Source organism: Typopeltis vanoorti, chromosome 10, assembly GCF_054136105.1.
Source record: "Typopeltis vanoorti isolate ZY-2024b chromosome 10, IOZ_Tvanoo_1.0, whole genome shotgun sequence".
Classification (NCBI taxonomy): domain Eukaryota; kingdom Metazoa; phylum Arthropoda; class Arachnida; order Uropygi; family Thelyphonidae; genus Typopeltis; species Typopeltis vanoorti.
Genome location: NC_143558.1, coordinates 137,240,073 through 137,301,020, shown reverse-complemented (window position 1 = coordinate 137,301,020; position 60,948 = coordinate 137,240,073). Strand labels below are relative to the sequence as shown.

Genomic DNA, 60,948 nt, shown 5'->3' with positions numbered 1-60,948 from the left:
GAGTTGGGGAAATAAAAATCCGATTTTCCAGAAGAAAATCCCTATATGCCTTCGACAAAGTTCGGCTAACTCAGGAAATGTTTAAAAATGCCACTGCAAACTACCTATAGTCGGTGACTAGAATCGAATCACGAAGTATTTCTTTGAGTCGTCTAGCATTACGGAATAAGCAACGTTTCCACAAGGCAACAATGACCTTTGTATAATTCTATAGACTATGCAGACCATCGTATAACAATATAATATTTATTATCTGCAGTTCTATTATACAGCACTATTATTCTTTATATGTAAACAATATATTACTATCATTTTATCTTCAAGGAAGACGGCAGAAACGCAACCTGAACAAACAAATAAACAAATAAGTTTAGTGCAGCAGTCACAATAATAATAATGAACATTTATCAAAACGCCGGTTCTCAGTATTACATACAGGGTGTTCGGGATAAATTTGACAGTTTCGTAAGGAAAAAGAAAATCTTCTTTGTATCTATTAAATTTAATGAATTGACAAAAAACATTACAGGCAGAGTTAATTACAATACTATCAACAAGATTTACTCAAAATAACCACCATTAGCATCGATCACAGCTTCAATTCTGCTTCGGAACCTCGAACAAGCTGATGCTACAGTCTCTCTGGGAAGGGCCGCAAAAACTGTTTTAATTTTATCCATTAACTGGGCTTTTGTATTACTGGAATTGCTATTGGTGTCTTTTTCAACTGCGCCCCATACAAAATAATCCATGGGGTTAAGGTCTTGGGAGTTTGGAGGCCAAACATTTGGACTGGTGAAGTCGTAGAAATTTTCAGACAACCATTTTTGACTTTTCCCAGAGGTGTGGCAAGGGGCTGAATCCTGCTGCCATACATACGGCCTACCATTGGCTACCCTTGTTATCCAGGGCTTGACTACAGTTAGCAACTCCACGAACAAAGCCCGAATTCCAATGCCAGAGTTCTTCAACACCTGTTCCTGCAGATTTGCGAGGAATTCTGCTGTACGAACGCAATCAGATCGTCTGCTAGGGATCTTTCTTCTTGCTACATCCTCGTAGTCACCATTGCAAGTCTCTAGTTCATTCCTGATTGTTTTTACTGTATTCAGGGAGCATTGGGCAGCAGTCGTAATATCCTTATTTTGATGGCGGGCACGAATCATCATGATACAAGTTATTCTCTTCCATGATTCAGGTGGGTTCCAGCTATCCATCCTTTCTGACATCTTGTATATGAATGAAGAAGGGTCCAAACTTTTAAATGAAGAGAAGTGTGTGTTAATACATGTAACTTACGGAAAAATATAATTAATTATAAACATGTCAAATTTATCCCGAACACCCTGTATATATGTTTATTAAACTCGATAAATCATACATTGGAATATGGTAACATAAAGACTATTTCCATATTATAAGTATATATATTACAGAGAAAAAAAGTTTACCTTTCTGATATACAACAGAAAATACAACAAATGAGTCAACATTACAGTTCAGTATGATCCTAAGTCAGTGTTTCTCAACCTGTGGTCAGCGGACCACAGGTGGTCCGCGAAGGTGGAACAAGTAGTCCGCAGACAAACTTAAATTAATTAAATATATATTTTTAATCATCCAAACAAAACAAATTAAAATTGAATAAGTAAGTAAGAATTATTGAAATCAAATGGAGACTTAAAAAACCAACAAATAGCTTCAGAATGTTGAAAGGCAGATGCAATAAAACTACATTGTTGTTCACTTCACCCCTCTTTTATTATTCGTCATTCTGCCGCTAAATTTGTAGCGGCAGAATGACGAATAATAAAAGAGGGGTGAAGTGAACAACAGTATAGTTTTATTGCTTCCACCTTCATGCTGTTTTCTCAGATTTGAAGTGAACATGTGTTATCCACATTTCAACCAATTGCTTGTTGTTTATTGATTTTTATTATTGAAGGTTTCCTTCCTTCATTCAAGGCTCAATATATTTTCAGAAGTGCTAAGTGATACTTGGAAAAAGTGTGTCCTGATTTAACCCCAATATTTATACATTTTTCAGAAACGTTTTTTAATAATGGAAAAGTGGCTTAGAACTAGGACTTTGAAAAAAATAGCAAATGAAACAGGTGATGCTAACCCTAATTGTGATACACGTGTTGTAACGGCTAGTATACAAATCTCATACTATTAAAGTAGAAGAAACAACCAGTTCAAAGAAAACAGTTTCCCTGTTTTTGCTATGTTCGCACATAGCGAAAACAGGGAAAGCTCATTCTATTGGGGAAAATTTGCTACTTCCAGCTATAAAAGATGTGGTAAAAGCTATGTTTGGCAGCAAGTTACTAAAAGATGTTGATTTGATTCCTCTTTCAAATTACACTGTCCGTCGCAGAATTAATGATATGGCAGGTGACGTAGAATCTCAGTTAATCGAAAGAGTTAAAGAAGAGCCCTTATTATGCGTTAAAAATAGACAAGATGTTACAAATGATGCGCAGTTAATATGCTACGTAAGATATGCGCATGATGACAACATTCATGATGATATTCTCTTTTGTAGAACTTTACCATCCCGAACAACTAGAGAAGAAATCTTTCACACTATCAATAATTACATAATACACAAAGGGATCCAGTAGGAAAAATGTATAGGCTTCTGTTCGGATGGAGATCGCTTCTATAGTCTGGATATGAATTGGGTACTATACATACGGAAGCGTTTCCAAAGGAATGCCACCATAATTTAAAACTGTGCTATACAACGCTGTAAAGCTAGTTAATTTTATTAAAACTGGACCGTTAAATAACAGGTTATTTTCAGTACTCTGCGATGAAATGGGCAGTGAATATATACAACTTTTGCTTCATTCTGAAATTCGCTGGATTTCCAGGGGCAAAGTACTAACAAAGCTATTTCAATTAAGGCACGAAGTTTTATTGTTTGTAAATGAACGTATTTCTGATTTTGCATCACTCCTTGTTGACGAAGCATGGTTATCAACACTATCCTATCTTTCAGACATATTTTTGAAATTAAATGAACTAAATCTCTCCCTTCAGGGAAATCCTTTAACTGTTCTTGATGCGTAAGACAAAATAAAGGCATTCGAGAAAAAAACTGGTTTTAGGATTAATTATCTACAAGACAGACAATTTGCACGTTTTCCAACATTGGAATCCTTTCAGTGGAAAATTTTGTTGAATCTGAGTTTCTGGAAAGGGTTTGTGACCACCTCAAAAATCTGAAAAGGAATTTTGAAACAGATTTTCCGAATAATTTTATAATAAATTTCTGTGAGTTTGCGATCCATTTCAGGCTTGCAATCATGAGAACGACATTTCGTTATCGAAAAAATAACAGTTAATTGAGCTTTCAAGTGACAGTGGACTTAAAATGCAATTCCGTGATCTTAGTTTGGCTCGATTTCGATCTCGCCTTCAGTGAGAAGTGAATTTCCAGAATTATCTGAAGGAGCATTAAAATGATGTCACTCCTATGCTGGAAAGCGGACTATGATGCAGTCGTCCTGCTCTGCAAGAAGTTGATTCTGTTGATTCCTGTCTTGGTGGAAAAGATCTGGGATGGTTTTTTTTTTTTTTTTTTTTTTTTTGCCTGTAGTGGTGATGCTCGTGTAGGTTGGTCAGCTGCCTCTCTCTGTGAAGTTTCTGTGCTGTCTGGTGTTGTATGTCTGAGGTAGAAGCTGTATATTACTGCTTTCGCAGTTATGAAGTGGTAATTGCAGAATGAATGATTATTTGACTCTGCATGGACGAGATTGTAATACTCTTCTGTATGAAGACTACCACAGGTGAGAGCTGCCATTTCCCGAGACAAATGGATTAATTGGGTGTAGACTGGACATTCCAAATAGATATGCTGGACTGTTCGTGATCGGTAGCAGAACAGGCAGTTATCTGAGACATCCAGGTTAAATTTTCGTAATATATTTGGAGTGGGTAATATATTGTGCACATTCTCCACTTAATATCTGCGTCGGGTTTGGTGGCTCTTGTGCAATATGGTAGGTCCCATTGAAATAATGTTTGGCGGGATGATACAGGATTTTCCAATAAAGCTCTTCGGTTATTAGACTGTTGTATATATTAGAGTGTTATAGATTTTGTTGATGTTGCTGGGTGTAAGTTTCTCCCATGAATTATTAATTTTTATCAGAATGATAGGCACCTGACCTTCCGAGTCAGGAGGACTGAACGACTCTTCTGTTATGCTATCAGGCATAGCAGTTTGAAAAGAAACTTTTACAGTGTGCATTTTCTCAGCCTGATTCCCGTATTCCAGGTTTTCGAGCGATTTTGGAAAGCGCCAGGTGAGGCTCGGAGAAAGAATGTTACCCAGAATCCTCAAGTCTTACCAGCTCCATGAAGGAAAGAAAAAAATCTCTTTCTGAGTGATAGGGTTTCTTACCATCTTGTTGTTGAAGATGGATTCCATGAGGATTTCAGGAAGGGATGCTGGCTTCACTGTGTGCTGAAGGTTTTGCTTCTTCCATCTTCAAAGGGTATCTTTGTAGAAGTTTGTTAGTTTCACTGGCACGTGTACCGTTGGCATTCCTAAGGTTGTGGAGGGAGCGAGACCTCTAGTTGCAAAAGTGAATTATATTCGGTGGTGCGTTTGTGTTCTATTTCCTGTTGTAGGGTATTAAGGAGAAGGCGAGTGCGGAACGTTGTTATCTTGTCGTCAATGGAGATCAAGATTTGTTCCCCATCTTTCAGAGAAGTATATAGCTTGGAGTAGGAAAGCCAGTTTGTTTTGTTCCATATGAATCATAACATAGTTGACTGTATTTGTTTGATAAATTGCACTGGTGTCACGAGAATCTTTAGTGTATGCCAATTGACACTGGTGGCTATTTGGTTAACAAATATTCCTCTTGCGTAGGCAGAGGCTAGTATTGCTGCCCACTTTCCTAGAACTTGCTGGAAACGTTTAATTAGTGTTTCCCAGTTCTTATCCACATAAGAGGACGTGTTTTCTAGGTAAATCCCGAAGTAGTTGTTTCTCTCTGCGGACCAGTGACCAGACATTGGGGAATCGGTTCGATTTGTCCATTTGCCACACCAGTCCTATGGTTTTATGTGCGTTTAGTTTGGCTCCTGAGGCTGCTTAGTATTGTTGGTATGCTGTTTGTATGTTATAGAATTCCTCTTCTTTGTGGACTATAATTGTAACATCATCAGCATGTGCTGTCAGGGTTATAGTTTGGTAGGAAAGTTTAAGGCGGGATACCGTAAGCAGCATGCTTAATCTACACAAAAAGGGCTCAATGACAATTGTGTAAAGAGGACCGGAAAGTGGACAGCCTTGTTTAATACATCTGCTGTGTGGTACAGATATGGTAAGTCTGGTGTTTATTTTCATGCAAAAGTGTGCTTTGGCATATAATATCATTATAGAATGAATGATGCCTGAGCCAAAGCCGAAGGCTTTCAAGCAGCTGAATAGGTATAGGTGTTCAATGAGGTCGAAGGCTTTTCCTTGGTCTCGTGTTACAAGACCCATTGTTTCAATGTTGCTGTTGGCTATGCTTATGAGATCCCTTATGAGGTGTAAGTTTTTGTGGATAGATCGTCCAGTCAGAAAGGTAACGGGATCAAATCACGCTGTGGGCATGGATGTTATGGATGTTTGTGATTGTCTTTGATTACACTAGTGGTGGTGGTCGGCGGTAGATGGCGTTGGTTGTAGATGATAAAGGTAGTTACGGTTGGTGGAGACAGAGAATTCTAGAATTCTTGCCCTCCCTTGATGAGTCTTTGGACTCCCTGCAGGTTTTGTGTAATAATAACACTTATTAATATTATTATAAGTATATATATTACACAGGGAAAAAAAGATATAGATATAGATAGATATAGCAACTGCATCGATTGAACATACAAGATACATAGCAGGGGGGGTGTTGAAGGGTCAAAGCTATATAACTGAGAGGAGAACTCCACAAATGAATGTGGAGAACCAACCACGGCTTCTGACCTAATGTCCAATCCTCCCCGTCTCGTGCACCCTGTTAGGTATATACTGGATACTGAACAGATGAGGATGGGCTGGCAATTTGGGATTTAGCTGACCAAATTTTATTCTAATTGACTTAAACCAAAATTTCAAATGATGGTATAGCGTGACAGAGTTTCATGCCGGCTGGGGCGTCGCCCAGTTAAACAAATCCCCCCGTTGTTTTCGGCAGGGAACCAGGGAAAACAGCAAAAAGTAAGCTACTGGTCAAATCCTACAACTTACAATAACTCAACACCACCAGAGTTCAAGATCGGTACTATCAACATAAGATGTCTGAATGGGAAAGAAATGGAGCTAGCTGAAGAACAGAATAAGTACCAGATCGACATAATAAGGGTGACGGAAACAAAAGACAAAAACTGGTGAGATCTATCTGAGCAATAAATACAAAATGTATTTATTCAGGCTATGACAATCAAGGGAAGGGAGTAGCCACAGTATTCAACACTAAATACCAGGCTAATCTTCTTGAATGGCAGGCAGTCTCAAGTTAGAGTGATGTGGGCAAATATGAGAAGAGGAAACTGGACAATGAGAATTATTTGTGCCTATGGTTCCACAGGAGGTTCTACTAAGGTAGAAGTGGAGGAATGTTTTGAGGCTTTAGAGAAAGCAACTGACACAATGAAAAAGGAAAAGTTTGTCCTTGTTGTGGATATGAATAACAGAGTAGGAAATGATTGTCAGACAAAATTTGGAAAAAAGAGCAAACCTAATAATAATGGCAAATACCTGTTGGATATCTGTTCAGGACATGAACTGGTTATTATAACGCAATGTTCCAACATAAAAATGTGCACAAATTCACATGGAGAGAAGACACAAGGAATAAGAAAGGTCTCATTTACTATGTTATTGTTGATAGTGATGTTTTCCCACTCGTGCAGGACATTAGAGTGTACAGAGGATTTGAAATTGGAAGTGATCACCATTTAGTCTTGAGCAGGATAAAATTGAATTTCATATTGAAAAGAAGAACATGTAAGAAAGTTTTAAAGAGAATGAAAGTTGAGCAGCTCTCAGATGTGAACCGCAGATTAAAATACACGAACCTTGTTGAAGAAAAAATGTAAGAGTTTGAGAACAGAAAACAAACCTTGAAGATTGATTTGCAAGCCATGAAGAAAATATCGATTCAGCCAGAGAGACATGTGGTGAGGTTGTCTGTAAGGATAGAAAAATCAGAACTCCATGGAGGACACAGAAAATTAAAGAGGCAATGAAAGAAAAGAAGAAAGCATCAAAAGTTCCTGGCAAACAAGTCAGCTTGCGCTATTAGAGAATACATAGACAAATGTATGAAACTAAACACTATGCAAAACTGGCTAAATTGGGAGGACTTGGGAAATCATAAGAATATAACAAAGATCTATATTTTGTTTTCATAGATCTGGAAAAGGCTATAGAAATTGTGGCCCTGAGGTAAAATAACATCAGCAGGATGGAAGTAGCAGAGATGAGAATGCATTAGGTGGATGTGCGGTGTGACCAGAAAGGATCGTCTGAGAAATGACTATGTGAGGGGAACAGTGAAAGTTACGAACTTAGGAGCGAAGATACAGGAGGCAAGGTTGAGATGGTTTGGTCATGTGATGAGGAGGGAGGACGAATATGTGGGAAGAAGGGTCATGCAGATGGATGTGCAAGGAAGGAGGAAGCGTGGGCGGCCAAAGAAGAGATGGAGGGAGCTGGTAGAAGAGGACTTGAGGATGGAGAACTTGGATGTGTTGACAGCCCAAGATCATCTTCATCAAAAACAGTGACCCCACGTAAGTGGGAGAAGCTGCAGAAGAAGAAGATCTGGAAAAGGCATATGACAAGGTGCCAAGAGAGAAGCTATTCCAAACGCTACAGTTATATTTTGTTAATGGGGCATTATATCAAGCAATACCCAGTCTTTATTTGAGTTGTAAGTCAGCAGTTAGAATTGAAGGAAGTACAGGAAGATGAAGTAATGTTAAATCTGGTGTCAGACAAGTAAGTTCGTTATCCCCTCTCTTATTCATTATCTATATGGATCACATTATCAAGGAAAGTGGTATTAAACCAGATATCAAAATTGGAGGTGTTAATCTTAGCTCTTTGCTTTATGCTCATGATGTTATATTTTTAAATAAATCCGCTACAATTTACTTAGCTGGTATCCCTCAAAAGCTGAGTTCAACAATCCCGCCATTAAATTCAGATGATACTGCTTTCTTAGTAAGATCTCTCAGCCCCAAACTGGCAATCAGAAGACTCCAAAGCAGTATTCATATGTTGGAGGAGTGACTAATTGAGTGGATGATCCAAACCGACCCCCACCCAGAGGAGTTCAGCCATACTGTTCTTCAGAAAAAAGGTCCAGGCCAAGGAGGACATACACATGCTAGGATTCAAGATTCCAGAATGAAGTCAAATATCTTGGCGTGATGCTTGACAAAAAAACTCCAATTCATCATTCATATGAAACATAAGCTCGAAGACATCCAAAGTAACCGCGCAACTCTACCCCATGATCAAACAGAAGACGCAAACTGGATATTCGGAACAAACTACTCATATACAGGATGGTAATACACCCAGTCATCACTTACTCTGATACGAACTTACTCACTGATACGAACATTCAAAAATTGCAGAGAATACAGAATACATGCCTGATAATGATTCTGGACGCCCCACGATTCATTAGAAACTCCCAGATTCACAGAGAAATCAACATTCCCTACATCACATAATCTAGCAGAAAAGTTCTTCACCAAGACAAGTAATCATCCAAACCTGCTGATCAAGCAAGTGTCAGACTACAATGATGCAGAATTCTACAAATACAAAAGACCGAAGTCGATTCTGTGCTCAGCTGAACACAGCTAATTTCACTTCCCCTGAAGGGCGAGCTTAAAGCTCAATAACTCTCCACTCAAAGAACTTCCCTCTCAGACAAAGGGGAATATGAAAAGCATATATGCTTCACTCATCAAACCAGTAACGTTCTGATAGATTAGCTCTGGAGTTTTTCGTCTTGCTGCAGTTCGTTGGTCCGCTCGGACTTCAGTATTTCTTTGGATCGCTACCCTTAGGCACGGGGAAAACCAGGAGAGGCAAATTATTTTATGGTGATGTATTTTCAGTAACGGAACGTGTCACGTGCGACCAGCTACACGGCGCCCACAGTAGATCCAGAACCGACGGTGACTATGCCACAATTCCCGGAAGAGGACTACAGCAGGACGATAGCCGAAAGCCGTTCAGTGAAGGCTAGTGTATAGAACGCAGGGAATGCAGTCAGCAGGACCGCCACAAATCTTTAAATCTGGTAGCAGTATATGTTTCTGCAAATTTGTGACTATATTCTACTGTGTTAACGCTGAGGTAATGGTTAAGAATTGTATGTCCACTGAACGTAGCTTTGTTAGAATAGTTGTATAAGTCGCTATAAGAAATTGAGACTGAGAATTAGCTAATATATATACTGAGAAGAATGTTAGCCAAAGATATAGGTTGTAACAGCCAGTAATTGACTAGATTTTGTGGAACATATTAAGCATTGTGAATAGCTGGTCTATATTGTAAGATTGCGAATTGAACTTAAATTAGTCATCAGAGTGAAATTGTTCAATTGTAAAATGGATTGCAGTGCTTATGGTAGAATAAACATGTGTTTTTTTGTTTGTTTGTTTAAAACTATCGCCTGAACTTTGACCAATGCACTGTCTCATAAAATCAACTGAACCTGTGTGTTAAAATTGGAGAAATTGCCACGACTGAATGGTTAAGGTTTGGTTTAGAAAGTAATCTATTCTATAAGTGTTATAACATAACATATCTTCTGATGCTATAAAATTAATTCAGCGTGACGCAGTCGAAAAACAATATAAATTTACCCTGAATTACATAGTGTGGGAGATAGTTAACTGTAACTGTGAAATGCCTATTTCAGAGGCCTTTCACTAACAGCGCTAGCACTTGCAGGAAGAATGAAGGATTACAAGCAGGGACTAAATTAATCGTCTTAAATTATATCAAGGGGTATATGAAAAGGGGAAAAAGTGTTTAACAGAAATATTTAACAAAGTAGAAGTAAAGTAGTCATTATTATTATTATTATTATTATTCGTGACACCTCCAAGGAGTCCGAAGACTCATCGCGGGAGGACACCAATTGAACAACTCTCCATCTCCACCACTACACCGAACCACCACTACCAGTCATCTACATCAGCGCCATCTACTCCCCACTACTACAGCTAGTATTTTTTGTCTGTAAATTGAAGTGTGTTTTGAAGGGTCGATTTGTCTGTATGCGGGATGAAAAACCCGATTTTCCGGGAGAAAAAAACCTGCTACCCCCGTATGACATCGGCTAACTCACCTTCGATTGAAAACGTCCATATAAAGATTCCTCTAGTCATGATGAGAATCGAACTTAGGCGTTTTCCAATTGAGCTATTGAGGAATATAAATCAAACCTCTGGCTGTTTTCACTATTTCATGTTTATTTACTCAATGCTACCACAATATGTACATTCAGTGTGTGTATGTGTGTGTACTGAATGGGAAGGATAAAGACAAAAGAAAAAATAATACAAAATGCACGACATAGATATTGAAGAAAATATTTAACACATAACCCAAAATATAAATGAACGAAATTATTTTACAGCATTACTTGAACTAGTCATTTCTTCTATTGAATGATTAGGACCGTGACGTTAGGAAGTATTATTTTAGACTGTGCCTGATTGAATTTTATTTAAGGTTTTTCAGGAATCTCACATTGCACTGGCGCTAACACAGTTCGACACCTAGAATTCAACTTACAAAGTTCTTCCTTTGGGCGGCCTATCGCCATGGACAACAGACGCTGCTTCGACTGAGGTACAGGTTTAGCAATAATGACTTTCGGATTAATACCGATAAAACTAAATACTGTACATACATATACAATACATTTCACTTTAACATATAAATTAGATCACGATATAACTATAAAATGGCAGGAAACAAATTGTACTGGTACTCAAAATTGTAACTAGTTTAATCGAAAACGTCAGAAAAGTATTTAGGCCAACATTGATAGCAACCTGAAATGGAACTCCCATATCACATTTTTAACAAACCAGTTGGGGTTGATAACTAACAGGATATATAAATCACCTAATGCCTTTTATTCCCTTATAGGGAGGAGGCGAGGCCTTTATACCCTATCTCGATTTTAGAGACTGAGTGGGCAGTTCAATCTCCACCGGTAGCCAATCAGAGATAGCTGGCCCATGTCTATAATTAATTGTAGCAGCCACCGATGAAAAGGCTGGAAAACAAGTGCTGCCATCTCTTGGTACCTAACTTTAACAAGATATGTCACTTTTTAAATAATGTGGGTACTACGGTCGATTTTCTTGAGATTACAGGATGAAAAACCCGCTTGCCCATGCCAGAGATCGACTAACTCGGGAACCGGTCGAAGAAAGGCTTAGAAAAAGTTCCTCCAGTCGGCGACTAGACTTGAATTTAAGTCAAACTTCGAGAGACCCAGCGCAGAGGACACAAGCGCCACTTCCACTTAGCTACACAACAAAATATATATTGTTAAAAAATTGTCAATACAATTTTTTAAGATGCTTATATTCAGGAGTGAATTCTTCAGTTCAATATATGGTATCACATGTTAGTGGAGAGATTATTACAATAATATGCTTCCTTTGATCCTCTTGCAAAATAGAATAATCAGCCATTACTAATTTCTTTACATATTCAAGTAGTGACCTCTTTGCTATTCTTAACATTTTTAGAATTTCTTAGTAGTTCCCAAGGCAAACGAAATTTTTCACAATCTTTTGTGTACTTAGCCATAAGTAGCTACGATAAACTGCCTAATGAATTAAAATGTTACATTAGGCTTCACTTTTAGAAAAATATTGAGACTACCTCATGGGACTAAACAGTGTTGACTTTTATTTTAAACGCATATAATTACGAAAATAACTCTATATTATATTTATTATATATTATGTCTGAATTATTTTCTGTATGTATTCGTGAGCCCTCAGATATTTATTTAATTTTTAGTGACTGTATCGCCTATATTGTATTTTATAGTAACCAGTATGGCCCTTGATTACGCACATTATATATAGTTCTAGTCTATTCCCATTTTCTTTCTTTTCTAAGTTTATTTTATTTTTTTTTTACTCTCACTATATAACAACTTAAAATACCCAATTATTTTCCTTTATATGTACTGTAGTATACTTGTTACTATTATTATCACTTCCATTGTTCTGAATAGCTACTGCATCTATTGTGTTATATATTCATTGTACTGCTTATTCAATGTTAATAAAATTTCAGATGTATGTTTCCATGCCAGTAAAAAGTATTTCAGTGATGTTTGGGAAAGTAAAAAGAACAGTCCAACCATGAATGAGGCATAGAAGTCACAGAGACTGCCCCACTTGACACTGTTATACCAAATTACTCTTGTATGGGAGTGACTGTTTGTGTGTTGTTCTATGGGGAGACAAGCACTAGATTGATTAGAACTACCTGGAGTTCCCGATACATTCGCTGTATTTAGAAGGGGTCACTGTGGTTAGGAAGAGATCTAGATTTTTTTTTTTTGGGGGGGGGGGTCATTAGTTATCTGGTATTCTGCTTGGCATATGAACAATTTGTGTAAGGTCTTCAGTGATGGCATATGTTTCAGCATCTGCCTGCTTGGTCTGTACAACTGGAGGAAAGCCAGTTGGTGTTATATAGACATTAACATCTAGGAGAATGGATGGTTTCTTGTCAGGGAAGCAGGACCGGCGATTAACGTTTAAGGAGAGCACGTTAAATAGCTCAGAGTGGCTGTCAGAATTGAGGAAAGTGATAGGGACAGCAACTGAACCTGAATGAGACAGGGAGATATTCTACTAAAGGTCAAATTTGGGTGCTCTCTGGCATGGTATGTCAGATAGCATCCTCCCCAACACTATTCGCTGTTATTAACTTAGATCTGCTTGTCAGTATGTCGCAAGTCACTTGAAGGAGGTGAGGGAATTTCGTCTCCCCCTTTATTCGTGGGTCCGAAACGATGGCGCCTGACATTTCTGGGATCAAACTTTCATTCACCCACTTACTGTTGTCATCTTTTAGCGATTTGTCAGTTTCCCTAAGTTCAGAATGAGAGTATTGAATTTCTTGTTTTCGACCTTGATCGAATCGTGAGCAATTGACGTGATTAGGTCGAGTTCTTTAGCGTTGGAGAATACGCTTGCGTTGCGGCTGATTGTCAAGCTTGGCTCGCGGTTCGAAGCTTTCGACTCGTTTTCCCAAGTTCAAAAGCTGTTTTATAGGAGGCACAATGAACAGAAGAAAGCAGCCAATGGCAAAAGAAATCGCATATTTTTTTCTTGTCAGTGATCCACAGCGCTGAGCAGGAAAGATCCACGATGATCTGTTGTCGTTGGCCTTTGTGGCTGTCATCTTTGCTTCTCACGGAGGCACAGTGAGCAGTTACACGTGACTGATATTTAATTAAAACAACTGACTTGATGCACTTTCAAGTTTTTAGGAATCGCGTAGTAATCAGCTCCTTAGTATCTGCTGTTATCATTTCCATTCATGGGATATTTCAGAGGGAAAACAATTGTAATAAAATGTGGGCATAGGATTCCCATACACCACCTATCGGTAGAAAAAATTCTACCACTATGACAAATCAGGATTGCTTAACTGCAGACAAATTGATATACAGTAAACTCTCGATTTAACGGACTAATAGGGGCTAAGGGGTGCCGAATTTTTTAAAATAAAAATACCTAACATTATACTGCAATTTTATCAATATTAGCACTGATAAAAAAAAAATGTTTCGCAATTTTCACTTTTAGATAAATTAATGTTCGATGTTGAAGCGCTTGGTTTAGGTAATCCTGCTTTGAAAAGGCCTTTTTTTGAACTTTGAATTTTTTTTTTCTCTCCCTAAAATTACGAAAATGTGTAATAAAACTGCCGCAGAAAGTAATGCCATGCGACAAAAGAACCAATTAGTGTGTTTGGTGTGATCACATCCTAGTTATTCGCCAAACATGTTTTATGAGCAGTGACTCATTGTCAGCTAAATCACTAGTGTTTTTCCAACATATGGCCTATTCGCAAAAATTTGTTAAAAATAACATAACAGGAAATTAATAACAAAAAAAACCTGTTAATTTAATTTTACGTAATGTTAATAAAAAAAAACTTCGTTAAAAGCATTTTAAAATTAACAGGTTTGATAATTTTCACGTCACATACGGACTGGAAATTCTGTCCGTTAAATCAAGGGTTTACAGTACTGAAAAGTAACCTATCATTAAATCAGATTATGGCGTGAAAGAAAATGCAGATCAAATCCCCAGCAACTATTAGATTTAGAAAAATTTCGAAACTATGGACTACTAATTTCTTCCCAAGCCCCTCCTAACTAGAATAAGTTCATATATAATATAATTGCAGATCATTAATCACATTATATCCTACTCCAAATTATAAGAACAGAACTGCACTGATGTAACATTTATAGGATGGGTGCGAGATGGATGAATAAAGAGATTAAGCATGCGATACAGAGAAAGAGCATTGTGGAGGCAGCATAAGAGAAGTGGAAATAACCAATTTCATGAGGTCTACAAAGACCAGGCAAGGAGGGTGACTTGGTTAGTGAGGGTAGTTAAAGAGGTATGAACAGCAGTTGGCTAATGAAGCCAAAAAGAATCCTAAGGAGTTCTTTCGATATGTAGCCAGCAAAAGAAAGAATTATGGAAGGATGACATTGATTGGAGAAAATGGTATAAAGACAGCCAATGCAGAATGTGTGGTGGAGATACTTAATGAGCAGTTCATAAAGATCTTCCAATCTTGTGAATGCGACTTCATGGAGGGATTGAGAGCAGTTGATGATGGGGAGAAGACTGACTGTAGGTGAGCAAGAGGTGTATGGGGAGTTGAGTAAACTAGATGTTAATAAGGCTTGAGACTTGATAATAAATATATCACCACGTATTCTGAAAGAATGTGCCAGGGAGTTGACACCTGCCTTGACATATTTTTTTAATGAGTCTTGCACTCGGTCAAGTTCCTAAGGAGTGGAAGGAGGGCAAGATTGTGCTGCTTCATAAAGGTGATCGAACTCAAGCATCAAACTATAGGCCTGTCTGTCAGGTGTTGTGGTTAAGTTGTTGGAGAAGCTTGAGAGAACTAGCATCCAGAGTTGGGTTAACAATAGTATCACCTTTGATGGACAGCATGGATTTGCTGAAGGGAGATCATGTTTTAGTAATCTACTTACTTATTACAATAAATAAAGTGACTGCTTCCTTGGACAGAGGAAAATGATACACAGTAATATACTTGGATTTCGCAAAGGCTTTTGATAGAGTACCTCATGATAGGTTGACAGTCAAACTAGAGCAGATAGGATTGAATATTAGATTGGATACTGGCTATCAACAAGTGTATGGGGGAGCGATATCCAGGAAAAGGAGTCACGAGTGGAGTGCCTCATGGGTCTGTTTTAGGTCCATTACTCTTTAACTTGTATATTAATGATACAGGTGAAGATTTGGAGATATTCAGTTGTTTGCAGATGATGCAAAGTTGGGACAAACCATGAAGTGTAGTGAAGATGTGACCTTACAGGAAGACTTGAATAGATTCAATGATTGGGCACGGAAATGGGGATGCGAGTTCAATGTTGTAAAATGTAACATTTTAAAACTTGAAGAACAAAGATGAAATGCAGAATTTATGCTTGGTGAGAATATATTGTGGGATGTAGAGGAAATAAGAGATCTGGGGATGATAGCGGATAAGGATCTAAAATTTAGGGGACACATCGCCACAATTGTGAAGACAATACAAAGGCTTCTGGGAATGATGCAGAGAACACTGACATGTAGAAGTAGGGAGATTCCTGTTCCATTGTATATAAGGCTTTGATTAGGCCACACATGGACTATTGTGCCCAGGTTTGGTCACTTGGTTTTCAGAATCACGAAGAGATGCTGGAAACGGTCCAGAGGCGACTAAGATAGATTCTAGCATCTGGAATGTCGAGTATGCGGAAAGATTGAAAAGATGCAACTTGCAGTCTGGTGGACAGGAGCAAGAGGGGAGATATGATAGAGACCTAGAAGTTATTAAGGGGTTGTTATAGGATCAATGCTGGAGAGGTTCTAGAGAATAGTGGGAGATCAGGGGAGAACCAGGTCATCTCTGGAAACCGTATAAAGAGGGTGCGAGAGGCAGGTTTTTTTCGTGCAGTTGTGAATGATTGGAATGCCTTGCCTGAGAATGTGGCATCTGCAAAGAGTTTCAATGTGTTTAAAACACGGTATGAGCTGTGTGTTATAAAAGGACCTACCAGATGAGTCTTTGACTCCGGGTGGTAATAATAATAATATACCCTCCACAGCACTGTAAGTTAACCTTCTTGAAAGGCAATCAATTTCAAGTATCGATGTGTGCAAAAAACAAAGTGAGGAAAAATGGACAATGAATCTTATTTGATGATAAAACTATTTTCCTGCTGTTTCAAGGATACAAGAGGATAGAGGAGATTTGAAATAGGAAATGATCACCATTTAGTTTTGGCCAGGATTAAAATATCATTCTGATTAAAGAAATCTAAGAAAGTGTCAAAGAAATATTACTGAAGAAAAATGAAAGTGAAAACAATAATCACAATTTTGGAGATTCACTGGCACAGTTTGATGATATTGACTCAGCCAGAAAGGCATATGTTGAAACTTGCCTGAATGAACAAGAGGCAGTGATGAAGAAAGCATATTGAAACTAAGTCAACACATGCTCTGAAAAAAAAAAAAAAAAAAAGTTAAAACGCAAAGCAATGTAGAACTATCTAAACAAGTCATGGGAAGCCTATGGTAAGAATATAGAAGAGGTATATCAGGTATTTAGAAAAATGATTGGAAAAGTACTGAAAAAGTTTAGAAATGGAGGAGTGTAAAAAGAATAGGGAATGATAAAGGCAACATGAAAACTAAGACATTCAGATGTTTGGAGAAATTACTTTGAAAAACTGTTAAATGAAACTGATGGCAGAATGGTAGCAAAAATTATTTGAGAGGAATGCGATCAGGAGTACATGACAATGCTCGACATAGAAAATAGAAAAAACATGAAATGTGAAAATGCTGATGTGGCAAATTATATTTAACCAGAAGTTCAATTCTTATTGTGACTAGAGGAATCTTTACATGGGCTTTTTCAACTGAAGGTGAGTTAGTAGATCTCGTATGGAGGTAGTAAGTTTTTCCCCCTCTTGGAAACTTGAGTTTTTCATCCCACATACAGGCAAATTGGCCATGAGAACATATTAAATTTACAAACAAAAAATGCTACTACTATTCGTGGTAGCGGGGCAGTAAACGGCATTGAAACTGCTTAAAACTAGCTGTATGCGAGACAGCGTTTAAACTAATTTTAACTTATGGATCTGGAAGCTGGGTTAGAAATAAAACAGCTGATCAGACTAGAGACCACAGAAATGAGCTCTATAAAACTTAAGGCACTGAATGAGCAGGTGGCATCACTTGCAGAATCATATTAAATTAAAAATGACATATTAGGAAAGAACTTGATAATGTTATAAACATTCATGGTGTGAGCAGAGCTAATGTCAGGTTGTACATGGTCAATTAAACAGAATGGGTGGGAAAAAACCCACAGGAAGACCAAAATATAAGTATGACAATACTGCCTTCCTGATAAATAACAGAAAATTTTCGATACATCAGTAATAATGTGAAATTCTCACAAAGCACTTTCATAGTATCCTATACACCCACTGATGGTTCATATCTGGAGTATGATGATGGTAAATATAAATGGCTAGCCTATTTTGACCAAGTGATTATAGTCTCTGCCTTCAAACCAACAGGTTGCAGGCTTGAAATACGAGGGCGGTCAGAAAAGTTTTTGGCCTCAACCATAGATGGCAAACTATCGGTAAGATTTTATTTTTTTTTTTTCTAAGTTGATACATCTTTCATATCCATCCATGTGAATGTGAAAGTCATTCTATCAAGTAGTTTGTTTTATACAGCTGTCTGAAGCAAAAGTGTTGTCTGTATCCCTTGTAATGGATAAAATTGAGTATCGTGCGGTTATAAATTCTTTGGAAAAGGTTTAATGACAAAAGAATTTCATAAAAGTTTATGGGTACTCTTCAGCTTCATTTTCGACAATTAAGAAATGGATTGCCAAGTTTAAACGTGGTGGCCATACCAGCCTTGAAGATGATCCATGTGAAGGACGTCCAAAAAGCAGCACAGAAATCATTGATCAAGTGCACGATATGGTATTCGATGACCGGTGAGTCAAAGTTGCAAAATTGCCGAGACTATAGGCATTTCAAAAGAACGTGTAGGATATATTTTGCATGAAGAATTGCATATGAAAAAGCTTTGCGTAAGATGGGTGCCATGCTTGCTCGCAGCAGATCAAAAACGCACTCGCATGAAACTCTCTGAACGGTGCTTGGAGCGTTTTAACAAGAATAAAACTGATTTTGTGCGTCAATTTATTACTATGGATGAGATTTGGATTCACCATTACATGCCAGAATCCAAACAGCAGACAGAAGCCAGTTGTAGCACCAAAGAAGACAAAAGTCAGTTCGTCAGTAGGCAAGGTAATGGCATCGGTGTTTTGGGATGCTAAAGGCATTTTGTTTATTAATTATCTTGAAAAATGTCAAACAATAACTGTTGAATATCATTCTGACCTTTTAACCAGACTAGACAAAAAAATTCGTGAGAAAAGACCCGATTTGCAGAAGAAAAAAAATTCTTTAGGATGCACCTGCCTACAAAGGTGTTTTGGCAATGGGAAAATTAAGGGATCTGCGCTATGAATTGTTGGAACATCCACACTATTCCCAAGATTTGGCTTCATCTGACTTCTATCTCTTCACAAAACTAAAACTCTTCCTCACTGGTCAGCGTTTTTCTTCGAATTAAGAGGTGATTGCAGCTGCAGAGGGGTATTCCACAGTTCTTACTGAGAACCACTACAAGGACAGGATAATGGTGCTGGAGCATCACCAGAATAAATGTATCTTAAGGGAGATTATGTTGAAAAATTAAAATAATTTTGAAATTATAAATTTGTTTTTTCATTGTTAGGCCAAGAACTTTTCAAATCACCCTTGTAATTCTCACATGAATATTTATGAATGCCTTTAGAAAGTGGATAATTTTCATCGTTTTAATGCAAGATCCCCACCTGCTTATTCAGGGTCTGAAGTAGTATGAAAGAAGTAGCACATTTGCTGCCTAGTGTAGAAGAGTTTGGTCGGTCTACTGACTGATGTATTTTAATATATCAGTCAGTAGACCGACAGTCTTACTTTTAATAAATATTGCTTTTTGCCAAATTAGTTGGCTGTAACAAGTCACGAGCCCTAATATGTGACCGTATTTGATATCTGCTAATAGCCTCTAATAAGATTCTCTCTTAAATTCTTGTGCTGGACTAACTTATTATTCTATACAACTCAATAAGGTACTGTACTTACAATAAAAATGCACTAATAAAAGGAGTTTCAAGGTAGAAAATTTTCTTGTCTACAGCCACTCCGATTAAAGCTAAATGTTTTTTTATTGAAAAACAATATTTACATGGAAGATTTTTTCAGCAATGTACTCCTAACATTTAATATTTTTTTAAAGAAAAATAATTTTTCTCACATGCACTTAATTTATCCAAAAATGTCATGCAACACCATATAATAATATAAACTAAGATGAAAAATTCTCAAATGCTTCAAAACTTAGATTTATGAAATTTTATTTATATTAATGTTTTTTCAGACTGAAATTTACAAGCTATTTTCATGTGTTACTGAAGAAATATGTTCAGAAATTAATACGTAAAATCCTGTTAAATAATGCAATTCAAATAACTGGTGAACACTAGTTACCTACCTACTTCAAACCTACCTATTTTCATGGTAAGCAGCATTATGGAAATACTTCCAGAAATTCTATCACTGTGAAATCTGGAGCCATTGAAGATATACAAATATTTCAACACAACAAAAATTATTTCCAAAGCAACAACAATACTCTATTTTTTTCTGAGTTAGTGCAAATATCCTTTTTTTTTTTTTTTCACAAATTACAGCATCATTAAAAACAGGATATTATACAATTCAGCTTTTTATTTATTTGTTTCTCTTTTTTTTTCTTTGCATAAAATGAAACAAACCCTAAGAAATGGTAAAAAACCAAAGTAAGATATATACTCCCAACTTTCAAACAAATCTTGAAAGAAAAAGTTCACTTTACTAAAATCACTTAAAATTGCATACTTCATTATAACAATTCCAAATATGGATCTTCCAGTATCTCAATATCAGAGGTGGAGTAACAACTGGGTGAAAAGGAAAATTAACTCTTATTCAAGAACAGCTTGTAATCTTTAATCTATATTTTAAAGAAATACTGATGGCAAAAAGTTTTGTAACTTATAAGCTGGACTAGAATAGGTAGTGACTAAATGCCATCTTTCTCAAATCTTAATTTTAAAGAAAACTTAAGCCAACTCAAATGAACAGTGCCCACAGAAATGGACATTGTTCATATATCAGTACTAGAAAAAAAAAAAGAAGTATTTTTAGCTGCTAAGGCAGCTAAAGATACATTTATACTGAAAGAGGCTATAGTTCCTTTAGGAAAAGAAGTTTCATTACTGTAAATCTGGGTAAAACTGAAATTAACGGGATAACAAATTATTATTATGCAAGATACATGACAAGATTGGATCTAAGTGGCAAGTACAGACACATGGTGAACAGAAATGATCAAAGTGGTTAAAAAATTATTTTAAAAAAATAAACATCCAGAAGTATGAGCAGAACTTTAAATTAGTACACCACTTTTAAGAATTTTTTTTTTTTGACAATTTAACTTTTCAAATGGTTCTAGAGATAAATCAATGGGAATAAAGTTGTTCTTTCTTTCCAAGTCTGCTATTCTTGTTACTAAAATAAATTTTGGCCAGAAAGATTGAATCTGCATAAGTGAATTCAATTCAATTATGCAGATACAATTGCAACATAGAAAGTTCTAGCTAGTGTAGTAGCAGTCCTTAAAAATCAATGTATTGAAACAGTTGTAAACTGCATTAACTGATCAATAGTATGGGTGATTCTAAGAAAACGTTTTACCCTCTTTCCTTACAAATATAACTTTTAATCAAATTAACAGTGTATATTTGAATAACAAAAAATGTACATTATAAATTTTAATTAACTGTCTTAGTGTAGAAACCATCGAACAAGAAAATAATAACTTTCGTATCTCCAGCCATTTGCCCACAGAACTAGAAGACAGTTTCAGATACTGTCCAGAAAACAATACAAATGAAGAGCTTATTACATTCCACTAGTAATCATAAAACTTTTTGAAATTTTTCCAGCAATATAAGTTTCATTACTATATGCAATTTAATTTTTTTTTTGCAAATAAATTTTTGAAACTGCTCAGATCATTTGTATCCACCCTATATACTTACTTCGCCAGCATTGTTGGCTTTCCAATCAATATGATGTGGATTTGAATCTTATAGTGGCATGGATGTTTATGGATATCTTTAGGCAGTAGAAAAAGTTCACTGCTTGTTAGGAAACCATCACCCTGTTTATCAGAGGCTTCAAATGGTTTGAAATCAGACTATCTAATCCTAAGCTCATCCATGATATTAAATGTATGATAAGGAAAATAAATTTCATTACTGAAAATCTGAGTATTACTAAAAGTACAGTACTTTTGTAGGGAGGGAGGATTCTTAAGGGAAAAAAAAATTATACATACATATCAACATTCTTCAATACATTATATTACAGAATGCAACCCCACAATTTCTGAAAATCATTTCTTACCACAGGTCTGGCATATTACTCTAAACATGATGCACAATAAGTAATTCAAAATAAGCCAAAGCAGTCATACAGAATGTTTATTTATTTATCATCCAAAAACAGGCCTGCACCTACCATAGCAACAATGTAGATAAATTTATCCACAGCTGCAGTAGAAGGTGGGGTCCAATATAAATCACTTCAATTTTTTGTTGAATAATTTGAATTATTAATAAATTAATAATTAAAAAGAAAATAAAATTATTATATTTAGTTTTTATAATTAAACAAACACACACAATGGCAACCTTCTTACTTGTTTTGTTGATGTTCTACTGGCTATGGTAGGCAAAACAAGACCCTGCATGTATGACCAACTATTATGGTCAAAAGACAGATAAATGCATACAGCAGAACATGGGTCTAGTAGGATGATGCTCTGATGAAGAAATTTTTGCATAATACATATCTGAGTCTCTATACTCGCAATAAAATCACCTCTTATTTTAACGAATTGTAATGATAAAAGAGTCATAAAATGTATTCTTATGTATGAATTATGCTAGTTTGGACAAATCAACATATTCTTTCTAGTGAAATAATACTGCCAGTATATCTCTCTCTTTTTTTTTCTTCTATTTCATTTTTACCATTCCTAAGGGCTTGAAAAGAGTAATGATTAACTGTTGCAATGATACAATGGTCACATACACAAATATTCATTAATTCAGAAATTTCAGAGATATTTTAATCTCCAAAAGCAACAAGAATTGTTGAAACAACTTTTGCAACTAAAAATCAGTCAATTTATATCTTAAAGTATACATAATGTGTAATTTTGCAAAATATTAATAGATACTTCTCTTTCCAGTTACTTAATTATTAAATTTTGTAAATACCGAATAACATTTATTAAATATCAAATGCTATTACCTACATAAAATGTGGGAAAAAATCTAAACAGAAATTACATGTGCCAAATCTCTAGAAACAGTGCTATAATTCATTTAAATGAATTGCTGGACAGTTGCATATCAAAAAATATTAGTGTAACAAAAGGTATATAATACAATAACATTTTTAATTTCATTTGAAACTCTTTGTATAACATTTAGAAAGGAAGTTTTGTTCTTTACTTCTAAAATGACTAATATCTGATGCTACTTCATGAATATAAACAAACATGATATTACACTGTTATATAAAATAATTTATAACAAAATGACATCAGGTGCTTTTAAATTTTCATAACATACTTAAAATATTATTTGGAAACATGCTTCGCATATTATGTTGAGCTATGTATCTAAATACTTTTAAGCAGTTCATAATGATTCACTGAAATATATTTTATGAAAAGTTTGTGGAGTGTTTCAAACTGACATGATGGATGGTCTGGGTTGATTTAAAAAATAAAATTATTACCTGCAATTAACCATCTTATCTCAGATCACTGTTCTTACCATAAAAGCATTTCAAACCCAATGTTTCAAACATGTACATTTAAAAAATATGCTGTTGTAACAGTTAACAGTTATTTTATTTATGGCATGTTGATTTTATATCAGACTTTCAGAGACAATAAATGTTAACAATGGTTAATATGTTATGCGAACTGAGAACATTCTGTACAAATGACTCTCTCTCAGATTAAATTTTCAATATAATTTGAATAATATACATTGCATGCTAATACTATTTGGCATAAAAGTAAGACAAAAGAATATTAAATATTTTTGAATTTTTAGAAACATTATAGTGTATATAACAACTGACGTTGATACTTGATGCAATAAAAGTCAAAATATATCACATTTGTTGGGAGCAAACAACACAGAATAGACCACTCGTGTTTGCAAGAAACGTTGAATCCTTTCCACAAAACTTTTTTTTATATAAGATGATTTACCTTACACTAAGAATACACATTTTGAACATTTATCCGAATCAGACTGTTGTTTCATTTCCTTCAGTTTTTTTAATACTGAAGATGCATATATATGCTTGTCTTTCTCTCTTTACCCTTAATTTTGGAAAATAAGGAAAGTAGTAAAAAATTAAATAAGATAATAGCTGCATTTGTATCATAAAGCAAGATGACTGATTTTCTTTATGCAACGTATAAATTTATAAACTAAGGATTCAAATGCATTAAGATTGTAGAAATGAAAACAAGAAATGTTATATCATACAGTACCCTCCAATATTAACACTTTGACTGCCTTTTATACTCGTTACAGAAAACTGCATTATCTGTACTACAAATAAAACCTAAACCTGTAATTTAAAAAAAAAAAAAAACTGAAATTTTATACTGTCATTTCATGTTGATCCAGAAGGCTTCTTTTCAGTAAAAAAGTTTTTCAAAATCATTACTTGACCAGCACCAATAACTAATATGATGCATGCCTCACCAATTGACCAGTACATAACTCTTGAATTCAGGTCTTCTGCACGTTTTCTACCTTGGGCTTCTCTTAATCGATGATGAGTTTGGTAATCAATGATCGTATTAAGATTTTCATGAATTTTAGTAGAAGAAGATTCCATCTAGAATAAAATAGAGAGTTCATTCAAATCATGTTTAAATTTCGTAATGGTAAAATGTTTGTAACAGGTATACTGAAGTGCAACATTAAATAAAAAATCTGGAAGAAAATAACTAAGAATTCTGATCAAAACATTCTATGAACAAAAATTAAATTCAAAACCAACAGGGAAAACTCCCCTAAGACTCATGTCTCAAAATTAAAATACTCCAATACAGAATTAAATAAAAAGTGGCATATTTTAATGTTGTATATTTTTCAGTACTTGACCATTCAGTTCTTGTGTTTATATTATTAGTTTGTTGAGAAGTTGAATTCTATTAATAGTTTAATTGTGATCAGAAGTTCTTAGGGCAAATGAAATCATTAATTATGTGTTTTGAGTTTTGTACATGCCATGTTAGGCATAATTTACATGTGTGCGACAATTGTTAGCCAGACACGAGAATCTGTTACTAAGAAGCCAGCTTCTTCTTTGGTATTGGTTAACTTTAAATAAATAAATAAATAAAAAAAATCTGGAAGAATTAAGATTAAAATTTAAAAGAATAGTAAAAAAAATATTAATAATCAAAAAAATTGTTACTAAATTTGAAACATAGAAAAAACTCATCAAATCTGTTTAAAAAAGGAATATTGCCATATCAATGTATTAACCAATTTTAATGAATTCCTTTTTAGTGAAAATTTTGTAGATGTGACTTTAGTGTGTGAAGGTAGGAGAGGAAGTAAGAAAGTAGTGTGTGAATATAAGACACTAAAGCCATACAAAATAGTGCTGTCTGCCTGCAGTTCTTTTATAGTACATTTCTTGAAAATACATGTAAGCATTCAATTATTATTCTCAATGAAATAAAATACACAGATTTAAAAATGGTAACAGATTTTATGTACAAGCATGAAGTGATCATTTTACAGGACCAACTTTCTATGCTACTTAGTGTTGCTAAAAATCTGCATGTATAGATTTTCACACAGATTGCATTGGGATACTTCCATTATTAATCTTCAGGCAAAGGCAAAGCGTTAACATGACTCAAGTAAACAGGCCTTGTTACTTGCTGTGGTGCATGCAGCAAAAAACACAGCAAAGATATGTCACCATTAAGTGAGCAGAAGACCTCGGAACTATTGATTGACTCAGATTTCAGTGTTTCTCATTCAAGTATATATTCCAGTCCAGCTCAGAACTTGCTTCCATCTGTGCAGAGTTCAGATTGGCGAGATGAATGTCAACAAATTATTCAGGGCTATGTACAGATAGTCACATTTTTACTCAAGTCATTAGTTTTCTAACTGTACAGTCTGCCCATTTTTGGAAAACTACTTTTATATCTGGGATGGTGTACTTAAAACCTCTCTAAAAATTCTTAAATATTCTATTCATCTGATCCAACGCTTTAACTGTCCAATAACGTACAAGATAACAAAAATTTTCTTTTCATATTTTTAAGTTCAATAGTCAAATATTAGTTTCCTTGTTCTGTATTACCTGAATTATCTACTTCTTGTCAAGTTGCACAAACTACGAAGGTGGTCTGAAAAGTTCTCGGCCTCGATCATAGATGGCAACACTATCGGCAAGATTTTTTTTTTCTAAGTTGGTACATCTTTCATAAGCATCCATGTGAAATTGCAAGTCATTCTATCAAGTAGTTTGTTTTATACAGCTGTCCGAAGCAAAAGTATTGTCTGTATCCCTTGAAATGGATAAAACTGAGTATCATGGTTATAAAAATTCTTTGTAGAAGAAGTTTTAACACTAAAAGAAATTCATTCGAAGTTCATAAAAGTTTATGGGCACTCTTGTCCTTCATTTTTGACAATTAAGAAATGGACTGCTGAGTTTAAACATGGTCGTACCAACCTTGAAGATGATCAGTGTGAAGGATGTCCAAAAAAGTGTAACACCACCAGAAATCATTGATCAAGTGCACGATATGGTATTGGATGACCGGCGAGTCAAAGTGTGCGAAATTGTTGAGACTATAGGCATTTCAAAAGAATGTGTAGGATATATTTTGCATGAAGAATTGCATATGAAAAACCTTTGCGCAAGATGGGTGGCGCGCTTGCTCACAGCAGATCAAAAACGCACTCGCATGAAACTCTTTGAACAGTGCTTGGAGTGTTTTAACAATAAAACTGATTTTGTGCATCAATTTATTAATATGGATGATTCTTGGATTCACCATTACACACCAGAATCCAAACAGCAGTCAAAACAGTGGACAGAAGCCGTTGATGAGCACCAAAGAAGACAAAGTCGGTTCCATCAGTAGGAAAGGTCATGGCATCAGTGTTTTTGGATGCTAAAGGCATTTTGTTTATTAATTATCTTGAAAAGGGTAAAACAATAACCTGGGAATAGAATAGACGATAAAATTTGTGAGAAAAGACCAGGTTTGCAGAAGAAAACAATCAACTTTCATCAGGATAATGCCAAAATGCCACAAAGGCATTTTGGGAATGGGAAAATTAAGGGATGTGCACACTATGAATTGTTGGAACATCCATCCTATTCCCCAGATTTTCTCCATCTGAGTTCTATCTCTTCCCAAAACTAAAACTCTTTCTCACTCACTGGTCAGCATTTTTCTTCAAATCAATAGGTGATTGCAGCTGTAGAGGGGTATTTTGCAGATCTGACTGAAAATCACTACGGGGACGGGATAACGGCGATGGAATAAATCTATTAGTCTTAAGGGAGATTAGGTTGAAAAAATATAAATAATTTTGTAATTATAAACTCGTTTTTTTTCACTTTTAGGCTGAGAACTTTTCAGCCCACCCTCATATGATACAAGATACTGAACATGGTGTCTCACTCTTATTAGAAGGAACTGCACTATCACCTTTTGTCAGTCTTTCACATCAAGGTAGTACAAGGATGTTCCATGATGATAATGTTTTGGGATACATCCAAAGTGTCCAACTGCTGTTGTACCAGGCAATCATGAAGTATGTGAATAGCAGCTTTAATTACAAAGTCAGAATATTGCTCAAGATACATGAGTCAGTTCATTATCCCTGGGTATCCTTGCACAATGTCACTGTGAGGTCTGCTACAGATGCTGCACTATCAAAGTAACTAGAAGCATCACATGAAACTGCATAAATATATCAGATTTGAACATGAACACAGAGTTGACAAAGATAAGACTGGAGATGAAGTGCAAGTAAAATGAAATTGAAAAGAATTACAGGCACATGTGGAAGAGTGAAAAAGAATGGAAGAAAAGATTGCCATGCAAAGAGGTAATGAATGATTCAAAAATGGTTCTCTATGGAGATTCCATTATTAGAGGTGTGGTGAACGAGAGGGTGCATAAGGTTTGCTTTTCTGATGGTAGAATAAGTGCCGTGACTGGAGTGTTGATCATGAGGAATAAACGAGCAAAAGAGTTGGTGGTGGTGGTAGTAGTAAGGACAAATGATTTGGATGGGAACAAGGAAAATGTCAGATTGGATATTAGGAGATTGCAAAGGAGAGTAAAAGTATGATAGTAATGAATTGAGGCGGTGAGCAAAGATTTTGAATGCTATGTTAGAGCAGCTATGCGAGGAGAAAGGAGTGCATTTTGTGAATGTGTGGGATAAATAGAACTGTATAAAGAAGATGGGCTGATTCTAAATGGTTTTGGTGCGAGTCATCTGGAGGGAATGTTGGTGGAAGGAAAGATAATGACCGTAATGAATAGATCTGAGCAAGGGGAGGGGGTACAAGTTGATATGAAAGAGCAAGAAAGTAGGGGTAGGGTAGGGAAGCTTGTGTATGGAGAGGTGAATATCACAAGTAAAGTAAATGAGAGGATGGAAACACAATACAAACAGGGAAATGGAGGGAAGTCAGGGGGGAGACACTATGAAACGTGTGGATGCTGGAGTCAGAAGAAGCGAATGTATTGGTGGGCAAAAGAGGATTAAGATGGCCTGGGATGAAAGAGTTTAGGTGTGAGGAAAGTTGTAAAAAGTGGTAAGAGAAATGGACTGGAGAAAGTATTAAGGATTCACATCTGAGAAGTGATGGTTGCAGGACTTGTAGAACCAGAAATAATTTGCTATGTGTGTTTACTAATGTGAGAAGTATTCAAAATAAGGGGAAAGAAATTGTTGCATTGAGTTTATTCATCCCAAAATTGTCGGGATAAGCAAGACATGGTTAGACGAGGATGATATCCTGATAGAGAAGAAAGAGAGGAGGAGTACTGTTGATGGTAGTAGATCAGTTGTGCCCATCTAATTTGCAAGGTACAAATACTGGCTGTAGTTTTGAGGCAGTATGGCATGAGGTAAAGGTGAACAGGATGAAATATTTAGTTGGGTGTTGCTATAGACCTGGTAATGTGGAGGGTAATGAAAAGGAAATGCATATGCAAATTAGAGCTTCAGAGCCTGCTGAAATCAGCATCAGTTCGCCCACAAAACACAGACTAAAATTAATTAATTAGAGTGTATTAACTTGAAATGGGTTAGAGTAATATTGAAGTGGAGACATTGGATAAATTACTGAAAATAAGTGGCATGCATGATATATCATATAATTCATTTTCATAGTACATTCCAAATTTACTAACTGTGAATTAGAAACTCTGAAAGCAACAATTTTGTTTGTGCAGTTACTAGGCACGTGTGCTCCATTTTGCCATGTGTGCATGCACACACAGCTTAGAGGGAAGATTGGTCAGTGTATAGAACAGAAAGTTACAGGAATGTTTGCCTGAAGGAACAACAAGCAATGCGACTATGGTAGTGAAGCAAGGTGAGAATGTAGATGATATGACAGTGATAGCTGGTATGAGTGACCCAAGAGTTACCATGAATCAGGTGGTGAATGATCTGCAGTTCATGGTATAGCCTGTGCAGCATAGAAGTGTGAGAGGGTGCACACATTGCCCAGATACAATAATGCAGACCTGAGGAGAAGAGCAGTAATAATGAATGGCGCGATGGTAAGTATGTGTTGAATGAGAGATCCAGAATACGTGGATGTTTAGAGTGCATTTGATGACAAAAGCTTGAAGAGATGGTGGTAATCAAACATGGAAAGACAGGCATCTAAAAACTGTTGTTCTCCAGATAAGTGAGAGCATTAGTGAGCCAAACTAGGATTGCCACAGTGGATGATAACTGGGATAGCATCTTGTGGCAATAGTTCATGGAAAAATGTATGTATGCTACAGAGCCAAGTGGAGACTTTGAAGGGAAGGGGCATGTATATTAGGTCTAGGAATACTAATAATTCACTAGTGTTTCTCTATACAAATGTAGGATTATTGGGAATAAAGGGACTGAACTGACAGCAGTAACATCCTGTTCTAAGATCATGGAATGAGTGAAGTGAGGATGATAGAAGTAGAAGGACACAGCATACTAGTGGTGGTGGTAGATGGCATTGGTGGAGACAGAGTTGTAGTGTAGGTACCCTCCCTTGATGATTCTTTGGACTCCCTGGAGGTGTCGCATAATAATAATAAAAAGAATAATATTTTCACAGGGTAGGAACAATAAATGTAGTGGTGGAAATTTGCTTATGGTAAGTGATAAGCTATGTTCTCTGAAAGTAGAGAATTTGAAAGGAAATGACAACAATGGTTTCGACAGTGTCTGGTGTGAGGTCGAGACTAAGAGGACAGGATGTTTATGATGAGCAGGAAATGTTTGGGCAGATTAGTTTGCCAAGTGTAAAGTGAACAATCATTTTGGAAGATTTAACTACAGTAGTAAAAACTAGAGGAAATAGCATGCAATAATAAAGGAAAGGAATTTCTGAGGGGCAAATGTCTTAGGCAAAATGTGGTTGAAGGAACAAGAAGATCAAGAATTTTGGATTTGGTACCAGCATCAGGAGATCTGATTTTGACTAAGACTGTCATCCATGTGGTGCTTAAGGTGGTGCTTAAGGGTCAAAGCTGTATAACTGAGAGGAGACCTCCACATAGCCTTTAAAGGAATGTGGAGAACCGACCAGGGCTTCTGACCTAATGTCCAATCCTCACCTTCTCGTGGTGCACCCTGTTGGGTATCTACTTTGATACTGAACGAACAAGGATGGGCTGGCAATTTGGGATTTAGCCGACCAAATTGTATTCTTATTGGTTAAACCAAAATAAAAAATGATGGTACAACATGACAAAATTTCATGCCGGCTGGGGCGTCGCCCGGTTAAACAAGGCCCCTGTTGTTTTCGCCAGGGAAACAGGGCGAACAGCGAAAAGTCAGCTACTGGAACAAATCTGAAAACAAACCCCAACTCAACATCACCAGAGTTAAAGATCGGTACTATCAACGTAAGAAGCCTGAATCGCAAAGAAATGGAGCTAGCTGAGGAATTAGATAAGTACCAGATCGACATAATAGGGGTGACTGAAACAAAAAAGACCAAAACTGGTGAGATCTTTCTGAGCAATAAATACAAAATGTTATATTCAGGCAATGACAATCAAGGAAAAGAAGGAGTAGCCATAGTATTCAACACAAAATACGAGGCTAATCTTCTTGAATGGCAGTCAGTCTCAAGTAGAGTAATGTGGGCAAATATGAGAATGGGGAACTGGACAATGAGACTTATTTGTGCCTATGGTCCCACAGAAGGTTCTACTAAGGTAGAAGTGGAGGAATTTTTTGACGCTTTAGAAAAAGCAACTGACACAATGAAAAAGGAAAAGTTGGTCCTTGTTGGAGATCTAAATAGTTGAGTAGGAAATGATTGTGAGACATACAAAAATATTTTGGGAAAATTTGGAGAAAAGAGCAAAGCTAATAATAATGGCAAATATCTGTTGGATTTCTGCTCAGGACATGGACTGGTTATTACTAACACCATATTCCAACATAAAAATGTGCACAAATTCACATGGAGAGAAGAGGCTAGGAATAAGAAAAGTCTCATTGACTATGTTATTGTTGACAGTGATGTTTTCTCCCTGGTGCAGGACACCAGAGTGTACAGAGGATTTGAAATTGGAAGTGATCACTATTTAGTCTTGAGCAGGATAAAATTGAATTTCATATTGAAAAGAATAACATGTAAGAAAGTTTTAAAGTGAATAAAAGTTGAGCAGCTCTCAGATGTGAACTGTAGACTACAATACAGAAATATTATTGAAAAGAAAATGAAAGAGTTTGAGAACAGGAATCAAACCTTGGAGATTCAGTGGCAAACTCTGAAGGAAACATTGATTGATTCTGCCAGAGAGGCATGTGGTGAGGTTGTGTGCAAGGATAAAAAAATTCAGAACTCCCTGGTGGACACAGGAAGTTAAAGAGGCAGTGAAGGAAAAGAAGAAAGCATATCAAAAGTTCCTGGCAAATAAGTCAGCTTTTACTCTTACAGAATACAGAGACAAATGTAAGAAAGCTAAACAGTGTGTAAAACTAGCTAAACAAAAGTCATGGGAGGACTTTGGCAACAATATGGAAAATAAATATCGAGAAGGTGGCAAAATATTCTGGAGGTTGTTGAAGAAGCTTAAGAGTGGAGGAAAAAGTGCTGTAAAAGTAGTTAGAGATGATAAAGGTGACATGAAAACAGGAGAAAAAGATATCCTTGAAGTATGGAGTAATTACTTTGAAAAACTGCTAAATGTAACAAGCAGTGATGACAGCACAGTGATAAAAAACACTGACCAGGCATGCAGTCAGGAATACATATCCATACTTGAAGTAGAAAAAGCCATCAAAGGCTTGAAATGTGGAAAGGCAGCAGGATATTTTGGGGAAATAATAAGAATAAGAGTCTTACAGTGGCTGCACTGCATAGTTCAGAAAGCCTGGACAGAGGGACGAATTCCCGATGATTGGAGTAGAGCTCTCATAGTACCCATATATAAAAAGGGAAATAAAACTGAATGTGATAATTACAGAGGTATTTCCCTACTGAGTGTTCCTGGCATGATCTATGCAAGTATACTTGAGAAACGGTTGAGAAGAATTGTGGAAGAAAAGCTTGGTGAAGAACAAGCTGGATTCAGGCCAAATAGAGGCTGTCAGGATCAGATCTTCACTTTACGACAAATAGTCGAGAAAGCATGGGAATATAACAAAGATCTGTATTTAAGTTTTGTCGATTTGGAAAAGGCATATGACAAGGTGCCAAGAGAGAAGCTATTCAATACGCTGCAGTTATATGGTGTCAATGGGGCATTATATCAAGCAATACTTAGTCTTTATTTGAGTTGTGAGTCAGCAGTTAGAATTGAAGGAAGTACAGGAAGATGGTTCAATGTTAAATCTGTGAGACAAGGATGTACATTATCCCCTCTGTTATTCATTATCTATATGGATCACATTATGAAGGAATGTGGTATTAAACCTGATATCAAAATTGGAGATGTTAATGTCAGCTCTTTGCTTTATGCGGTTGATGTTATACTTCTAAATAAATCCACTACAAGATTCTCTGACTAAATTGAATAGCTGTTGTAATAGATATGGTATGAAAGTCAGCAATAAAAAGACAAAGACAATGAAAATAGGCAGAATCATTGAAAATGTCAACTGTGTTGTGAATGGAGAACCTGTGGAACAAGTAAAACATTTCAGCTACTTAGGCACAATTTTTACTGAAGATGGTAAACTAAATATAGAAATAGACAACAGAATCAGCAAAGCTGGTATCGTGGGAAGTCAATTGAATAAATTCATATGGAATAAGAAAGAAATTAGTCGGAACACTAAATTAGCTGTATACAAGACTGTGTTCAAACCAATTTTAACTTATGGATCTGAGAGCTGGGTCAGAAGTAAAACACTTGACCAAAGACTAGAGACCGCAGATATGAGAGTCCTGAGAAAGATTAGAGGCATTAACAGATGGCATCAATGGCAATATCATATTAAAAATGAGGATATTAGGAAAGAACTTGACATTGTCAGCATCCAGGAATGTGTTAGCAGAGTTAATCTCAGATGGTATGGTCACTTAAATAGAATGGGAGAGGAAAGATTAGCAAAACAAGTGTTTTCTTCCAGGTTGGCAGGAAAACGACCCAGAGGAAGACCAAGATATAGGTGGAATGATATGGTATAAAGTGCCTTAGACGATAGAAATGTAAGATCTGATAATGTTGGAGTCTTGACAAGTAACAGACTGATTTGGAGGAAAATTGTAGATAGGAAGTTAGTAATGATGTAATTTTTTCATGTAGTACTGTCATATCCTGTACACCCCTTGAGGGTACATGGCAGGAATTTGATGATGATGATGATGATGTCATCCATGTCCCCACATGGTGAGAGTGACCATGTTATTTTGACTTAGAGGATTATCAAAGAAAAAGAATTTAAGTGAAATTATAATAATCTTAGAAATCAGCTTGGGGAAGTTCCAGGAAGACCTGGAAGAGAGAGACATTAGCAGTGAATGGAAGCTAGTTAAGAAATATTTATCAGTAGCTATAACAAATTAAACACCTCAAATGAAAAAGAAATATGATTTGGTGTAAAGCAGATAGCTAGTGAGCTCAAAAGAGGAAATGCAAACAAAAAATTATATATAGAGCGAAAGGTATGGAGAGCAGCATGAGAATATAAGTTCATAACTTAATTTAATGGTATTAACAACACCAAATGAACTATTTTATAAAAAAAGATATTTAATAACTTGCTTATACTGTGATGGATTTCAAACCATCATCTTCAGAGATGATATTTAATATCAAGGTGGCAATATATTCTAAAGGTTGTTGAAGAAGCTTAGGAATGGAGGAAAGAGTGCCGTAAAAGGAGTTAGAGATGATAAAAACACTGACCAGGCATGCAATCAGGAATACATATCCATACGTAGAAAAAGCCATCAATAGCTTGAAATGTGGAAAGGTAGCAGGAGTAGATGATATTCGACCAGAAATTCTGAAGTATTGTGGTATAAAAGTCTTACAGTGGCTGCACTGCATAGTTCAGAATGCCTGGACAGAAGGACGAATTCCAGATGATTAGAGTAGAGCTCTCATGGTACCCATATATAAAATGGGAAATAAAACTGAATGTGAGAATTACAGAGGTATATCCCTACTGAGTGTTCTTGGTAAGATATATGCAAGTATACTTGAGAAACAGTTGAGAAGAATTGTGGAAGAAAAGCTTGGTGAAGAACAAGCTGGATTCAGGTCAAATAGAGGCTGTCAGGATAAGATCTTCACTTTACAACAAATAGTGGAGAAATCATGGGAATATAACAAAGATCTGTATTTAAGTTTTGTCGATTTGGAAAAGGCATATGACAAGGTGGCAAGAGAGAAGCTATTCAATACGCTACAGTTACATGGTGTCAATGGGGCATTATATCAAGCAATACTTAGTCTTTATTTGAGTTGTAAGTCAGCAGTTAGAATTGAAGGAAGGAAGTATACAGGAAGATGTTTTAATGTTAAATCTGGTGTGAGACAAGGATGTACATTATCCCCTTCTGTTATTCATTATCTATATGGATCACATATGAAGGAAAGTGGTATTAAACATGATATCAAAATCGGAGATGTTAATGTCAGCTCTTTGTTTTATGCGGACAATGTTATACTTCTAAATAAATCCACTACAAGTATGCATGATTCTCTGACTAAATTGAATAACTGTTGTAACAGATACAGTATGAAGGTCAGCAATAAAAAGACAAAGACAACGAAAATAGGCAGAACCATAGAAAATGTCAACTGTGTTGTGAACGGAGAGCCTGTGGAACAAGTAAAACATTTCAGCTACTTAGGCATGATTTTTATTGAAGATGGTAAATTAAATATAGAAATGGACAACAGAATCAACAAAGATGGTATGGTAGGAAGTCAACTGAATAAATTCATATGAAATAAGAGAGAAATTAGTCGGAACATTAAATTAGCTGTATACAAGACAGTGTTCAAACCAGTTTTAACTTATGGATCTGAGAGCTGGGTCAGAAGTAAAACACTTGACCAAAGACTAGAGACCGCAGATATGAGAGTCCTGAGAAAGATTATAGGCGTGAACAGATGGCATCAATGGCAATATCATATTGAAAATGAGGATATTAGGAAAGAACTTGATGTTGTCAGCATCCAGGAATGCATTAGCAGAGCTAATCTCAGGTGGTATGGTCACTTAAACAGAATGGGCGATTAAAGATTAGCAAAATAAGTGTTCTCTCCCAGATTGGCAGGAAAACAACCCAGAGAAAGACCAAGATATAGGTGGATTGATACAGTACAAAGTCCTTAGACGATAGAAATATAAGATCTGATAATGTTGGAGTCTTGATAAGTAACAGACTGATTTGGAGGAAAATTGTAGAAAATTGTAATGATGTAAATTTTTCATGTAGTACTATCATATCTGTCCTACAGAAGGTTCTACTAAATAGAAGTGGAGGAATTTTTTGATGCTTTAGAAAAAGCAACTGACACAATGAAAAAGGAAAAGTTGGTCCTTGTTGGGGATCTGAATAGCAGAGTAGGAAATGAATGTCAGACATACAAAAATATTTTGAGAAAATTTTGGAGAAAAGAGCAATGCTAATAATAATGGCAAATACCTGTTGGATTTCTGCTCAGGACATGGACTGGTTATTACTAACACCATGTTCCAACATAAAAATATGCCCAAATTCACATGGAGAGAAGAGGCAAGGAATAAGAAAAGTCTCAGTGACTATGTTATTGTTAATAGTGATTTTTCTCCCTGGTGCAGGACACCAGAATGTACAGAGGATTTGAATTTGGAAGTGATCACTATTTAGTCTTGAGCAGGATAAAATTGAATTTCATATTGAAAAGAATAACATGCAAGAAAGTTTTAAAGCAAATAAAAGTTGAGCAGCTCTCAGATGTGAACTGTAGACTAACATATACAAAGATTATTAAAAAAAAAAATGAAAGAGTTTGAGAACAGGAACCAAACCTTTGAGATTCAGTGGCAAGCCTTAAAGAAAATCCTGATTGATTCAGCCAGAGAGGCATGTGGTGAGGTTGTCTGCAATGATAAAAAAATCAGAACTCCATGGTGGACACAGGAAGTTAAAGAAGCAGTGAAGGAAAAGAAGAAAGCATATCAAAAGTTCCTGGCAAATAAGTCAGCTTTTGCTATTAGACAATACAGAGACAAATGTAAGAAAGCAAAATACTGTGTAAAACTAGCTAAACAAAAGTCATGGGAGGACTTTGGCAAGAACATAGAAAATAAATACCAAGAAGATGGTAAGATATTCTGGAGGTTGTTGAAGAAGAGAAATGGAGGAAAGAGTGCTGTAAAAGGAATTAGAGATGATAAAGGTGACATGAAAACAGGAGAAAAAGATATGCTTGAAGTATGGAGTAATTACTTCGAAAAATTTCTAAATGAAACAAGCAGTGATAGCACAGTGGTAAAAAACACTCAACAGGCATACAGTCAGGAATACATATCCATTCTAGAAATAGCCATCAAAGGCTTGAAATATGGAAAGGCAGCAGGAGTAGATGATATTCGACCACAAATACTGAAGTATGGTGGTATAAAAGTCTTATAGTGGCTGCACTACATAGTTCGGAAAGCCTGGAGAGGACGAATTCCTGATGATTGGAGTAGAACTCTAATAGTGCCCATATATAAAAAGGGAAATAAAACTGAATGTGAGAATTACAGAGGTATTTCCTTACTGAGTGTTCCTGGCAAGATCTATACAAGTATACTTGAGAAACGGTTGAGAAGAATTGTGGAATAAAAGCTTGGTGAAGAACAAGCTGGATTCAGGCCAAATAGAGGCTGTCAGGATCAGATCTTCACTTTACGACAAATAGTCGAGAAAGCATAGGAATATAACAAAGTTCTGTATTTAAGTTTTGTCGATCTGGAAAAAGCATATGACAAGGTGCCAAGAGAGAAGTTATTCAATACGCTAGTTATATGGTGCCAATGGGGCATTATATCAAGCAATACTTAGTCTGTATTTGAGTTGTAAGTCGGCAGTTAGAATTGAAGGATGTACTGGAAGATGGTTTAATGTTAAATCTGGTGTGAGACAAGGATGTACATTATCCCCTATGTTATTCATTATCTATATAAATCACATTATGAAGGAAAGTGGCATTAAACATATCAGAATTGGAGATGTTAATGTCAGATCTTTGCTTTATGCGGACGATGTTATACTTCTGAATAAATCCGCTGCAAGTCTGCAGGATTCCCTGACTAAATTGAATAACTGTTGTAATAGATATGGTATGAAGGTCAGAATTAAAAAGACAAAGACAATGAAAATAGGCAGAATCATTGAAAATGTCAACTGTGTTGTGAACGGAGAACCTGTGGAACAAGTAAAACATTTCGGCTACTTAGGCACGATTTTTACTGAAGATGGTAAATTAAATATAGAAATAGACAACAGAATCACTAAAGCTGGTATGGTGGGAAGTCAGTTGAATAAATTCATATGGAATAAGAGAGAAATTAGTCAGAACACTAAATTAGCTGTATACAAGACAGTGTTCAAACTAGTTTTAACTTATGGATCTGAGAGCTGGGTCAGAAGTAAAACACTTGACCAAAGACTAGAGACCGCAGATATGAGAGTCCTGAGAAAGATTATAGGCATGAACAGATGGCATCAACGTTACTATCATATTGAAAATGAGGATATTAGGAAAGAACTTGACATTGCCGGCATCCAGGAATGCGTTAGCAGAGCTAATATCAGGTGGTATAGTCACTTAAACAGAATGGGCGAGGAAAGATTAGCAAAACAAGTGTTCTCTGCAAGGTTGGCAGGAAAAAGACCCAGAGGAAGACCAAGATATAGGTGGATTGATATGGTACAAAGTGCCTTAGACAATAGAAATATAAGATCTGATAATGTTGGAGTCTTGATAAGTAGCAGACTGATTTGGAGGGAAAATTGTAGACAGGAAGTAATGATGTAAATTTTTCATGTAGTACTATCATATCCTGTACACCTCTTGAGGGTACATATCAGGAATTTGATGATGATGAACATTTTCTACTGAATATCATAAAATATCAGAGAACTTCAAGCAATGTAAAATGTTCATAAGCACAATCTTTGTTCTTATGAACACAAACTGTGCTAAAAAATGAAATGGTAGTTGCAATGTTTATAAATACGAACTGTTCGTATCTTGAAAGTTCGTAAGTAGAGGTCTGGCTGTTCTATGATAGCTAGCAATGCAATCTGACAACAGCAGGCTCCAGGTTTTTGATGAATGATGACAAAACCTGATGTAGGATCCATAAAGGCTTAGGTGTTGTTCATTCTCCATGATAAAGCTTATCAGAATAACTAACATCAAGCATGTATTTAAGTAGCAATCTGCTGTACTATCAGTGACATGCTAATGCTGACCTACAGGCAATCTGTAGAATAATTAACACCACATGATGTAGGATTACAATGATTACAAGTGTTATAATGATTTTGGTTCTTTAACATTTCCAATGCATAACACTTCAATGCTCTGATGAAGAAGCTGTAATTAATGTATGCCATTTTAACAGAAATTCTGACTTTGCCAAAAGTTCAAGGATCCCTCCTCCCAGAAATGGCATAAAAATATGTAATGAAAAGATGGCAAGAGGAAATAAACAAAATAAAATAAGAGCAAAATTCAAATCGTAAATTATTTGCAAGGATATTTTAGCTTGCACTGCAGTCACTCACTCATGACACACAGGATTCTTGTTTCTGTCACACTCATAGATTTCATAGCCTTATACAGCACATTTGCCACTTATTTTCATTGTATTTTTTCCATGTAACTATAACCAAATGTCACAAGATAAATTTAAGACTACTCTATTGAAGCGCAGAAGAAACAATAACAGAAACCAGAGAAATTAAATTCCTATGGAGGATAGCAAGCTATACACTCTTACAAAATGAGAAGCACACAAATCATGTAAAGAACTAAAATCAGACTCAGTAATAATTAAAATATATAAATACAGAAAGAAATAGATTGAACATATTGAAAGAATGGACAATTTGAGACTACCCAAAGTTGAAGATGAGGACAGGCCAATGTGCCTAAATTCCCAAAAAAGATGATAATGATCACTAACATACATATGTTTCTGTTAATGAAATTACAAACCTTACCTATTCTGGTAAGGTTCCAGAACTTTAAACTCTTATTCTTGTATGTTTATGGACTTGATTACATTTACTGATCATTACTGTTATCTTTTCACACTTTGAAACTTTAGTATCAATGTTAAAAAAAAATAATTGACCACAATAATTTAATTCTGCACAGAAAATCTGTACAGAATTAAATTATTACACTACATACAAAATAAAAACTTTAAATAAATAAGAATAAAAAATGCTAAGCCCACTCACAGCACTGATGGTCTATATATTTAAAAACCTTTCTGGGTGGGAGTGAACATTTAAAAAAAAAATACATTTGACACTGCTCAAATAAAAGCATCTCTTTCTCACATAATATAAAGTTTCCCGTAAATAGAAACATGAAATGTGAAAATGCTTGTAAAAATAATCACATCAATCTTCTCTTAAAAAATATTTACTTAACCAACACTTACCACAGCAAGACAGCACTAGCGTACAAGATAAATGGCTGAATCTGTTGATTGGTACAGAATTAATGTTTGATGCTGTCATGAATGCCTTACCAAACCACGTGATCAACATTGTCATGATGTCACTAGCTACACTCAACTTCCATGCATGGTTATGGACTGGTGTTGAGATTAACAGTGATGTCACAAGAACCACTGTGAGCTCAAAGAGAGAAAGTGGTATAAAAAGCAAAGCTGGTAAATCATAACTGAAATCTGTTTTTAAACTAAGGATTTGAGATGGGGAAATTCTCCACAACATGCTATATTTAACATTCTCTACACGTGCGCGCACACAAAGAAGAGGGAGAAGAGTGGTATCGCTCCCTTATATATACTCTATCATAGAAGAGATATAGAAGAGATATTGCATCAAAAAGGAATAAGAGTTGTTTTCTACCAGCTAAACAAGACCTTGCTATTCTGATATAAGAGTCAAACACATTGGTCAGGAGAGATATGCATGTCAGAACACATCAATGATGTGGAGAAAGAAAGAAAACCCAATCAGGAATAGAAATACATACAACAGAAACAAATCATTAAGTACTATGTAAGTGTGCAAAAGTGACCCACACCGATCACAATTTCCTCATCATAGCATTTGTATTCATAGTTAAAGAACCCAAATCAATGCAACAAGAAATGAGGTATGTTTCTACACCAGGTTTGGTCACTGTCCATGAAAAACCCGGTGCATGCAGATCTCTGACACTAATCATGTCACTAACTATCATAATACAATGTGAATCATGCACATGCATGAATGTTAGGATTTTTTAAATATTCTGTGTTATTTCACTCTCCTGATGAAGTGTACTATAATATATGTTAAACTATTAAAGATTTAAACTTAACAAAATAATTATTCAATAAAGTGTCTCCATGTGAAATATATATATATACGTAATTTAATGTTTAACAAGAACATAAAATATCAAGCAAGCATACAAAATATTTTGACTACAGCCTTTGAGTACAGCCAAAACCAGCCAGATTTTTGTTGATTTTAATGCAGAATTATCTTCTATGTTGTTAATAAGAACAGATTTAAATATTGTTACTTAATAATTTGATCATTTATTACTAATAATTAAAGTTTATATTTAAATAGCAACTCGTTGGAATCTTATTTTATTATGATAAAAACTTACTTTTGTCATTGCTGTCATGTGTTCTCCAACTCCAGGAAGAGGTTTCTCCTCACCTACTTGAAAATCAAAGTAAACTAGTTTATGGCTGAAGGTGGAAAATTCATTGCTGAAGCAAGCCCTGTAAACCCCAGTTTGTTGTGCAGTCCACGTGTGACTATCAAATTGTTTTTTGACGCCCTTGTATAACACTTCGCCATATGGAGCTTCCAGAGAAACGTCTACATCATAATGACCACCAGTAACAACCTAAACATTAAACAAATAAATAAATAATTAATGCTATTTAATACATATTTAATGAAATACTTTATCTAATTCATCGAAATAAAATTTTAAACCACTGAAATGGAAGCAAAATAAGTGTACATTGTAATTATCTTACACATGGCACAAATATGCTACTGGTTATTCTACCTCTTGTGTATTGAAATCAATATATATATATATATATATATATATATATATATATATATAAGGTTAATGCAAGTATTTTAAAATTTTTAATGGCTAAAAGGATAACATGTCTTTGCTTTTGAATTTTGCCAGGGCATGGACTGTTATAAATAGGTTATGGGTTTCAATTGCATTGTAACATCAAAACCAAATCTTGATAAACATGGATGTATGACAAACGTGTAGAAAGGCTCGTGTTCGTCATACATGTTGACTAATTTTGATGATAATATATCAGAACACAGAAAGATAAATAATTATTTATTGACTTATTGCTGATATTTTGCTGGTGTTATAACCAGTATCTTCAGAGCACAAAACACAGTTTGTCACATATGGGACTAGCTTGAAAAGTTGTAGCAACAACAAGATGACTATCTCCCAAATCTTAGGCACATTTATACAGCCATATTTGTTAAGATTCGGAGTATGTTTCAAGGCTTCAATTCTTCTAAGAACAATCCCTCTGACTTGTAAAAGCTTCTGTGCAGCACTTTTGTTTTCTTCCAGTTGATCCTGTGTGCAAGGGTATCCAAAGAATGGTCTGCTAGGCCCGACTTGCCATAGCGATAGTGCCGGATGTATCTTTTATGTTCACTGATGCGGATGTCCACAGTTCTTCCTGTTTGACTGCAGTAAGCTTGATCACACAAGTGGGGTACTTCATAGACTCCTGGATGTGATAAAGGAGAGATGCTGTCCTTGGATGAACTGGCTCACTTACGCCACACCTTCTTAGCCAATGGCTATAATAATCCTCATAAGACAAGACAAAATACTAAATGCTCCCAAGAAACCCCTCCCACTATCCACCACAGAGAACTACAACAAAACAGTCACCATCCCATACATTAAAGCCACATCGGAAAAGATATCTAGAATTCTTAATTTGCATTAACTATGCACTGCACTCAGACCGTGTGTCAAATTAGCAACTCTCATCCGTTCACTCAAGGACAGCATCTCTCCTTTATCGCATCCAGGAGTCTACGAAGTACCCTTTTGGAAATTTATTTTTCACTTGGTTAGAGTATAATAAAATTAGTTTAATCCTTCAGTTTAGGAGTACCCCTGTTTAAATGTCATTGGCTATTCACTCATGGATTCTTAGGGCATTATGAGTGTAGATGTACTAAAAAGTATATGTAGCCTAAGGAATGATGGTTCACCATCTTTATCAAAGAACGGTAGTATAAAAGAGATGATTCAGTGTACTAGCTGCGAAATGTACGCTTTGCGGAGTGCGGTTAGATGATAATAAAGGAGTGAATGTGTGTAGAAAATGTAGGGAGAATGAGAAATTGAAGAGGAGGGGGAAGGGGAAAGGTGGTTGATGGGGTGTGGACCGTTTCGACTATTCGTGGTCGTCATCTGAACACATCGGGAAAGTCAAAGTTCAGATGACGACCCCGAATAGTCGAAACGGTCCACACCCCGTCAACCACCTTTCCCCTTCCCCCTCCATGTATTTTAAAAAATTAACCCTTTCACTTTTTCCCCACCCTATATAAAAGTATATGTTTCTATATATTACGAAAAAAAAACCGGGTTTTTCTAACTTATTCTACCAAACTGCCTACCCCCCCCACACACACACTCTGCAGTTTTCGACATCGCAGACTGAGGAAAAGCCACAACACCCAGAAAAAGGTATGTGCAATTTTCTATTCCTTAGGCTACATATACTTTTTAGTACATCTACACTCATAATGCCCTAAGAATCCATGAGTAAATAGCCAATGACATTTAAACAGGGGTACTCCTAAACTGAAGCAGGCAAAATAGCTGTAATTATAATAGTTTATAAAGAGGAGTAACATGGGAGTTTTCCCAGAAATAATATACTTAGTTTAATCCTTTATCTAAGTGTGAGCAAACAAAGTTTGCACCTGAAAGTATCTTCAGGACTGGCGTAAGGTGGTACAACACCAGGGCAACTCATTGCAAAGGTGGAGCAGCTACCAACACTCCTATCTCAGTATCTCCTATAATGCAAAACACATCCCCTTGCGGATATGTCTAATGTTATGCATTAAGGGAAGGGCCACTACCCAGACTAGTTTCGACCTTTATTGAGGTCTCTTCAGTGGGAGCCAAGCCCAAGTGGAGATATCAGGCAGAAGCATTAGCAGGTCTTCTCCACCTATAGGAGTTGCCAAATGGTGTGCCACCCTTTTTTAATAAATTACTCGATTTAGAGAAAGATGTTGGAAGTTTATTTTTCACATGGTTAGAGTATAATAAAATTAGTTTAATCCTTTATCCAAGTGTGAGCAAACAAAGTTTGCACCTGAAAGTATCTTCAGGACTGGGGTAAGGTGGTACAACACCAGGACAACTCGTTGCTAAGAGCAAGCTACCAACTTTCAGGTGCAAACTTTGTTTGAACAAATGATTGAATCACAACTGAATTCCATTTTTATTAGTGAAACAATTTAAAATAATAATTCTTCCTTAGTCTGATGAAAGTTAATATTTCACTATTATAATTGGTGAGTCGTTTCAAGTGGACTGTTTCAATGAGAAAATTATGAAAAAAATTATTCTACAGTACAAATGCCCAAACTGCTCTATGTTCAAATATTGCAATAATATCAGAATACAAGAATATGATTATGAAACACACATTTTTATGATTGCCTATGATTATTTACCACACATGGCATCAGTTTGTTCTGAAACCTTTGGATGAGGAAATAAAAAATAGCTACTCCATAGCACAGGATTGTATTTATTCAATAACCAGTTTGTGTTGCTCCCTCCTCAGAGAGCAGCTCTCTCTCTGTTTGTTTGTATGCATGTGCAAGCATACACATTAAGTAAACGTCAGCAATTAATCAGTGAATGGGAATTATAGCTGTGAAAGCTCTGGATAGGAAAGAGGAAAACAAATGGTACTTGCACCAAAGAATAGAGGTTGAGGAAACTAACTTTGTTTTAAATGAGTGCTACCGATTTGAATTTTAAAAAAATAAAATAAATTAAAAAAAAAACATCAAAAAGGCATTTATTTTTGAAACAGATGTTATCAAATGTAAGAAACATGTATTTTAACATTTCTTGCATTATTTATTTTTTTAATTAACATACATTAATAAATTATGAAAATTTTATAACAATGCCAAAAGCATCAGGAATAAAAGCAATAAATTTTTAACATTAATAAATGAGAGTGACCGAAACTTATTGCATTAGTACGGTAATGCATAACAGAGGAGCATATCCTTGCAGGTAAAGTGTGATAGTCACTTTTATGCATGAATAAGACTTGAAGCAAGAGCTTTATAAGAAAAAGAAAATGTAGTTGTCCAATACTGAGAGATTGGTAATGACCAGACCCAGGAATAGTATAAAAAGTAAGCTAGGAGAGTGTAATGGCTAAGTTGATGAAGCCGAAATTATGAAAAATAGTTACCCCTATAGGATGAAAGGTAGGAAAACATTAGAGATAATCATGTTGCTAAGCAATAATTTTAATAAGGTATACATTCAATATAGACATATTAGCTCTCTGGATGCTGAGGTGGAACCAGCAAAAGGCTGAAGGCAAATGCAAGAAACTTTCTTCTGCTTCCTTTGAATGTTAGCTAGAGTTCTAACATAAGGAATTGTGATGTAACTTAATATCGAAACCAAATCACTGAAAAGGGAAAAAGAAGCTACAGTTTTCAGGATATACACTCTCTACCAATAATTGTCTGGACACTTTATCAATTTACAACTGATACCAGCAGGCGAACCCTAATATCGAGTATGTCCACCTTTGGCTTCACCTCCTGCAATCTTATGAGGGAGGTTTTCCATCAATGTGCACAAGACATCAGGTGGGATTTGTCTCAATTCCTTCAAAGCAGCACTGAGTTCAGCAACAGATCGAGGACGTGCTGCTTCGAACCTCAATCGCAATTCAAATTCGTCCCACAGATGTTCAATGAAGCTGAGGTCAGAACTCCGTGCAGGCCAGGGCAGTCATTTAACACTCTTCATACCATTCCATAACAGCTGCAGCTTTTGTAGCATGGGGGTATTGTCATCTTGATAGTAACACAGGTCCATTCCATAAACACTCCAGTGTAGGCAGCACCTGATTATCCAGAATATCAAGGTACCGAGCTGCCTTCGTGGAACCACAGACAACGACCAGCGATCCCACTCCAAACCAGCTGAATGCACCCCACACTATTACTCCTCCACTACCAAACTTTATTGTGGATAAAACACACTGTGGTAACATGCGTTCACCAGGCTACTTCCATACCCACACCTTGCCATCAGACTGGAAACAGGTGAACCTTGATTCATTGCTCCAGAGTACTGTTTTCCACTGGTCAATTCTCCAGGTCCCACACTCTTTGCACCAGGCCAGATGAGCCACCTTGTTCGTTGTTATGATGTTCGGCTTGTGTGCTGGTGCTCTTCCATGAAAACCCAGTAAATGGAGTTCTTTTCATAGAGTGGTGCTCACCATGGTGTTACTGCCACTTTGGAACTCATCACAGATGGTCTGTGCTGATTGTAGCCAGTTTTTGAGTGCCACCCATTTTAACACCCTCAGATTCCTGCCAGTCATTTCCTACACCCTGGGTGTTTTCCTGTACTAATGATTCCAGAACATCTCCATTTGTTGATCACATTGCCAACCATTGATTTTGGATGCTCCAGTTGAGTGGCAATGGCACATATGAACATGCCACCAATGTGACAACCACACTGACATCTCTCTCTCTCGAAGTCGCCGAGTTCACGTCATGTTTTTATACCATCTGTATTCAACTGCTATGATGAAATGCTGCTTCTTACTATCTATACACTTTTCAGGTTTGTTATTAACTAACCTGGAATGTTCCATAATTTCAAATAACAGTGGTGTCTGGACTATTATTGGTAGATAGTGTATAAGTAACCAATAATGAAGATAACTTCTGGAAGCACTCCTCTTCTTGTAAAACATAAGATTTTATGCAGTTTGAATAAAAATATATATATATATATTTTTTTAAATAAAATCTGCATTTCAAAACTCTGAAACTTTATTTTTGTTATAGAAATATCTGAAATCTCATAACAGGCTTGTGAATTTTCATTCATAATTTAATTCTAAAATGTATCTGTTTTTTTTTTATTAAAGTAACAATGACTGTGGAATCACTCAATTTAACATTAGTATTCAGTATGTGAAATCACTTTGTTGTATAATGAAACCTGTGGAGCATTCATGACTAAATGTAACCACAGTAATAAGATTTTTAATAAGTAAATATTTCGTCCTAAGTATCATAGGACATCTTCAGTACAGTTGATTCAAACAATACTAGGTAGGAGTTACATACAGTTAGGGCGCATGCTTACAATGGAATCCCTCTATGTGTGCAGTAGCATGTTATATTTCTATCTACAGATATATTTTAATTTAATTCTATAAAACACTACTGCACGCCTAGAGAGATTCCACTGTAAGCATGAGCCCTAACTGTATGTACGAGGGATATCCAGAAAATAAGTTCTGATGGGCTGTCAGAGAAAAAAAAAAAAAAAACTTTATTGGAAATTAAAGTAGACATCTTTCACTACTTTTTCTACATAATTTCCACCATTATTCAGGCACTTATCATAACGGAGCACCAAGAGTTATATATCTTTGTCGTAGGAAGTTGCCGGCTGTGATGCAAACCACGTATTGACTGCTTCTTTGACCTCGTTGTCATCTTGAAACTGCCAGCCACCAAGCAAAGAGTTCAGATGTTTTGACAGGTGAAAGTCGCTTGGCGTGCAGCCAGGACTATATGGGGGATGAGGAAATTGTTCCCAGACAAGGTGGCAAGAAGTTGTTGTGTTACGCCAACAGTGTGTGGGCAGGTGTTATCATGAATCAAAACAATGTCCCTGACAAGCATGCCATGTCGTTTATTCTGGATCACACGATGCAGTTTTTTAAGATTTCACACGCAGCACACGATTCAATTTTCTCAGACATTATAAACGCACACTAAGAAGCATACGCATTGCGAGAATGTCTGAAAATCGCACTAACGAATCAACAAACTCAGCACGCATGCGCACCATTGCATTCGTAGCACTGCAGTGAAAATATTTAAAAATGGAACTTACTTTCTGGACATCCCTGGTAATTCCTAGTATTGTTTGAATCAACTGTACTGAAGATGTCCTATGATACTTAGGACGAAATATTTACTTATTAAAAATCTTATTACTATGGTTATGTGTGTATGTTTAGATATGAAATCACTGCATGTCCAATAGATTGATTAATAATTCTAAAACATAAAATTTGCTATTTCCCAGGAGTAAAGCATCTTCCGTTTCTTTCTGAAAACAACTTTTTGTTTTTGTTTATTAAATTTCAAAGAAAAAAAAATCTTCACTTGATGAAAATTAGTGGTCACAGCAGTTTAATGATTAGTGTATGCTTAGCAACCTCGATATTGATACAATAAATAATAAATAAATAAATAACTGTAGATTTTAAGGTTTGCCCTGTATTCTCTGGCTACTTATTTTCACTTAGAAGAAAAACAAACCAATTTCTGTAATGCATAATGCTTTAAAAAAAGCAAATGCTGTAACTTTTTATTATTATTATTTGACACTTCGAGGGAGGGCACCTGCTCCATAACTCCATCTCTGCCATTCAATCACCAACTGACTGCAACTACACCAACGACATCTACTTTGATTTTTTATAATAAAATACCACTGGTATTTCCACAGACAATCACAAACATCCATGTCCATGGCGGGATTCGAACCTGCAGCTTTGTGGCTGGAGAGTGAATACGCTATCCACTTGACCAACTATTATTTATATTTTTGTAATTTTTTATGCAAAGAAAACAGCTTTACATATGTTGTTACATAAACGTTGGATGTATGGTATAGCACAAAAAAAAAAAAAAAGTACTGAACTTCGATGCTCCCTTCAGTACACCAGCTATGAGATATGCTGTTCAACTGCATGCACATTGATAGAACACGTGTAGAGTCTATGCTATTACATTTAGCTCTAGTAATGGTGTTGATGTTGGGAAAAAAAGACGTTTATTGTTGAGCATTACTTTCATTCATACAGAGTTGGTGGGACAAATGGTCCACGTGTATCGCATGTTTGTGAACAGTTTGGTCATCATTTCTACAAGCGTGCTCCAAGCAATAGTCATCATTACCTTAATCAAGAGGTTTTGATGTGCTTGGAGTGTTCTGAATGCAAAGGCCATTCAGGGAGACCACCAATTGTTAACACAAATGAGAATCAAGGGCATGTGCTGGAGCAAGTGTTACAGTTTCCGAAGCACAGTCAACACTGACCAGCAGTAAAATTTGGGATACTGAGGTAGTCATTACAGAAAATCCTTAAGGAGCTTGGTATCCTTTTGCACATCATTCAGGTGGGTCAGTGTTTAATAGCAATGAATTACACTGCACGGCTGGAGTACTGTGCATGCATTCTGGGCAATGTCTATGAAGATCAGTCCTTCTTCCATAACATCTGATTCTTGGACAAAGCACATTTCCATCTAAGCAGTCATGTAAACAGATGAACCTACAGGTTTCTGGGTTTCTTGAAACCTGTATTTGTCCAAGAGAAACCTCTTCACATGGTGAAGAGATCCACACATCATGTGAACCTCTTCACAAGGTAACTACATGGTGTGTGGTTTCTGGCTATGACATTATTAGGTCTTACTCATTGAAGAGGGTGGTGTAACAAACCATGACCTTGAATAGCAAATGCTACATCCTCAATGTGTTGGTTCTGTTCACCCAGGATTTGTATAGGATGTCTCATGCAAAAAACATTCGATTTTATGGACGGGTATTCCAATTTATGGACAGAGGAACCTGTCATATATCAAGTGGTTCTAGAGCCTATTTATTAGAATACTTCTCCAGGAGGCTCATTTCGAGGTTCACAGAATTCTCGTACTCTTCACATTCTCCTGATCTCACATCACCTTGATATCTTTGTTTAGGGAGGAATAAGTATTCCACCATGACTCACCTTCAAACCTTGATGAAGTAAGGGATAAAATTACACAATATGTCCCAGCCCTTGTTCTCCAAGATGACAGAGAACCTCGCATGAACCATGTAACCTGTCTTGAAAGAGAAGGTGCCCACTGAGCACATAATCTACCATCGTTAATGCTTTATTCGATCAAGATTCCACCAATAGTTGTGGATGTACATATCATCATGTGTAAACACATATTTCTTTGTTAATAAACCTAATTACTCCATAACATATCATTGTAGTAATCAATAGTTTTTTTGCACTATACTATATTTGGTCTTAACATGGTCTTAACTGATGCTGATGAGATGTGATATAAAGTAAAAAAGCTCTCACCTAATGTGCAATGTAATATACAGTGCAAAGTGGTTAAAGATACTACATGGACCTGATTCAAACAGAGAAGTGGAAATGGATAGAATAACCTGGACAGCATGGTTTTGTTAGAGATAAGTCATGTAACAGCAATTTATTTTATAACAGAGTGACTTCAGAATTGGATAAAGGGAAGTGAATATTCACTTTTTTTGGATTATACCAGGAAAAGATTAAACACTGGAGGTTTTTATACAAACTCAAAGTAATAGGTATGCAAAATTGGCTTGTAGTATGGCTGAGTTCAGGAGATGGAAGGTGACTACTGGGGAACCAGAGTTCTGTACTTTTCCCCAGTGTTGTTTAACTTTATATTAATGATATCAGAGTTAGCCTGGATAGTAATACACACGTTATCTGATGATACAAAATTAAAAAGTGTGTTAACATGTCTGATGCCAGGCACTGGACAAACTGTTACATGTGCATTCCGGAGAAACCAAGAGAAAAGATTTTTTGCTTTCAGGATATATAAAAAACCATTAGTATTAGAAACTCTTTATTTGGTTAGTATGTTGAAATTTCTAGAGGTGTAGGTAATTATATTTCAACTTGCATTTAATCTATCTTCAACCATATGCATATTATTTTATATAGGTATCTCCATAGAGTCAAAAGACTCATTATGGGAGACCCATTATTCACACAATACCTAACATACTTCTTAAACTCATTCACTGATAAGCACTCACAACTACCTCTGACAACCACATTCATCACACTTTACACTTAACAAAATATTTAGTCTTAATGTCCTTGCTAACCAAACTCTTACACAATTTCCATGGGTGACATCTCATTCTTTCCCTTACTGCTAAGTATTGAAAAGTCTTCAGTGCTAATCTTATAAACCCATTTGATAACTTATAATGCTTCTTTCATGTCTCCTCTTTGTTGCCTAACAGTTAGTTTTTGAAGATCACAAGCCTTCAATCTATTCTCATAGGGAGAATTCCATAGACCAGCCACAATATTTGTGTTAAATCTCAACTCGCAATAGTTCAAATGTGACTTTATAAAGGGGAATAACAACATCTCTATCCCTGTTTGTTAATATATTCTTCAACAACCATGTAATATGATGTTCTGTTTTAGCTACTTTTTCAATATGCTCTCTAAACTTCAATTTTCTGTCCACAATCACTCCCAAGTGACCTGCCTCGTCAACTTCTTGCAGTTCAGTTCTATCAATATAGTACATAGCTTGATCTCTTCTTCTCAAAGTGCATCATTTTACACTTAGCATGTTAAACTGACAGCCATTCCTCAGCCCATATTGCTAGTCTATTAGTCATCCTGCAAGATATATACACCTCCACTTACTATAGCTCTTTCCAGTTTTGCAACATCAGCAAAAAACTGAATATTTCTCGTCAAATCATTTCCTATACCACTGCCAAATTAAACAACAGAGGACAAAGCACTGAGCTCTATAGTACACCACTAGTCACCTGCTTTCTCTTGGACTCAACTACCCTATAACCACTCTGATATCTGTCTAACAGCCACCCTCTAAATCCAAATCACCAGATATATATCCATCCCCATTTGCTCCAATTTATGCAACAGAATTCTTTGTAGAATCCTGTCAAATGCCTTTGCAAAGTCCAGCAGTATTACTGAGTAGCCATTTCCCTTATTCAACTCCACTGTCACTTTATTATAAAAAGAAAGCAAATTACTAAGGCAAGACCTATCCTTCATAAAACCATGTTGCCCCTTATGGAGTATCATATTCCTATCCATCAAGTCCTGAATTCTGTCTTTCACCAATTTCTCGAATACAACCACTCCTGAAATTCTGATTAGCCAATAATTTCCTACTTCTATTTTGGAGTCACCTTTATGTGGTAGGGACTATTTTCCTTTCTTTTCACTCCACTGGCACATTCCTAGTATTGATGCTTTAATTAAACAGCTTCGTTAGAGGAGCTGTTAGTTCCCTTGAACATTCTCATAATACACAGGCCAATATGCATCTAATCTCATGATCATGGTTTGTATTGATGTTCTGCAATATTCTAAGAACTTATTGCTTGAATGTCTATTCTCCCATCAGTCAATGTCACACCTGGCATTGCACCATCACTACCTCGATGGTAGACCTTGCAAAATGATTGCTTACAAATTCAACGGTTTGATTCACTTCAATTATCCCCCCCCCCCACCATTTTTTAAAGTCATCCTTCCTCACTAGTCATTCCTCTTTACTTTGCACGTAGTGAAAGAACTCTTTAGAATTTCTTTTGGCCTAACAGCTAGCTTGCTCCCATAATTAGCTTTGGCTTTTCTTACCATACGGTCACCCTTCTTGCCTATATGAGGTATAGGCAAGAAGGGTGACTCAGGGGCATGCTGATCACCTTTATCTTTATATTCCCTCTACAACTTTTTCTTTGTCTGCGACTCCTGCTTAATGATGCTATTCATCCATTTAACTCATACCTGATTAATCCTTTAGACCCCATGTATAACAGTCTGATACCGCTTTCTTCAAATTCTCCTTAGGCCACTTCCCATGCACAATTAACATTTCTTCCCTTCCAAATGCTTATGCCATGGCATTACTGAAAGCTGATTTCTCAGCTTGTCATAATCATCTGCTTTGTAATTCCATGTATATTCCTTCTTACCAGAAAATTCTGCATATTGGGCAATCTACCAGGTAAAATTATGTGTTCACTTTTTCCAAGTAGAGGCAGCATAGCTAAATCTGATTTTATGGGCAGATCCAACACTCTCAAAACTCACTTCTCCCTCCATTACATGCTGTCTCAGGTAATTATTCCTCAGCAGCTGTATAAATTCCACTTCCTTCTCTTCCTGTGACCATTCCTCCTCATTCTCCCACTTACTAATCTCTAGCTAAATTGCCTGCACCTGCATCGTCTCTCCCTAAACATTCTAGTCTCCCTGACTCTGCACTTCTGAACTCTCACTAAACAACAATTCCCCAAATTCATCAACCTTACATAAATCATTCCTTCCATCCACCTTATATAAATCATTACATCCACAAACTCCACACCATTTGTCAATGATCACAAATGAGTCAGTGCACAATCTGTGCACTGACTCATTTGTGATCATTGCCCCCTCCCCTCTATCATACCATTGCAATTAATAAGATTAATTATTATTCTGATACCAACCATATTTATATAACCAGCACATCTGAGAAAAATAAAAAGCATGAATAGAAATAATTTGTTATAGACAAATCAATAGCCTACAGCTGTGATATTATGTGTACTGGAATAAATTACATGTCATCCTATAAACTTTAGTTATGCAAGTATGCATTTATGATGCTTCATTAAAATAATAAATTAAATAAATGGTTAGCGTGTCCGCTCTCCAGTCAAGAGGCTGCAGGTTCGAATCCTGCAGTGGGCATGGATGTTTTGTGATTGTCTGTGGAAATACTAGTGGTGGTGGTCGGCGGTAGATGGCGTTGGTGTAGTTGCGGTCAGTTGGTGGATTGTGAGTAGTGGAAGCAGAGTTGTAGAGTAGATGTCCTCCCTTGATGAGTCTTCTGACTCCCTGGAGGTGACAAATAATAAGAATAATAATAAAGGATGGGGAGAGTTTTACAAAATAAATTCCTGCACATGCACAACCGAAGCACTGCATATTCAGAAGAAAAAAACAAAGTAAAGGTTTTACTTTAGTAAGAAATACAATAAAACATCTTTAAAGCGTATTTGAAAACAATTTCAACCTTCATATCAAGCTCACCATCTGGAGCATACACATATATATATACACACAGAGAAACAAGCAGCACTACAATCTACATGATTTGCTAAAGTTACTGACCAACTGTTACAACAATTATTGTTGTAACGGTTGGTCAGTAACATCAAAGCTAGAGTCCTATTATTATCTATTATGTTACAAAATTAAATTGGGCTGGAGAGCAACAAGTTTATATATATATAATTTATATATATATATAAATAAGTAAATAAAAATTAATAATAAAAAAAACTGTGATTATACATATAAATTTCAACCAATTGGTATGGAATAGTTTCCAATAAAAGCTGAAAATTGCTTAAAGTCCTAAAGTATGCTAGGTACTAAGTGGCTGAAGCTGAATATGTGCCATCCAAATTCTTAGAATTTTTATGCCACCGTTATTGTTGAGATTAGGGTGGTTAATCAGAATTTCACTTTAAATTTTCTTTCATACCAGGTTTTTGTATGATGTAAACAGTAGGTACTTTTCCAATCAATTTGGTGTAGGGTGTTGAAAGCGTGATCTGAGAGGCCTGCTTCACAAAATTGTTATATTTAATGTGTCTTTTGTGTTCCTTTTGATGTATAGGGATTGTATGTCCAGTTTCACCAATATAAGGTAAGTTACCAATTATTATAATTGATAATTTTAATACACATACAAATTTTTTTTTTTCAATGAGAGTACTCACTGAAAAGAACAATTTCCAACAGCATAATTTCAATCTCTCTCTTCCCTCCTATCACAATGCAATGTTTTATTAAATTATATTGTATGCTATATATTTCTGAAGATATGAGATTTTTCTAACTGAAATGATTGCCTTTATTTCCTTGGTATTTTTGTAGATAACTTATGATGGCAATATCATAAAATAAATATTGCTAGATGTTCGTATATAGACAGAATATCAAATTTACTTCATCTAGCGCAGAAAACAACACATTTATGTAATGCATAATATTTCATAATATTTTTAAAAGCAAACATTATAAGCAAACTCAATAGTCACTTTTATGATATTTTCTATACCATGAATATGAGTAGTTAGAAATTCACAAATATCAATATCCCATTCTAAAAAAAAAATTGAAAGTATCATGTCATGTATCTTGACAAATATGTAAATATGTGCCCATCTCATACAGGAGCATATTACATGATGAAGCAAGCTCCTGTCAGTTGTACGTGTGCAAAACACAGCCCAGTGTGAAAGTGTTAAGGAATATACTGAATACCAATACTGAATCCTTGCGGACTGATCTGAACTGGTCGGCAAAATTATAATGAACATCAGTCAGTTCAATGTTCCCAAGTGCAAGAACATTAAATTTGGACTGAGGTCACCACAGACTGGAGGTGATGGTAAATGAAGAGTTAAAGTTTTAGAGGCTGTATACTGCTAAGGTGGTTAACTTATCACATTGGATAACTGCAGCGTTGAAGAAAACACAAATTTGTAGAAATATATAATAGACATTATATAATACCCTCCTTTGATGAGTCCTTGACTTTCTGGAGAAGCCTGTATAATAATAAAAATAAAATTGTGAAAGCAAAACTAGTAAGGATATTTATTAATTTAAGGCAGAATTTTAAATTCCAAGAAATACAGATATCCAAAAATGCTCTGACTTTTATATAAAGGCCACCTTAAAAAAGACTGAATTTAATAATTTGCCTCTAGCTACTCTCAGTATAATTCACCACATTCTGGAAGGAACTGCCAATATCAAAAACAATGAAAACAATTTTTTAAGGGCTTGAGAGCAGAAGACAACAAGTGAATTATAAATTGCAATATTATGTATCTGAATTGAAAGTGAAAGGAAAATTATTATTATTATTCAGGCCTCCATGGAGTCAAAAAACTCATTGCGGGAGGTCCTTCCCAGTAAACACAAAGTCTATCAAGACTCATCGCAGGAGGTCCTTCCTAGGAAACACAATCTATCAAGACTCATCGCAGAAGGTCCTTCCTAGGAAACACAATCTATCAAGACTCATCGCAGAAGGTCCTTCCTAGGAAACACAATCTATCAAGACTCATCGCAGAAGGTCCTTCCTAGGAAACACGAAGTCTAACATACCATTCCTTGAACTCATTGACCGTTCTCACTCTCACCACTCTATCAACAGTGTATTCCACGGTTCAACCACCCTCCATGCAAAGAAACCACTCCTCACTCTCTTGCTCACAGCTTCCTTTCGTAACTTCCAGGAATGGCCCTCATCATCACTCCTTCCCACTGTTCCACTAAGTGAAAGATCTCCCCAGTGTCAACCCTGTAACCACCTCGCAACAGTTTAAAAGTCTATCACATCACCTCTCCTTCTATCTACCAAACTCTGTAGTCCACATTCCTTCAGCCGATCCTCATAACTTACATTGTACAGTCCTGAAACCATCTTTGTTATCTGCCTCTGTACCCTTTCCACAGTTAATTTATCCTCTTCAAATTTAAAAAAAAAAAACTCATTAATGCCTCTTACTGAAAGTGATGAAAAGCTCAATTTTTTTTTTTTTTTTTTGGCATTACATTATGTTCTTCCATGAGAGGGTTTCAGGATTTGCTTAAAACTCCTAGCATCTTCAAGATTTGTAGTTATCAAGACTCCCCCCCCTCCCCTTCTAGTATTCTGCAAGTGTTAAGTTATTGTTGCTATCAGCTATACATGTGGTGTCATCACTTTGGTGCATGAGCTTAATTAATGCTTATAAGTGCACTGAACATCTGAAAGTCTAAGTGCTTATAAATCTGGAATAAGCTCATTTGAACTCAACATACCAACTGTTGGGTCTCTATTAAAAATGAGTATTCACTTTTATAAATGCACACATGAAAGAAGTGGGGTCAGCATACATCAAAAATTTCTTTCACCATTTTCGCATGAGAGGCTGCAACATTAAATAGCACATCCCACATGTTCCTTGTGGTTCGAAAAAAATGATAAGACATTCTTATCATATTTTTGTTGCAGCTTGCGTGTACTCAGTTTTCGTGATTTGAAGGCTGTGAGAAATACACTGGAGTAGCCCTCTCTCTCCATCTGGTTTGAAAGACGCATCTGAATCGTCTAGGAATTGAAGAATTTTATGGGATTTTCAACCGAAGGTAAGTTTGCCAGTCTCATACGGAGGGGAGGGTTTTTCCGCCCATTATCTAATTTTCCTCATCAAGCAAAACACACAGGCTAGATGAAAACAAGTAGTTACCCATAAATACAATGGCCTCATGGCCTTAGTTGTTACAGACGCAATTCCACACCATCTCAATTTCTCTCTCTTAATACAGATTATTGAAGCTGATTCAAATGAATACTTAATTAATACATATTAATAACGATATATATAACAAAGAGCCCTCACCTGAAATTCGATAGTAGCTTTCGTACCCTGTTCTATATCTTCGTGAAAACACTGTTTAGCATTGTCTGGTAATTCAAAAGTCAATTCAACGCCGGCAACAAATTTTAAACATGAGATAATGAATACAGTTTTTCCAAATGTATTGTACATGACTGTATATTTTTATCACCTTTTCAGAAAAACACTAACAAAATAACTATATAAAAATTCAAAAATAAAATTCTAATCGGCGAAAAATTAGCGTAACATTGCATCAACTACTCAAACCTACGATCTCAAATAAGGAAACGACACACTTGCTTCCAACGTGGCCAACTCAAGTAATGACTACTAGTAAATCGTAAATCGGGTATACCGAATTTTTGAGAAACATATACATATATCAAAAGAAAAATAATATACATATATTTAATTAATTACATGCCGAACAACTTTAAATTACACAACTAACTTAATTTTTCCATAAATATTTTTATAAAACATTTGCATCACATTTTCCTTATTCCTTTAAGCAAAATTTGCGCCACCTGAAGAGTGATATAGAATCCGCATCAATTTTTTTCCCTACATACAGTTATTCCAAAGATTATAAATATCACTTATTCGTGATTCATACAGTTTAGCGCTGAAGTATCAAAAAAAAAAAAGTATCATATTGTAAATATAAGCATAACTGTAACGTGTTATTCTTATTTTATTTATTTATTTTTACTGAATAAACGTTACTGAAACATTTTCAGGATATTATTAAATGCTATCACAAACTCTGTAAGAAATTTACATTATTATTATTATTATTATTATTATTATTATTATTATTATTATTATTATTTCGGGCGACTCCAGGAGTCCTTAGACTCATCGAGGGAGGCCCTAAACATCATGTCCACACAACTATGCGATTACATTCTCACAGTATCTATCATACCTTGCCTTGAACTCGTTCACCGTCATAGCACCCACAACAGACTCTGGCAGCTTATTCCACTCATTTACCACTCTAAAAGTAAAGACCCAGCTCTAACACCCCTGCTAACCACACTCTTGCCCAGCTTCCATAGGTATCCCCTAGTTCTCCCACCACCAGTCCTGATCTCAAAAATATCCTCTGAATTAATCCTATAGAATTCCTTTAGCAATTTGAATGTCTCAATCATATCTCCCCTCCTCCGCCTATCAACTAGTTTCTGCAACCCACAAATCTTCAACCTGTTCTCATATGGTTCATTCCATAGACCTGTTATCATCTTAGTCACTCGCCTCTGGATCCTCTCCACCTCCTCCCCATCAAGAAGGAACCGAGGTGACCAAATCTGGGCACAGTAGTCGAGATGAGGTCTTATCAAGGCTCGGTACAGAGGTACAATAACTTGCTTGTCTCTGCTCGTCAAGGTATTTTTCAACAACCAAGTGAGTTGATGAGCTGATTTAGCTACTTTTGCAATGTGCCCCCTAAACTTCATCTCCCTATCCACCAACACTCCCAAGTCCCTGGCCTCATCAATCTCTTGAAGTACAGTTCCACCAATGTGGTATACTGCTACTAATCTTTTCACCCCAAAATGCATAACCTTACATTTTGTCACATTAAATTGACATCCATTCTCCTTAGCCCAGAACTCCAATCTATCTAAGTCATCCTGCAAGACTTTGACATCGTCTGCATTCACTATTGCCCTACCCAACTTTGCATCATCAACGAACAAATGAATTGTTCCACTTAGATCCTTCCCTATATCGTTAATGAACAGATTAAACAGCAGTGGTCCAAGAACAGAACCCTGCAGCACACCACTAGTCACAGGCCGTCTATTGGATTCTACTCCTGAATAAACTACTCTTTGATATCTCTCCATCAACCAACCACATATCCATCTCACCAACCCTATATCCATTCCCATATGTTGTAGTTTACGGATTAGTATTCCATGTGGTATCCTGTCAAACGCCTTTGCCAGGTCCAGCAGTATCACTGTAAACCCATTTCCCTTATCCAGTTCAGCCGTCACCTTGTTATAAAACTTGAGCAAGTTACTGAAGCATGATCTACCCTTCACAAAGCCATGCTGTCCCCTGTACAGTATCTCATTTTCATCAATCCATTCCTGTATTTTTCCCTTGACTACTTTCTCCAAGACCTTCACAACGACTCCTGATATGCTGATCGGTCGGTAATTTGCAACCATAGTCTTGGATCCTCCTTTATGCAGTGAAACTATTTTCCCCTCTTTCCACACCTTCGGGACTAAACCAGACCCGAGACTCAGATTAAACAACATGGTCAAGGGCACTGATAATTCCTTAGCTGCTTCACGCAAGACCCGTGCCGATATACCATCCAATCCCACAGATGTATTCACATTAAGGTTCTGTAATAGACTAGCCACCTCCACTTCATTCATCACTATTCCCGTATAAACTAATGGTTCCTTCATTTTTTCAATGTCACCACCTGAATGATATGCTTTTGCAAAGTGCGGGCTCAGTAACTCCACTATATCGACCGATTCAGTGACCTCCTTACCATCGTCATTCCTTAAAATCATTTTGCCGTGTACAGTTTTTTTCTTGCTTGCAGCATATTGAAAGAACTGTTTGGGATTCTCTTTTGCTTGCAAAGCTAGTTTCCTTTCAGAATCCACTTTTGCTTTTTTTACCACACTCGTTACCTTTCTGGCCTGCACTTTATACCGTTCGTGTGCCTGCAGGTCACCCCTTTCTTTAAATTTCCTCCACAGTTGTTTCTTTTTTTGCAGCTCAAGCTTAATGGTGTTATTCATCCATTTAACTCCTACTTGTTTTACTATTCGGACCCTAGGTATACAATCAGTCATAACCTCCTGTAAATGCTCCTTGACCACTTCCCATGCTCTATCGACGTCCAGCCCTTGCAGTTGTACATGCCATGGCACTGATCCAAGCAATCTCCTAAGCTTGTCATACTTGCCAGCACGGTAATTCCACATATATCCTGTCTTAATCGAAAATTCCACACCTTTAGTCACCTCCCAGGTGATCACTTATGTTCACTCTCACCAATAGGTGGTAACATGGTCATATTCATTACAGTTAAATTCTCAGATGCTATTACCAGGTCAAGCACTCTCACACCCCTAGTATTTTCAATTACATGCTGTCTCAGATAGTTATCCCTTAATAATTGAATAAAATCCTTTTCCTTCCTCACATGTGTCCTCTCCTCCTTCCAATCAATGTTACCATAGTTGAAATCCCCCATAATAATTACCCTCCTTCCACTCATTTCATCAATTTCCCTATGCATACTATCTCCACCATCTATTCCATCACCTGGTCTATAGCAGCACCCAACTGTATATTTTATTCTGCCAGTCTCAATCTCACACCAAATAGCCTCAAATGAACTCCTTTCACTATCCTGCGATACAACTTCAATTCTCCTTGGCTGCAGTTCATCAGCTATCATCAATAATACCCCTCCCCCCATTTTATTCGCTCTGTCCCTCCTAAACACACTATAACCTACACATTCTATCCCACTAACTATATCATCTTCCGTCAGCATGTCATCTTCCGTCAGCATGCATTCTTCAGTAGAAGTGACTGCTTTTAGTGAAAAACTTGGGATATATATATATAGATAGATATAGATAATGTATATAAAATCAAAATCAGCCAACGCCTATTATTCCTTATATGTGCTATTTATTAATGTATAAATCTGTATAAATTAATTTTTTTTTTCAATCTTTTAAGATTACACAGTGGTCAGCATTCGTAGTTAAGAATTCATGGAAACAAAAACATATTGTGTTGGGGTAATTACTTTAC

General features: G+C 36.1%; 1 protein-coding gene across 1 annotated transcript; it reads right to left on the bottom strand.

Annotated features, from left to right (window-relative positions):
- Positions 1–19,829: 19,829 nt before the first annotated feature.
- On the bottom strand, positions 19,830–57,631 carry p24-1 (transmembrane emp24 domain-containing protein). Its single transcript, XM_090398828.1, has 3 exons — positions 57,139–57,631; positions 41,170–41,415; positions 19,830–24,470 (listed from the first exon to the last, which is right to left on the bottom strand). The coding sequence occupies exons 1-3, from the start codon at positions 57,286–57,288 to the stop codon at positions 24,243–24,245; spliced, it is 624 nt and encodes a 207-aa protein (XP_090254954.1). The 5' UTR covers positions 57,289–57,631; the 3' UTR covers positions 19,830–24,242.
- Positions 57,632–60,948: the final 3,317 nt, after the last annotated feature.

Bases quoted from the DNA above. Each gene is read 5' to 3' on its own strand.
- p24-1 (XM_090398828.1), bottom strand. From the start codon at position 57,288: ATGTACAATACATTTGGAAAAACTGTATTCATTATCTCATGTTTAAAA. The intron at 41,416-57,138 runs GTGAGGGCTCTT...TTTAATGTTTAG, and splicing joins AAGCTACTATCGAATTTCAG to GTTGTTACTGGTGGTCATTA. The intron at 24,471-41,169 runs GTAAGTTTTTAT...ATTTTATTCTAG, and splicing joins ACATGACAGCAATGACAAAA to ATGGAATCTTCTTCTACTAA.